Source organism: Chelon labrosus (genome assembly GCF_963514085.1).
Source record: "Chelon labrosus genome assembly, chromosome: 3".
Taxonomy (NCBI): domain Eukaryota; kingdom Metazoa; phylum Chordata; class Actinopteri; order Mugiliformes; family Mugilidae; genus Chelon; species Chelon labrosus.
This window is the reverse complement of record NC_140339.1, coordinates 24,564,966-24,637,054: the sequence shown is the minus strand read 5'-3', so window position 1 is coordinate 24,637,054 and position 72,089 is coordinate 24,564,966. Positions and strand designations below refer to the sequence as shown.

Below are 72,089 nucleotides of genomic sequence, written 5' to 3'. Positions count from 1 at the left end.
GCAAAGATGGCTCAGCCTGAGATATCAGCAGGGTACACGAAGGACTCCTCTACAGACTTGACATCATGCTGTCGTTACTGAAGAAGTTTGCACCACTGCCAATGTGCGTTCCCCGTGAAATCAAATTTGATGTTTAAATGTTTTATACAGTATGTCTTGCATTATACCTAACCTTTACACCAGATTATGACCCAGCATTGATAAAAAGTGGTTTTCCTCAATGACATGTCTCTCCTTCTCCAGCAGCACTGCCAGCTTCAGCTCTTTATACATTTCCACATTTTATGCAGTGTCTGCTCAGCACATTGCACCCGACCAATCAGAGAAGAAAGTGCTTTTCAGGAGGTGGGTGGCTTCCTTAGTTTTGTCTTTACAGTAAACATTAAAATGTGTTGAGGCAACTCAAAAAAGGGAAACTGGACTTTGCTCAAAAACTCTACAAGTTCAGTTGCCCTTTAAACACTTTTTGGATATACCCTGATGTGGGTGACTGAGAACCTTCACAGACGTAAAGGCAACCAGCACTTCACTAGTCATTTCACCTGCCTAGGTGCACAACATCATGAGTGTGCTTGTTTTATTATATCTTAGGGAAACAATGTATAAATACAATTTAATAAGAAACGATTTTAATGAACTTAGTTGCAAAATGTTTAGATATTCTGTAAAATACAGACTGCAAATGTATTTCATTTGCTTTTCCTAAAATACTTTCTAGCAATGCATTAGCTGCTCATCAGATAACGCATTATTATTTTATAGTTACGTTTAGGTACAACAGCTTAATAAGCACTTGGTCAAAAGATGGTCTACTCCACATTCTCTACTTGATTTGTCGGACAGGTCTGAAGGCCTATATACACTTCAGATAAACTTTTTACACATTTTTGCAAATACTATTAACAGCAGATAAGGAATGAATTATTACTCACCAGTATGATCATTAAGAATTATTAGAGCAAGCAAATCCACTTTCAGTTTTTATGTGGTCAGTGATTATTATTTTAATATTCCACACCTTTTAAGGTTAAGGAAAACTCAAAGCACAGGAAATGTTTATTTTATTAATAATTCACTGAAACCATTTTTTTCTTAACTGAAGTGGTTTTGTTACTTAATCCCAACCACATATCACACCAAGAGGAGAATATTTCTGTGTCAAAGTACATCTCTTCCTATATAGAAATATATATTATATCATTTCTAGAAGGAAGCAGTGTCTCGTTACTTGCAGAAATCTGTGGCCTTACAGAATGATCTACAGGTATGAGTGGAAAAAGTATGCTTTCGCTATATGTGGGATATGTTAATTGTGGTTATATTTACAACAATCTGTCATTTAAAAATACGTACCACATAATTTTTATGCACTGGCTATAATGTCATACCCTTTAAAACACACTAGGAAAAGGCCAAACAAATATAATTTCAGTGTGATGCTGGTAGTCAGTCTAGACATTTTGTTTAAATATCACCATAGGTGTGATCAAGAAAGATTTATGGTTTGAACATTCTGTGCTGTGGAATATTCTTCCTGACATTTATAAACGACTGCATTTATATGAGCTCAGCCCAAATGTGAGGCTTAGAGGACTATAAATAAATATAAACATGTTATGTGTGAGTTTTTCCCCACAGTGATAAAACAGGAGGGCACGATGCTTGCACCAGGAGCAAGAGGAGGGTGAAGACAGTGTGGGCTGTTTGGCGGAGCTGGTCTCTTTCTCTGTGTCTGTACTTGCAAGGTGAGAATTGTGGTTGTGTTCCATCTCCTCTCACTGCACCTCTGCACTATAATCTGTTATCAAACCACATGATATGGGGAGATAGAGTATGCTTGTGTGTGTGTGCATGTTGTTTTACGCTTAACTACAGTGAACCTGCATACACGTAACAGATCACAGCACGCTAACAATGCTGTGTCCTTTTACTTCTCCCCGACTTGCACTTGCAACATCCCTTCATTTCAAAGCCAGCTGTCCAAAACGAATCCCCACCTAAAATATCTCCGCAACACAAGCAAGGGAAAACCTATCTTAGCCTAATGTAGTTAGGATTTGCATGTACAAACATGCTAGAAGCTGTCTATCTTAGCTTCCTTCTTTTGTTTGCATTTCATTTTCATCACTGGTCTTAGATTGTCTGCATAGTATTCTGGTCTCTGCTGCTTCAACTCTTATACTAAATTATCGGAATATTATCTGGGGTTTATTTATGGGGGGGCTTTATTGCCTTCATAGACTACTGTTAATGTTTTCTCTTCAACTCTGCAATTGGCTTCTGGTTCTACAAATCTCTCTGTAGTACTAAGTGTTTCATTTCGAGCATAAGCTAGTGGTGTGTTCCTTAAGGAAACTCACAATATTCCATACATGATATGTGACAAAAGTCATGTAGACACCGATTAGTTGCCGCTGACATCACTAATAAAACACAGCAGAAAGTAATGCTTTGCAACAATAAAATCTATATTCTTGACCTGAATACATGTGCAAAGAACAGACAGGTCATGTGCTACATACAGTGTACTGCAGATATGTGTAGCCTATATAAAAATAGGCTTCAACTCAGCACCATCAATAGCTTTTAATAGTGGGTCTTCTGCTAGCTAGAAGATGAAGTTTGCTTGGTATTGACAGTAGAGACACCATGAGCTAGTTTTTGACTGTAAGCCAAGTCATTCTATTTAAACATAAGTTTAGCCACTTGTTAAACATCTTACCACAGCGCAGTAGAAGTGAATTGTAGGGGTGCCCAGAACCTCAAACTATAAATTCTTGCATAACAGGGTCTTTACATTCTCTTTCAAATAACTCTAACCAGACTATTTGCTGAAAAATGTCCAAGTGACTTTTTAGCAAGGTCAATGACATCCTATTATAATAATCAATACAAAAGAAAGCCAAATTATATGTTTTAATGATAGACAGATATCAAGTAACAGGAATTAAAAAGTGAGGAATAAAATGCATCAGAGGTACTCAGTATGATGCCAAGGCCACCAGGATGGCCCAGTAGGAATTACCTTTGAACGTACTTTAAAAGTTTATTAAACCAGGTATAATTTGTTCATTAAATAGTCAGTAAGCATATTAAGACTAAGAACCTAGCATTAAGTGTAAAACACTTACAGACCAACAGGCACTATTGCATCAGGACTCAAAAAGCACTGAGGTTTGGTAGTCTACCTGTCAATACTCTTCTCATTCATGATGCCTTGTCAAGATTGCTGGTAAGAGAAAAAGGCCAACAGGCATTTCAGCAACATATTTTATTCTTACTTGAACACTGTCAGTGTCGATTATGGAGTGAACTTGCAAGACTACACAAAATACCTTATCAAATAGCTATGGAAAAAATGTGTGAGGCACTGTATTGGTAGACAGTGGATTTTTGCAATGACTACAACTTTATCAATTGGGTGCTCGTCAAACTTAATTAATCTCAACAAAAGGAGGACATGTCCTCCTTTTGTTGAGATTAATTAATCATCAATAAGATGACATGCATCGTCTGATTGCTATTAATCTTCACCATATGTGGCAGATGTATATATGAGGCAACTCTAAGCTAGGTCATTAGTTTACCCAAATGTTCACCAATTTCTTGAAAAGGACATTAAACTTAACCAAACATTAAACTGCTTCCAAAACTCAATAAAAAACAGGTATGGAAGTCTAACAGAGCCCCCTGCTCCTATGAATATGAGAATAGTCTGGTCTGCCAGGGTGCAAAACTCAACAACCTCTGCTCCCAAATTAGACCCACCACTGAGCCCACTGACAATGGGATGCTGAGATGCAATTACCATAAAAGCTGCCCCCTCCCTTCACTACAACCACTTCTCTATGTACACCCCACACCACCCATGACCTCCATCTACCTCTCCAAAAAAATCCTCACCTCTTTTCTGTACCATTTGCCTCAAATAGTTCCATTGTGTCCTGCACTTTTGCAGCTCCACAGGGAGCAGGGATCCCTGAATTTAAATTTATTTGATGAAACCAAATGTGAGACTGTTACATCCTTAAAAGTCAAAATCAGGCTGGACTGAGACTTCTGTGTTTTAGCACCTTTTCGCCCCTTTTAGCCCCCAGTCTCTCTTTTTCACTCATTATCTTTTTTTTATTCTTGTCTGATTCTGTCATCCCTCGATCGGTTAGATGCTGCAGTTACACTGAAGGTTGTGTTGGAAGAGAGGAAGATAATAGGAAACAAAGTGAACACGTTGGTGGGAACATAAAGGTGTTGACGTGAGGGAGAAAGAAAACACCACTCAGAAGTAACCTTTAAGCAACATGGTCATTAACACCTCCATTACAAACCATTCTGTATGAGCAGCTCTATTAGTCATTCAGAGCCCACGCTTCTCTTCAAGACAGCCATACATTTTTTTTTTTTGAACAAGACAGCAGGATAGTAGAAAAGGCCTCTTTGTTTTCTTTCAAACAACAATCAGTCATCATCATAGCTACCACCAGCTGTTAGTACGGCTCCTGCATTAAGCTGATCTGCCTGAATACATTTACAGAGTCGACTGTAAACTGCTATGATATGGCAGGTCAAAACAGATATCCTCAAAAGATGAATGAGTTCTTCATATGCAACAACAGCAATCACAGAAAATAAACAGCTAAGAAAATGATCACCTTAATAAAATGTCACCACTTATAAAAGAACATAGAAACAAAAATTAACTCCAGTGATTACATTGTGCATTTTAGTTGTTTTTATTTCCCTTCTAATGGAAACAAGAAGACTGTGAATATTCAAAGTAGTCTGTGTTTTCTAAAGTATACTTCACTCCAGAAAATTACTTCCCGGATTCACCCGTTTCGACATTTGCAAATGAATCCGAGCTCAACTCGTGAACAGCTGACCTCTTTGACCCCATTTCTGTCTAAATCACAGCATAAGTTTAAATTTTCTGCGTTCCCCTTTGTATCCAGTTTTAACAAAACGCACCTTTTTTACTTTGATTCAGGTCATTCTCTGCGAAAACTATTTAAATTGGATACACATTTTTTTCTAAGCCTTGCTACTTTAAATTCACCTATTAACTGTACTTCAAATGATACAGCTGTTTCATAATTCAAATGGAAAAATCAAAAAGACAAGGAGTCATTAACACCTTTACCGGGTGTAATGGAAAAAGTGATTCGTTAGAGGTCTGAAAATAGGTCCTCTTTCCCTACTTATAATTATAGCTTTGAAACATATTATCTTACAGGTATGGCTTCAAAAGTGTCTTCTGCATAGTGCTAACAAGGCCTACTGAAACTCCAAAGGAGCAGGCAGAAGCCTTAATTACATAGGTGCATATATTACTACCTATCAACTCCTGCTGCTCTAATATTAATTATACTGTACAACAGACATTTTCTTCCAACCATTTTCCCCTGGGCTTTGCCTATTACAAAGTTAACTTTCTCTATTCTGAGTCATGTATGGCATATTTCTAATTCCTCCAATTATGGCATAAATACCAGACAATTCAGAGTGGAAATAACCCAGCATACACAATTATTTTAAAGTGTCAAACTACATACCAAAGTCTGCATTCTATACTAGATGAAAAATAATGACAAAGTAAAAATGTGTTAACATAACATTTTTACAAAATTGGTATGGTTTAAAACGTTGCTCCCTCAGTGAACTGTAAGGGAATTTAAAAGGTACTCCGAAACAAATATCTGTGTGTAATTGTAACAACATTAAATACCTAAGTTGGGATGTGAGAAAGCTAAAAATGAAAACTACATTCTGAGCAGTACATAAAAATATAATATGCTTTACATTTGAAACAGTAATAATATGTATTGCCAATTTGAATTAGTTAAAATCAAGCAGTGTTATTATGTAGTACTTTAAGCTTTCACAGGAAATAATGAACATGCTTTGACAAAGCACCAATTCATTCATTCATTCATCTTCTGTAAGGTCACGGGGGGGCTTGAGACTATCCCAGCTGTCATTGGACGAGAGACGGGGTACACCGTGGACAGGTCGCCAGTCTATCGTAGGGCTAACACAGAGAGACAGACAACCATTCACATTCACATGCACACCTACGGCCAATTTGGAATCACCAATGAACCTAACCAAGCCAGAGTACCCGGAGAGAACCCACGCAAACACAGGGAGATGCAAACGCCACACAGAAAGGGCCCAGTCAGCCTGGATTCGACCCAGAACCTTCTTGCTGTGAGGCATCAGTGCTAACCACCACTCCACTGTGCCGTCCGACAAAGCACCAATAAATCTGTAAACAGTTTTTTGAAAAAAAAATTCATGTGTAATATACTCTATCCTCCTTTCTTTTATGTACGACTGGGTGTATCCAATTCTGAACCAATAAAAAGATATATATGTGTCTGAGTGTGTGTGTGTGTTTTATAAAGTGTAATAAAACTTGTGATGTACAAACTGAAGAACGCAAACAAGATTCACACAAATCTGTGCACCGCACCTAAACATGTTGTGCAAATAAGAGCAAAGTCAATTTTGGCCCAGGCCGCGCATGGCGATGCTCTCTCCGATATTGCAGTGGTCACCGTCTGTGTATATGCGCTGTGGATGTGAGTGGATCCAGCCAGGGGAGTTAGTGCAGGGGTGGAGTTGGGATGGGGGGCTTCTGGATGGGCCGAGGGTTTCTTTGAAGTCTGGATTCCAATTAAACCCCTGACTGAGTTCTAAGCGCACAAGAAAAATGACTGAGGTACATGACATGGCCAGGTCCCCTCGTCCAGCCAAGCCTTTCCATTTTAGCCTCTTTGTCTCCCCGCAGCTCCTAATATTTATGATCACCCCTCCTGACATAACCCCCCATATCAGGCCTACCACCCCCCACTATCCAATAGAGAAAAAAAAACTGGATGGGACTTAAAAAACAAGGCTGCCAGAAAAGAGAGTCACAGTCAGACCCTGAGGTTTAACTGCTCAGTGCAACACGGACAATATTTGAGAAACATCCACACAGAAAGGGGGAGTAAAATTCAGTCAAAGAGGGAGTGCAAGCAGAAGACAAAGAAGAAAACTAGGACAGGGACCTAGACAATGTGTAGAAGAGGAGGAAGTGTGAAATACTGGTGAGACAAATGTAAAAACAAAAGATTCTCGTATCTTGTACTACTTTCATGGACACTGTCTCATTCCTCTGCCACTTAACACATTCCTGTAGGCGCTTGATTCATTTACCTGGAAAAATGCAAGAAAAAATGTAAAAATAACTAGATCAAAAACAGTAAATTCTAGTCTGTGTAACAGATGTAGGCAAGAAGAAGATGCATTTTATGTCAATAGCAAATACAGTATGATTATTCTTCTACTAGAAGGGAAATGAAGCCACCGTGAGCTCATTTTTCTTTTGATAAGAATTTCCTAGAAAAACACGCAACTAACACCTTTCACGAAACATTATTATTTATGTGACAAAGCAATATAACGGCAGTAATTTGCAGTAATTTTGATCTCCCCAGCTAGTCCCTTGCAGTGAAAGGAGATGTATGGACTGGGACTCTAGCATAATGCCAATTTACCTTAGAAAGCAACACGAAACATCTTTACAAACCTCAGTATCTGGCTGCTACTCCTCACAGTTTTGTTTTCTCTTGAAAAAGTGGTGGTAAAACAGTGAAGGTGCACCTTAGCTGGGGGACATGTTTTTTGTTGAAAGCGAACGGAGAGAAATGGTGGATTTCAGAGGTATCAGTCCTGCAAGGCAACCGCAGGCAATTCATACAGTACCTGACACAATGTCTAAAACACACAGCAGTTTTTCGTTTTTATTTCTGCACCTTTCGCACATGAATTCCATTCACTCACACACTCTGAACAACACACAGTAGGTAACGATACATACTCCATAATTCATTCAGCATTGAATTTCATTTCCTTTTCCTCTTCCTTTTTTTTTTGTTTTTTTTTTTTGCACACACCCTCACTTCTTACCGCACAGGCATACAAAGTGCAAAACTACAAGCATGTATTGTTTTTCTTCGAACTGAGTAGTCAAACATGTAACAACTCAAATACACAAACTAAACACACAAACATGCTCCAGAATAAAATATTGAAAAGTGTCACAGACACCTGGTCAAATGCTCATGCGATTCCCAAAGGAAACACTCTGGATAAACTACTTCCTGTGGGAGAGGGGGAACAAATGGAGGCAGTAGATTTGAGCAGAAAGATGAGGTTTATATGATGTCTTCTTATTGCAGAGATGGGATAGAGCAAGAAGGGGTTAAGACTCTGAGCCCGCAACCTTTTATCACACTGGAGGGAGACAGGGAGCTGAGAGGTGCAGAATGGTAAATATTTCAAGATGATAGGTGACATAAACAAAAGGTTTAGTCTCATTCCCACTTTTTAAGTTGCAAAATTTGGGGCCGGTAATTCATAACAGCAGCCCTCGCTGACACACTAATACGGCACAGAAGAATAGGCCTGTGCAACTCAACGCACACAGGCATACACACAAAGTCCCTCAAAAGTAAATCTGTAACCTTAAAACTCAGCAATCCTGGTCATAAAAGCATTGAAGTTATTTGTTTAAGAAAATGACAGTTTAACTGCAGATTTACTGTTTTAATATTAATATGAACAACAGAAGGGCAGTTAAGTAAGAGCTACACACTATTGAGAATAATCTGTCTTTGGTGACCTAATCATTCAAGCTTTCTTTGACATTTTTCTCACTTTATCACATCTCTCTCTCTCGTTTGATTGTTTAGACCTCTTCTCTTGATGTCTGAACTTTTTGAAGAATTTTTTTTAGTTCGTATAAATGAATGACTTCCCTGTCTCCAAAGCTAGGCCTCTTCCCCGTCAGAGACATGGCACTTGGCCTCTGCTCCATGTCAGAGAGCAGTCTGTCAGAGCGCCTGTGAATGCCAGATAACCCTTTGATGGAGAGTACCGGTGGTTATTGTTGTCTGTACCTTCCACCTTCCCTTCCAACACATATGAAGATTTATTGAAGGAGAGGGCTGAGCAGCGGGAGTCTGCACTAACATGGCAGGCCACGATGGCAACAGGAAAAGAGGCAGGAAGAACAGAGGCAGGAGGGAGACACACCAGGGGGTGATGGGAACTCCTCTGACCTGCCTGTAGAGGACACAATGCCAAAGTAGAGCTGGCCTTGATTATCTGGCTGTTGAGAAGGACAAATAATCATCGCACTCTTCTTCCTCTCTAACAAAGGATGGGCAAGAAAGATGAAAAAAATGCCTCTTGAAAATAATAAATAAAAAATTGAGTAAACTTCTCTCCTCTGCAACGGGAGGATCTATTGTAGTGAATATTTAAAAAGCAAAATTTTGAAACAATGGATGTCTCACTGAATGAATGAATCATGAGTTTAGATTTTCTAAAGCAGCAGCGTTAATCAGTCAAAGGTCAAACTACGCAGATAATGATTGTGCTGAAAGGATGAACAGACCAGATGAGGGAGTGATCCATCTAGAAAATCATGAGGTACAGTCAGCGTGTTTGAGACTCAGACTTCTTTGTATCACGTAAAAAAAAAAAAAAGGCATATTCAATAGAAACAAATTAATTACTGTTGTGAGTGGGGAAAAAAATGTAAATAACATGAAGTCAGCGGAGTGTATAACACGTGAACATGTGGACATATAACTCTTCAGTGAAGCTATAAACTGATACCACGACATCATGTAACAGAATTTAATCAATGTATCCTTTTTACCTCCTACCCCTTGTTTTACAGCACATGTTCTGGATATGTTCTTAAATGTACTAATTTTTAAGATCAGTTCATATATCATATGGCTTAAAAGTACACGTACATAGAAAAATGTTACAAAAAACAGAGGGGGAAAAAAGAAAAGCGAGATGAGATAGATCCAGACAGAAACAGAGGGACAGAGGAAGCACATCAGCGACTCATAGTGCCCTCTTCTGCTCGCAAGCTGTATGATATGGTTTTCCTTCTTTTTGATGAAGCAATTGATACAGAACAAAAGTCCTGTTTATTCATTCACAGACGGTTTGTATCCTTATTTCTATATGTAATTAAAAATTACGAGGAGTGTATAGCTAATATGCAGATCTCAAAACATCACTTCAGTCAGACACCAGAAATTCTGATTTTAAGACAGTGAGAAGCGCGACTCTATAAGCTGTGGGAATGTAACATAAAAAAATAAATAAAATAAAAATGGCTGCCCTGAGCCAGCTCTGATGCATGCATGACCTGCAGGTCACATACAAAACTGGCTGCAATAAACCTATTGCAATAAAAAATCCCTCAGACAGTTTGTTTATTCTCAGTCAGATAATCATAATACCTGCATCAAAATGGGCATCAATAAACATAAAGGTGGTTACAGAATGATTTTTATACTCTTATGCGCTCTGGCCCAGTTCAGTAACAGCAGACATGCATGTCACATGGTGCAGCAGATTTTGGTTATATTTGTTCAGCACTGAAAGTGAGAATCAATTAGGAAACTATTAACATTTTACTATATCTTATAACATTTATCATTTTGCAGTGAACATAAGTTACTCTTATTTATGTTTTTTTGCTCATGGGAAAAAATAAACACACTGTCATTGTAAACTGCACAAAAAAATGGAAAATGTTTCTAGACTGAATATAATGTGTTGTGTATGTGAACCTTCATTGTGTGAGCATACAAAGAAACAATATCCTGATGCACTTGCAGAAATTTTTTACAGTACACCATGTGTATGAGTGAGGTCTCCTTCCCTGAAATGTTAAATGTGTATACAAGAAGCTGATGGCGACCAGACTTGAGTGGGGCTGTGAAATGATGACCCAATTTTAAACCCATATTTGATTACCTGGTTTTATTAAAATTGGATCCAAAGAGAGCCGTCCCCCATTTGAATTTAATGAAGGCTGTGTGGCTGACAGGAGGCTTTTGATTTATACACTGTTATTAAATCCGACAAGAGAGCCAGCCAGGTAAGCAGGCAGGAGGAGGTGGGGAGGAGAGAGAGAGAGAGAGCAGGACCCAGAATCCTGGCCCTGCACCAGGAGTCCAACAACCGTCCTCTTCCTTTAGCCCACCCCCACCTGCTCCACTCTGAGGAGTGCAGGAGCGGAGAACAGCCAAGGACACATGCTGTGTGGCACCCCTCTCTCACATCCCTCTTCCTCCTCTGATACCTCCTCCATTATTCATATTAAAATACAGACTGATGTAAAGATGAATAATAAATGCAGTCAACACAAACCAAAAGCTGGCAGACCGGTGCTGTCAAGGTGGTCACTTGATATAAATGAAAATGTATTGTTTTTATGTGTTCTTTCTAGTTTTAATAATGGGGTATTTCTAAGGCACAACAAATTAAACATATTAAAGTTTCAGCAGCTCTATATTGGATAAGTGTAAATTCACTTTAGTTTATATGTATGCATAAAATATAAATTATATTAAAAGCAAAATGCAGCTAGATTTTTCATTTAAAAATATATATACATATAAAATTAAATAAATCATAAAAAGTATGACTAAACGTGTTTTGTGGAAGAAACATGAGCCCTCAACGTTTCCTCTTTGAAACTTCAAAGCCAAGGAAGCTGTCTAAAACACATCAGCACACTTAATGTAGGAGATCCCCACAGTCTCGGGCTATACCACTACCACAAATCATTCACCTAAGCTAAAATGGAAGCCAAAACCTTTTATGACAAAGGCAGTGGCTTTCTGTGCATTTTCTTTCAGGGTTCAGAGATGATCACGTGGAACGCCAAAAGAATCGCCGTGCTACTTTCAGCTTTGAAACAGAAGCAGTGAAAGGCAGCGATTACGGCCTACGATGGCTATCAATGTTTTCCTGGAGGTTAGCGTCCAGTGGAAAGGATAGATTCCATAGCCAGACACGCTGGCTAGACATTTACTCAACATGGAGAGAGATACAGTATCATCCCAAAAAAGAAAAAAGAAAAAAACCTGGCACAAATCATGACAATGAGAGACAAAAACATTCAAGGAAAAAGTCTATCAGATTTCAGCCCAGTGTGCCTCTTTTAAGAAGATTAGATAAGTGCCTTTATCTTTAAATGTGTTTTCTATAAATGTTGTCATTTATATCTAGCACTTCAGACAGCACAAATCAAAATGTCCTTGATGTTTCCTTAGTTATTAATATTAGGAGGATTCGTCATGCAGGGTTTCACAATTAATATGGGTCCAACACACTGAATGTCTGCCTGAATATCTAATATAAAAGCAAAATGGGTGAGGATTGCATTTTGTTTTTAATGTTTTGCTCAAGCGGAGCACTGCTGTCATGCCTGCCTTTTTCAGGATGTCAGACAAAAAGAGAGGAGAGATGGAGAGGGAGGGATCCTGGAGGATGGGGGGAGGAGAGGAGGAGAGATGGAGGAGCTGCTGACATGCACTTGTCTCCAATCTCTTCGAATCCATTGCACAATTCATCTGCTTTGTCTCTACTGCCACGGCTGAGGACAATCAGACCAGACGCCCATTAGATTCCTCATACTGCCCCCCTATGAACCCCCCCACCACACCCCCCAACACCTTTTTTTCATGTGACATGCTGACTGAAGGAGAGGCAAGGCAATCCACAAGCGGGGAAATGTCAGGAAGGGAACCCACATCAAAACCATGTTGTCATGGAGATACAGTACAGTCCAGAAATTACAAACACATAGGCGCTCAGAATATACAGTACACACAGCAGCTTTAACGCACATCCTGATAAATACGTTTTCTTAGTGGATTTTTTTTTTTTATTCAAAATATACAGAAGAAGAAAAGAAGAGAAGGCTTTTGTCTCCTCAGATAGATTTTTTTTCCCTACAAAAAATATTTTCCTCTTCAGATGAATATATTTGAATAAAGACCAAAATACAGACAGACAAAATTGACCAAAAGAATACAAAGAATAATTGTGGTTTAAAAACTACCACACAATTTTGTTATAAACCATTCAGATAATTCTAGACAAAATTGCGCATTTTGTTCATATAAATATGAATGACTTCTAGAAAATAGAAAAATGTTTTATGAAAAAGATGCAGTACTAAAAACTGAACTAACTGTATTTTCTTTAACAGAAAAAAATAATGAATCCTCGATTTTAATTCACTAAATACCATTTTATCTGTACATTCACCGACAGCGAAAGCGACTCTGATGCTTAGCGTGGTAGTGTAAATGCTTCCGCTTCAGGGAAATATTACAGCTAGGTCATGTGACCACTGTGCTCATCCACAGTAGCCATTCCACAGCCAATGGTGTTATCAGGCAAACGGCGTTCCTGGAACGTTTGGCATTTCGATGATCTCTACTCACAAAAAAAAGGAGGAAAGAAAAAGTGAAGAGAGAAAGAAGATAAAAAAATGTGCACCTTCACCCCACTTGTTTAGGAGGCTGCCAGCACTTAGCTTCAGCTTTTGAACAGAACTAGACCGGCTATGCCCTAGTGCAAGAGGATCCTCCATCCCAACAGCCATATTCATATACTGCCAGGCCTCACTGGGGTCACTTTATTGAGGTTACCCTGCTCTGCACTACATAAAAAAGAGGAGATTGAAGGATATTAATGGTAAATGTGGCATAGTTACTGCTGTAAAACCCCTTCTTTGCCCTCCCTTTTTTCTTTGTTTGGCCAGAGGAGCTGAAGGCTTAGGGATAAAGGTACTGCTCAAATCATGAGACAGGGATAAAGCCAGGAAGAGATAGCAAGCTCTGACCCAACGACAGAGCAGTGGATAATTAAAACACCCAGGGCCCCCGAACTGCCCTCATCCATCTCTCCTTTCTTTTTCTCTCCTTTTCTTCCTTCACTCACAGATTAAGCCTCTCCCTCAAACCTAGCAAACTCGCATGCACGCTCGTACACCGTCAGACAACAAAACATACAAGACGACACAAATGCATAGTGAGATCATGTCGAATTTCTACCAGTGCGATCCAGCAATTACTGGACCTCTCAGTATAACCCACAGAAGGGGAAGCACGCATTGCTCCCGCTGGCTCTGTGGGATCTGTTTATTTTTCATTTGTAGATTTTTAAGGATCGTGAATGATTCCTGTTTTTATCTGATTACTCCCAGACAGTCTGCCTCCACTGGCTCATAAAAACACATAAGAACAAAATGGCACACAACCATGTAGTTCCTTTAATTTAATTAATGTCCCTCTGCTTTTGCTTCTAATACTGTTGTCAAAAAATATTATTTAAAAGATATAGTACATAAATGAGTTGGCTTTTCAACTACAACATATTCATTCTACTTGGAAAAACCATCAGTGACAGATAAACTGAGAGGATATTAACCATAACCTGTAAGAAAGGCATGCATGCCAAAGAGAAGATCAGAGGGTTTCTCCACACCACCATGAAGAAAGAAAAAAGGACAGCCATGTCTGTATATCATCTACGTATATAACAACCAAGCACAACACAGGGCATGTGTAAGAGTGTATGTGTGTGTGTCTGTCTGCTTATGTCAGGTGATCACAATGTTCCAACCATGAATTGCAGCTGCTAGCCATGCTCTTGGGCAGGCCACACTGCCCTCTCTTGGTAGCTCTATAACAATGCTGCTGAGAACAGAACAGCAATTAGATCATCGGCTCCATTCTTTTCCTTCTTACCTTTCAGGCAATTTAACACTTATAAATAGTTTGCATCGTATGCAGCAGTTCATGCTACTTCCTGATGATTTACTCTTAAAAATATTTCCTTTGCTTTTATATTTGATGAAGTGTGACTGACTGAGCAGGCTGGTTAAAAACAGAGCTGGCTCCATATGTCATTTGTGTGGTCGTTGACCTAGCACGGAAAAGCTGCACAGCGTCCTATGAACCGCTTTTGAATGAGGATGTGTGAAAGCTGTGCCGTCGCTGGGGAATAGCGGCTCAAAAGGACCCCCACACATTGCCCAGGCTGAAGTCATTACCAGCGAGCCTTTGATTTCCACATGCAAAAACTCAGGTTGAGGACCAATGTGTTGCTCCCTTGGAGCACAGTTTCTACGGCGTGTGTTCATGCGGTACGGCTGTCTGACCACGCAGGACCATTGGAAAGACAGAGGGCAAAGTGCTGGCACTGATGAATTTTGAATGTGTTGAAGATGATTTATTAGAGCACTTAAAAGATCTGTAAGATGTCCTTCACACCCAGATCACCCTCTAATAGACCACAGTTGAAATGACGCTGTCCTCACTAACCATGGCACTGTTTACAAAGTCAGACAGATTTGTCTTTCACCTCTATACAGTATACTAAATGTACTATGAATATAGGGTTCGTAGCGTTTTTCTTCAGTTAGGGTGCAATCAGTGTGGGAGGAGACCGCTGTCTGCATGTGTATGATTTCGTTAGGGTGCAGCTAAAGAGGCCAGGAAAGGAGTCAAAGGGCGTGAGAAAAAGATCACCTGCTGTTGACTGATCCGCTTGGTCAACTGCACAGTTTGTCTGGCTTGCTCCTTGTGAATGTGTGGTTCCTTTTTCAGTAGCTATTTTGGAGGCTCACACACACCAAAAACAAACTTGAAGTACACATGATGAAATGGAAGTTAAACAAAACAAAAAATCCAACAAGCTTCTCTACTTTCTGATCTTGAATTTTAAAATCACTACATGTTTCTTTCTAAGCACTGTGCCACACTTTAGGCATACCAATCTTAGCACATTGTCTCCTTGAGCACCACTGTCTATTTCTATGTTCTGTACACACATTCACTATATACCAAGCACTGTACCCAGTGATTGTACAGACACAACAGAATGGTCAGTCAGTGAGTATACAAGTAATATTATGCAATTCAGAAATAAAATTAATTTTGAGGTAAAAGCGTAATTTAAAACAAATATATCTTTTTTCAGGTTGTTCTTTAAGTGAAACTCTCAGCTTCACTTGTTAAAATGAAAAGAAGAACGTTCAAATCTATAAAATGAAAGACTGGTAAAGAAGTTTAAAGCTGTGTTGGCAAGCTAATGGCGCACAAAAAGAGACAAACGCATAGGAGAAATGTGACCATGAACTAAAGGTAGATTGAAAAAGAATTGAAAAAAATGACATGGACACAAACTTGCATATTTATTGTAAAAGTATAGATTCTATAGAGTGTGACCTAGACGTGTCTCTACAGAATGAGTGTAACCTATTGGCATCTACCAGCCCTCATGGTATGTGGTGGCAGTCAGTAATGCAGTTGCCTGTACACCTGACTCCAGCAGAGAGGGTTAAAGTCAGCGACAACGGATCTAGCAGCTTTAGTCCCCCAGAACAGCCAGCTTACACAGATAAGTGGGCCAGGCTGGATAAGCCTCACTGAAGTATTCTATTACAGTGCCAATTACCCCTTGGTAAATAATATGGGGATGTAGAGGAAGCTACTGACAGGAAGTGGAATGTGTGTAGAGTCTAAAAAAATCTTACTTTCGTCTGTTTCCGTAAATAACATTTGTAGCTGCAGACATTTTAATGTAAAATATAGGAAAGAGAGAGAGAAAAGTAACAGTTTATTGCTTATTCGTTATTGTATGCCTCAGGATATTAAGCAGGTGATCACAGCCAGCAAGTGATTCATTATCTAAGCCATGTGCAGCTAAGCCCAGTGTGGTCAGGCCCAAGCCAGACCCGAGCTGGCTGCTCTTCAGTGCGGCCTGACCAGCCTCTCACAGCAGACACCCAGAAACTGGATTCTCTAATAGGGACAAATTGGCAATGTCTGTGCGGGCCGGTGCTGTGTGCTAGGAGCTGTGAATTGATAGTGATGCCTAATGATCCCCCTGGGTAGATCAATACCAATAATCCTCTTTCCCGCCTATCCTCCTCATTGACTATAGAGAACCTGAAAGAGCTGGGGAAAACTGCAGCCCAGAGTGACAGGGCCAGGAGTTCAAGGCACGGGCTCCAACTCTCACACACGCAATCAAACTTTCACTTTACACACAGACAGACACACACACACCAAAGGAGGATTATCAAAGAATAAAACAGACACTGACGTAGGCATTTTGTCACCTTTCTCAGGCAGTAACATAATATTTAAAGGCCACAGACAAGCCAACCTGAGGATTACACCTGCACATTTGCAGACAAGCAAACACACAGATGGACAAATAAATACACATGCATCCCCCCCACAAGCACCAACACTCAAATGCAACAAATAACCGACAAACTGTGAGAATCAAATCAAAGCTATCCTATTCTCATGTACTGGGTGATCAATATTTATTTTCCCTTTATGCATTTATTAGTGTGTTCAATTTCACTGGCCAGGAGGGCCTCCTTTATATCAATTATTTGTAAAGCACTGTAGCCACAGGCTCCCAAAACTTCAATTGAGATGTGGTTTGTAACAAAGCAAATCTGTTCACTAATGCAATTACACAACACCACCACCACATGAAATATATGATGCCACATTATTCATTTTCTGCTGCAATATCGGAAAAGCATTTGTTTAAAACACCACATATTCAATATTTAGCTGGGCGTGCTGTTTAATACTCAATCATAATTCACAAAACAGAGCTTTATTTATCTGTACAATTGGCAAGTACGAATTAAAACAGTAATTTGTTTTCTGATATTTTTGCAAATAATTATATTATGTGTGATTATAAGAAAATCTTAATTTTCATAGGGTTTTGAGAGCAAATGTTGTAAATATGTTTTTTACTGAAGCCAAACAGGAGAAGCTAGCTAGGAAGACCAAGATATGTTCAGCAGTACAAGGGTGAGGTGAAGCATACAGTCCCAATGGACCTGTGTGTGTGTGTGTGTGTATAAGTGTGGGTGTGCGTGTGTGTGTGTGTAAGCTCTGCAGTCATAAAGCCTCACATCACCCTCTTGCACCCCGTGGTCGGCAGCTGATTACTCCCACCAAACACATCCATACACTTTATCCCAGCTGTCACAGTGCATACTCATTACCCCCTGCACCAGCCAGCTGACTCCATGCGGCCACACCCGCCTGGACACGGCTCCAGGGCCACACTGGGGACAGCTACAAATCATAAACTAGAATAATACATTTACACTTTCTCTTCTCCATATTCACCAGTAAGATTTAAAATGCTGATGCTTATATCTCTGAGGATGTGATTCCGCCAGCAACTGTGAATACAGTTTTGTTAAATATTTTTCACCTCTTTATCAAACTTCTATGATTATAATAATTCCATCACTTACATTTTAAATAGAAAGATCCATAAATTCTAAAAATACTCCACGCTTTATGATGTCTTTACTAAATATTGATTTTGGTGTCAATCACATCAGTTGTCCGAGCTAAGCAAAACTGAATCTGTGTGGCACATCTCAAATCAATAAGAGTGGAGTGAAGTAAGGTAGTGTTGTGTGAACAAAATAAAGTTTAGTGAGATGAAGGAGATATCTATCTCCTCAATAAGACAAGACCTCGTACTGCCCTTGCCCTCAGTGAGGCAACTATCCCAACTGTAACTGGTGACTAAAGTGTCTTTGAATGTGCGTGTAGGGGAGTTTCTATCATTGCTGGAGTGGGAGATGACAAGAGTGACACACTCCAGCTTCTGTCACACAGTAGGTGTTTCTCCATAGAGACCCAGGTGTTGTGTCTCAGATCTTTTCAGTTTCATAAAAACACGTCTTCAGCCAGTGCATCAATCGATGTTGTACTCCATACGCCATTACTGTTGCCACACACAGTCGTTTTTATTGAGGGTCATGCCAATTTACAACAAGAGTTAATAAAAGACGTACCACATTTGGAGTTTATATTTTAAGAAACAACTTCAACCCGTGATTGTGAAAAATTAGGTGGAAAAGAGATAGAGAAGCAAAGAAGAGGTGGAGCTGCAGCCATCAACCAAGTGCGTTCGTCAAGCCACTGTCAACGGCCCACAACTCTTGAAACAGAGATCTTCAAGACTGCACAGCTGCTGCTAGGAAAGGGCAGCAAAAATATTTTTATATTTTTTGTTAAAAATACTAAAAATTGTATTTATATTTTACTTCCTTTATAAACTACAAAAATATATGTTACTTATTTTGATTTATTTACTACAATCATAAATCCAAAATTTAGACTATTATATCTACACAAGAAAATGAAATAAAATATACTGCCTAATTTACCATGCTTGTACAGAAAAATAGTAGTAATGTGAATGTCAAAGGTATGCATGTAGCACACCTAATATGTAAATATAATTAATCTCAGTGCACATACAAAAGTTGTCATAATCAAATCAAGCAGGAATTGTTATTTCAATCAGAATTCCTACGATGAGTTGTAAAATAGAACTCAGGTTTTCTTCTTCCTTTCTTATTTGTCCCTGGTGCCACTGTCCTTGCTTCCCACTACAGCAACGTGCAGGGCTTAAACAGGAGCATTTAATTCATTACATCATTATGTCATCTCATACTAATCTGCGCAGTGGCCTCCACTGCTTTGACATGCAAATGGCTTAGAAAAACGTCTGGGGAGGTAAAGGGGAGGAGGGAAGGGGGCAAAACAGCAATCATCACGTCTTGTCAATGGGGTGAAAATATGCCCTGAAGCTGCTCTACCATTTTTTTCCTCCTTCTCTTTAACTGTATTTTCTATCTGTTTTCCCCCCCTCCCCGGCTCTCTTCTTTTTTCTTTCTATATCTTTGTCAGCGAATGCCCCAAACAAAGCAGCGGCAAGATCACACCAAACGCTTGCAATCTGTTGAGGATCAGGCTCCCTACGGAGAACATATAAACAGTAAAGCGTGTGGCACACACTCACGTCGAGCCTCCTCCCATTTACACATGCCCCTCATCTGCATATTCACAAAAAAAGGCCCCTCTGGCTTTCCCTCATCAGCAAACCCCTCCCCACGGCCTCATCAGCACACGCCGCTTTGACTAAGGAAAGGCAGCCGGGCGGGCAACGTGTGCAGCCTGGGACCACACATGCACACGAGATGATACACAAATACACACAAAATGCACAAAATCAATTTTTGCCCATGCTGTATACAAATGTGCAACGGCAGAGTAAACAGAAATCAGAAAGAGAGTTAGTGAGATCTGGTGATGTGAGCACTGGCCGTGCTCATCTAATTTCCACCCCTCCTTCCTTCCCTCCCTCCCCTTCTCCTGCTCTCCTCTCGTCTCTCTCTCCTCTCATCATCAGGTACCTGGTGACGAGCGGCCCGTGATAATCCACAGCCTCTAACCAATCAATCAGCAGCATCGTAATCAGCAGCGTAGAGAGGGAGAGAAAGAAAAAAGCCCATAACTTACCCTGGGTCGCCTCCAGTCTGCTGAGCACAAGTAGAGGTCTGGTCAGGGCTTTGGCTGCAGCTACTAGCTCAATAATTCTATCCTTTAGCCTTATTTTAAAAAAAAAATCTAAATTGATATATTTCTCTGCATCATAAACATGAAACCAACATATAAGGCTTTCCCCCTCCCTTTTCCTATTTCAGTCTGATTCTCACTCTACCTCTCTCTCTTCCTCCCTCACTCCCTTCCTGTCACTCTCTCTCTCCCTATTTCCCTTTCTCCTCCCTCAGTGTCTGCCTGTTGCAACAGTGTGGACATATACACTCTATACAGTGAGGATATATATTAAGAAGCATGCATCTCTGTGCAGAAGATAGAAAAGGCTCGCTGGTGTGATATCCTGCAGATCTGCTGGACCCTGTGTGTCTGTGTGTGTATGAGTTGGGGGGGTGGTGGGAGGGAGTAGAGAAAGCAAGGGAGGGTCAAAGCTAAATGTTCTACAAAGAACAGGGGGACCGAATTGACTTTTTTTCCCCCTTTGAATCAAACACATATTCCCTCCCTTCTCTTTCCCTTTTATTCACCCCCAACCCCCCCAACACCCATCTTACCCCCGCCCCATACCAAACCGCTCTCCTTCTTCCCCATTTCTGCTCATAGGCATTCCCTCTCCAGACATCAGCGTCCTTTGAGGGGGTTAGCTGTCTCTAGGAAGAGGAAGAGGTAACGCCGCCTAGCAGCCTTGTACATTTTGCCTTGAGGGTGAGATAGCTGAAAAGCCATGTGCTATCATCATTTTTTAGGTGTGCAGGAAAAGTAAAGACAAGAAAAACATACTGGTTTTACACAGCTCCCCAAAAGATCTGATGCTGAATTTAGCATAGGATTACACAAAACCTCTCCTCTGAACCTCTGAGCAGAACCCCCATTTCTACAGACTCTGTGATTCCTCTCCTCCCCCACACCAAAGAACGAGGTGTAGAAACTCCACACAACCTGCAGCTATTGCATGGCGCCTAAGTTTAGTTCTACAATACAGCTCAACCAAACAGGCTCACAGAGAATGAAATGGAGCAACATTGTAACTGTTCAAGGAGTCTCTCCATGGAGATATTCCTAAAAGAGTGCACATGTGGTGTATTTTTGTATCCCTGTACGTGCAAAGAGCTGTGTCTGACTGTCCTGTTGTTTCAGGGTGTCAGGAGAAAATACTTGAGGGCCCCGACAGCAGGAACCTTGTACCCTTGGAAGGCCCTGCTGGCCTCAAGCAGACACGACCAGGGTGCTGGCTAAGTACTAAAGTATTGCGCTGAGAGGGAAAACAAAGCCCAAAAGAAATATAATGATGCCCCCAGCCCCCACCCCACCCCCAAAGACTCATGGGGATCCATGTCTTGGTTATATTAAGGTAGCGGTGGAAGAGTGAAAGGGAGGGTTAAAGTAAAAAGGGAGGGGAGAGAGAGGGTCTGTTGGTACCCTCAGAGTCCTATCCTGTGCTCAGTGTTGTTTTATTAATCTTGTGTATTTCTGCGGCTGCAGCCCACAAAACCCTCAACTGTGAGTCTCCTCTGCCCTCTTGACCCACATACCACACCCCTCCACCCAAATCCCTTCTGACAGTGCAAATAAATACACAAACACATAAATGGCGCATGCACTAATCTGGAAATCTACTCATGATCTTTCTCTTTCAAACCCGAGCAGATAACTTTGCATTGTTTCCCCACTAAGAGCAGAGGAAGACGGCCATAGGTGAGTTCAATACAGTGTTTGACAGCTACTCAGCACAGAAGCATACCGCGTAGACAGAGACAACGCCACAGTACCATCCAAAGGGGTGACTAGTGTACATAGAGTGAATGTCCTTATGAAACTCCAGAGTAAAAACAATAGAGAAGTAGAGAACCTAAAGTGCACTGGTGCACCACGCTAGATGAGAAGCCTCCATGTTCTCAATGAGGAGAGACAGAGAATTTACGCAACATGGCAGCGCTGTGTTGTAATGCATCAACCCTACTGAGAGCAGCACTGTCACTACCACTCTTCATCATCAGCAAGAGCAAAACACCAGCCATGCATTGTCTTTGGGGCAAAAAATGTGTGTATGTGTGCGTGTGTGTTTGCGAGTTGTGCAGTGTGCAGGCATGCAGGAGTACATTTATGTCCGTATGTTTGTGCGCGCGAGTATGCCGTGTTTGCGCGGGTGAATGTGTGTATATGTGTCCGCCTCCACGGCATCCATATTAAACAGTTTTGGAGGTGACTGTGCTTCCCTGGATGTCATGAATATAAGAGAAAGCATCCATCTTCGTGGAATACAATTTCACAGGTAGTGACAGTAAAACTGACTCTACCCTCTGACTGCAGACACACAGACAGAAAGACACAGAGGGTGGATAAAGGAAAGATACAGAAATACAGACATAGACAGACGAGGCTCCCAGACATCTTCTGATTTTCAGCACATTGTTAGGTTATCCAGCTGCATCCCATATTAAACTTAGGCGGTTATGTTCTCAATTGTTAAAATCACTAAGGGCTAACCGCACTGATTGATTCAACATTATTCAACGCATGCTGACCTTATTGAAGCCACAGTTTCTGTGAAACGGGCCTAATATCTGTTCCAAACTCATCAGGGAGACAGATATTAGGTCACTTTTCAAACTCCATCCCAAGCTTAGTAAGTAATTACAGTTTAAGCGATGCAAGGTCCAATCCAAGCCAAGATATCTGTCAAATGTCTGAAGCTGAAAAAATATATACTTGTTAAAAAAAAAATCTGATCAAATCTTAAGGCAAAGAAATGTCATCAATCACTGACCTCATTCTGGAGGCACAATTTCTAAAAGAAAGAAAAACTCACGACAGTCACACCTTACTCCAGTTAAATAGTATTAAAGCACACATAGCGCACATAAATTATCTACTTTTCACATTTAAACTGTGTGAGACGCCATTTCTAATTAATTACCTGATAAAAACACATGCATGTCTTCATTTACAGGGATTTTTCATTAATGGTGTGAAGGTGGAATTGCAGGTGGGAATTTGCACAATTATACCTGGTGTATTACTGAGTATAATTAATCTCATTAACTAATCAAGGGGAATTCTTCCTGTCTTACATGAAAAAGAGTCAGAGTATTTAACACTAAGCTAATTATCTTAATCATGTAGCAGATAATGAAGTAATTAGGGCAATTAAATCACAATTAACACCTTAAGAATAAGTGATTATTTCATTCACATAGACGTGTATGTGTATAATGGAAAGGACATGAAATGTGCTTTATATTAAGTGTAAAAAAAAAAAAAAGACATCATGGACACAGCAAAAGGCTATAAGCAATAAAATTAGCTGAGGAGAAGTGTATGACTAATGGTAAATGACAGCTGTCTGAGAGGCCATCACTCTTGTTTGAGGATGGAAGGAGATACCCCTTTTGTCACAGCCAATCATTCCAGCCTTGAACATAAGCAGGGAAAACAATGTCAAGTTCAGGTTGAAAGAACAAAGAATCTAGAAGGCAGAAAAAATTGCACCAAAAGAAACATGGCTCACATATGAAAACAACTACAGCTGAGCTGACAAGCAGCAGAGCCCAGATGCAGAGAGGAAAACCAGTGATAGTAACTGGCTCCTGCCATCTGAGAATCGAACCAGGAGGAAACATTACAGTACACACTCCACTTTCTTGTTGTCTGCTCTCTTTACCAGCATTCACAAGAAAACAAGGCGTTCCTCCTACCATGCATGTCTAACAAAACATTTTCGCCAGCAAAGAAAACCTAAGTCCATGCAAAGAGGATTTTTTTTGGGACATAGTGTTCCAGTTTTCCCTCATTTCTCAGCCATGTTTTCTTTCAAAACTCTGCTTCTGTTGTTGCTTTTGTATGTTGGTACACGTCTAAAGCTTGATTTTACGGAGACATAGATTCTGCCTGTGCGTGCGTTTGTGTTATTCTCTAGCGTGGGTTTGTGACTCTGACCACTGCATTCGCTTCAGCGGCCATCTCCAGGAGTCACCACACGCTCCATGGCCATGAGTTGATGAAAAACATGAGTGACAAGATTCATGGCTATCAGAGCAGCTGATGAAAATGGTAAGGCGAGAGGAGGATTCAAAAAAAAAAAAGAACCCCCCTCTCTATATATTTTTTTTATTTCTATTCAAAGAGGAGACCGAAGATGAGGAATACAGATATGTCAGGAGACAGAGAGAGGGAGAGAGAATAAATAATAAATAAACACACCACCGCCTCCTTCTGTCTCTAAAACCTAAATACCCCACCTACCCATGTCAGGGTGAGACTAAATAAAATTTGATTTTATCTTGGACACTAAAACCATTACAAACAAAAATATTAAAGAAATTAGACTGCATTTAAATATACAGGGCAGGAATTTGAAAAATATATAATTTGTGGAAATATTAAATTACATCTAAGAGTGTTATTAGAATTTCAATTTTTTTTTAAAATTTATTCTAATTTATTTTTTAAACTGAAGGTGAATATGTAAGTAATTATGATAAATTAAAAGAAAGTCGACGGCAAATTCCTGCTTATAGATAAAGTCAAGAAATGTCAGGAAAATTGAACATGTCAAAAAATAAATAAAAAAAAGAATATATGATAATTCGTGTCATTTTTTGCATTGAGTAGATCTTTCACGAAGAGATAATATTGGAATATTCTCTGTCTTTGTTGGATTATTTAGACGGTGTTTTTCACTGTTTGGTACAGCTCAGCAATGATCCCATCATGCTTGACTGCAGACACGCATTTAGGGATTTAGTGTGATCGGGCTGTGACTTTTGCAGTTCGGCCAGTGCTAAAGCATAACAGCCTCTTTCACTTTCAGCTCCCTCAGCGGGGTCATCTGATTCCTACCAGATGCATCTGTACATAAAATCCAACATCAGACTCGACAAGGGGAAGTCGCCGAGAAGGGTTTGAATAAACAGCCGAACCTATCAAAATAAAAAAAAGCACACAACTAAGACGTCCCAATTTAATGTAATTTGAATTTGTACTGTACACAGAGGTTTTGTTTTTTAATGAAGAAGTTTTTTGTTCCACAATAAATTCTAGAAACTTTACAATATGCACATACATGTATTTTATTTCTTTGATTACTATAAAATAATTTGTGACATTTTTAGATTTTACGATTGGAAATACCCCATGTTACAAAAAATATACTTATGTTCTTTGTGTACATTTTTATTACTCAGTTTGGAAAAGGTGTTTTATACACATGCAGGAACGTACAGATGCTATGAAAAATTTGAGATAACTAGGCTGTTTTATGACATCATGAAACCGTAAAAACGGCACACGTCACAACACTTGTGCTGCAGCCGCCCGAACTGGTGCTTCAGCAAGGGCCGAGGGGCTCCAGGGACGGCGGGAGGAAATGGCTGCTGTGTTTTTTTGAGAGGAGGTTAGCAGAGGGGCAGGCTGGATTCTGCTGTGGCCCAGATTTTCTCCAATCCCTTTTGTCCGTTCACTCCATGTTTGAGTGGCTTTATAGAGAAATTGCTTTTATTGTGTCCACTCAGGAAAACCAAAAGCAAAAACACCTCCAGCATTCAGTCTGAAGACAATGCTCACAAAAGCATTGAGGAAATGACTTACCAGCCAGGATCAGAGTATCAACAATGTGCAGTAGTTTTGCTCCGCTTTTCTAAATTACATCTTACTGTTAATGACTGCATTCCTCACCACAGGTTGCTCCTTCAAAGCAAACTTTCTGAATGTGTTATGTATTTCGCCTAACATTTTTCTGGATGTAAGTAAGCAGAATTCCTTAGTGCCTTCCTGACCTACTGTTTGGAAACCGAAGTTACGAGCACACAGGCACGGCAGAAGCTTCACAAGGTGAATGAGGCACAAAAAGCAACTAGTCAACTAAACCAAACACTTTTAATTAATGCTGGTTTGTGTCTTTAATTGTAAAAATATCATTAATGTCTCAAACCTTAATTTATAGGACATTTACTTACTTTTTCTACATACTAAAAAAATATTCATTTGTATTTGAAGGAAATCATTTTTAAACAAATTATAATATAAAGTTGGTTGGTGAAGAACAAAACACATTTTTAGAATTTAATCAACACATCTACATATTTCTATAGATAATCCTTGGTATATCTCTATTCTGTTCTGACACCTCCTGAATCTAAAGAACATTTACACATCTGAATAACACTAAGGGCATTAATTTCCAAGTAAGTCAGGGGTCGTACTGGCTTTCAGCAGGCGCTGCACATACAGGCAGGTTCCATTACTTCTACATAACTATGTCGGACTCTCGCAGATGGGAATCTGCCAAAAGAACATCTTGCAGAAAATAAAAAGGCGAGTGCTGCAGGTGAAGCCACATTCGCTGTGTAATTCTTTAAACTCACTGAAAGCTTAAAAACAACAAGAGGGAGAAAAGGAAAGAGAGAAAACAATTCTGATATTGTTATTTCTGTATGCATTACATTCTGTAAATTGCGAAATCATTGTGAAATCTAGGTTCAGGGCTTTGAGTCTGCACACATACAGACAAAATAGGGGCATAAAACTGAAGCATTACCATTCGTGTTATTATACACTAGGTTTCCTATTTCCTTCTCTTGGATGAGCAATTTCAATGGCTCTTCTTCCATGCCAGGAGCATTTGTGAACATAAATGATAACACAGGCTTTTACGATTTCTGTGCACTTCCTTGTTTTCTGGCTTTAAGAAAACCATAAAGCCCTGCATCTGTATGTGTTAAATGAGGTGTGCAACAGCCACACGACTGTATGTGCGTACGTATCTACGTGCATGCGAGTGTGTCTGTGTGCGTGCACGTTCAGTCACTCTCACATGTTTGAATATGTGCTAAGGAAGTGACAGACTGAAGCCGCATGATGGGGGAGGACACAATGTGGTATTTTTTCTATGATTATTTTAGTGGAGTGACCTGACGCCATTTCATCACGGACATCACAGACCCCAGGAAGACAGCCCAAGAGAGATGCAAGATGCAGAAGGATAGCAACTGCACCAACAAAACGAAATGAGAAATCAGGGAGGTGCAGAGAGAATGAAGAATGAAGACAGGAAGGGAAGAGAGGATGGGAACTTGACAGAGAAACAGAAAATGATACAGGAGAGCTCTCTTATTAATGCCAGTCCACCAGTCAATGAATCTAAAAAAAAAAAAAACCCTCAGTGGTGTTGTAGTGCCTACGTCATCCACCTGTCCTGTGTCCTTTTCACAAAGGACATGAACATGCACTGGAAGGTCATATGCACACTTCACATTGTCAGCAACAAAACAGACATTAGCATCCTGTTAATTTGCAATTCACTGTCTAATGTTCCTGTTCAGAATCATCCCACAAACAGTTCACGGGCTAGTTGGCCAGTTGTTGCTATAGTAATTTCTTGTTGATGTTTTATTGTGCATCTTTTAATGTCTGAAGGATGTCAGGGTGAGGATGTCGACAGAGAGCAGGGTTATCCTTGGGCTTATCATGTCAAGCAATACAAATTCATTTCATATTCATCAGAATGGTTGTTCTCTGCGGGGGGTTCATGGCGCTACCTATCCCACTCCCCCTTTTCTCTTTGATTTGGCTCATTTGAGCAGTGCGGTCCCCGGCAGCTTGTTAGAACTGCCACCTCGGTGACTCTGCCCCCTGGATGGAAAGAGAGAGGGGGGAGATGGCAGAGATGGAAGGGGTGCTCAGAGGGGTGTTGAGGGGGGCGCAGGATGATAGGTTGGGGAGGCCTACCCGAGCGCGCTTTCACAAGTCACGGGTGAGCAAGCAAGGTTCAGTGAGTGGAAACAGAGAAAACCTGAACGAGTCACACCATCTACTGGCTAGGCACGGGAACTGCTATCTGCTGCGAGGGAAGAGGTTGAAGAGAGAGCTCTCCCAACACAAAAAGGTCAATAACATAGTCTCTTGTCTATTGTTAAAACTGCAACTGTCCACATCTTCTGAAATATTACAATACTCAACTTGAACCGATTCAAGTTGCTTCATTGCCATGAGTGTTGTCAAATTTGCTAGAAAATCTATTATTTCGCACTTCCGAACCAGTTTGTCTGAGAAGCCACAAACAAAAATCCACGTGCATGAAAGCAAAATCACTGAAAATCAAGCCATTCAGAAAAACGGAACAAGTGACATTCAGAAGGGCGCTGGTCCTTTTTTATTATTACTGACAAGGTGAGGAAATAATACCTTCAGGTCAAGGGACAAGAGACTTAACTGCCAAAATTGCCCATAATGGTTCACATGTGTAGCCCGTGCCTCAATTTCGCTTCATTTTATTTCAGATGCTCAAATGCAAACATTCACTGGACATGGGCGACAGCGAGATACGCGTTACGTCTGCGGCTGCTGAACACAGGCTACATGGGAGAAAATGAATTCATAAAAAAGCAGGATCATTGTTCTTCAACCTTTCTATTTTCCAAGGTCGTGTTCATTTATCACAGCAGGGTGTGCAGTAGAGACTGGACAAAGACTTGAATATGCAATGGCAGGTACAGAATAAACAGCATAGGGTTTAAGGATGAGGGGCACAGCATATTCAGCATTAAGACTTGGCCTGATTAGATGTCCAGACATGATATAACCTTGGGGACCCGCTAGCAAAAAAAAAAGGGGAGAGCAGAGGGAGGGGTTAAATGCAGGCACAGGCAGACAGAAATGCACACAGACAGACACACACACACACACACACACACACACAAGAACACAAGAGAAAGAAAATGCATGAAGAAAACCTACTGAGAAAACATTTTCATTTTCTTCCATCTGCACATATATAAAATACAGTGAGGTGCCATTACTGAACCCCATAACTGCCCTCCACCCTCCTTCTCTTCCCCCCCATGAAAAAAAAAATAAATCTAATTTTCCCATCCCTGCATCAGAAAACCCCCTCTACACACACACACACACCCAGTAGCCCCACCCACCCCTGATCACGGCCCACATTCAGGCTCCCCCAGCCCCTCCCATCTACACACTCATAGTGATGCACCATTTCTTTCTCTAAGCAAGGCTCCATTTTGTAATAAGTTCTGATCAGTGTTTTAACCAATTTACATTCAATGCTGAGAAAATGGTGGAAGACCCTTGGCGGAGGAGAAAATGGTGGGACTCGAGTAGAGCAGCGAAGCACAGGGGAATAAGAGTATATTATTAAATTTCTAGCAGGGATTAGTGTGAATTTATAGTTGCTGTGTGATGCTGTGAGTTTTGTATGGTTGCACACCTTACATGTTTACGGCTGTATGTCACCGTGTTCACAGCTAAGTGGCCCAAATAAAAAATCTTGCCTTGCCTTTTTATTCTGATTTATTTTTTTAAGTATTAAAGAGACAGGTGACAATGTGAATCTATCGACATGTTGAGCTAGCTGATAGTAAAGAGGAGGTAAGGAAAACAGATTGTAGTTTGTTTTCAGCATTCTCTGCCTTTAAATTGGACACATACACACTAATTTCAAGTTCAAAATGAAAGCAAATCCTTTAAAAAGCTAAAGGCCATGGCTTTGAATATGCATACAAATGCGAAATGTGTCCCCCTGAAAAAGCTCAACACTAACTGCTTTCTAAACTGGTTCCTTTTTTTTTTTTTTTAACTGCCCAGCCTTGGGAAAAAAAAAAAAAAGTGAAGATAGGTTTTCTCCACAGTCAATCGTGTCACATTGAGATGGAATTAGCTATTAGCTGCTGATACGCACTGTGGCAGATAATGAATGTGGCCATTTCTGGACATGGTATGATTAAGTGTGACCACAAGGGCAAATAACGTGAAACTATTACTAAAATACAACACAGATGTACAATCAAACAGGAAATCCTGTGTACCCCTGTATTACTGTGTCACAACCTCTAGGCTGTTTTAGATACTGATGCATATTTCTAACATCAGTCACAATATGCAAAGAAAGAATATCACTCAAGATGGCTAATCCAACTCTGCATATTTTCTTCTTCTTTGAAGTACCATAGATGTGAACAGGAAGTAGAATGGAGAGCAGAGCTTCCTAAGGTCCGCAGCAAGCCATGACCTCAGTGCTCATGACCAGTTTTGGGGGGAACGTTGATTGGTGGTTCAAATCACTTTAAGGGCTGGAGAGATAGCCAAGTTAATTACAACATTGCTGAAGACCGTTTTTTTCCCCTTGAATCTGAATAAGTTTTTCATTAATGGTGTCACAGAGATCAGCAGTTATCAGCACCTCTGGAGAGATAGCTGGGGGGGAAAACAATCACTGATTCTTTCACACAATTTCACCATCTAATTTCCGACCATGCATTTTGGAACAAAATTAATTTCCTTGGCTATCTAATAAATCAGAAACAAGTGATTGCTGTTGGTGCCAATCCGGGCAGGCACAATGAGATCTCTCCGCTCCGTTCTGACAGAATGAATTGCGTGTCCCTGCTGAAGCTGAGACGCGTCATGCGGACTGGGCTGTAAGTCCGTGTGGGATCTCCCTCTTCAGCCATATCCTCAACATCACACTCACTCTGACTCTCATTCACACAAAGGCTTCACTCCTCCTTTTATTAGAAACAAAGTATAGGCAGCAGTGCTATATTCTGATTTATATCTGGAGTTATCCTCTATCATTCCACTACGTCCTTGCTAGCCGCATCTTCTATGATTACACTTATCAAGCTGATTGGTTTAGAGTACAATTACTCACTGTGTATGCTTAGATGTGCACCGCATTAGGGTTATATTATTCAGCGGTTTATATGATCTGCTCTTTGCTATACATTATACATGCAGCATCTTGTAAGATTCAATGCATGTTTTCCACATGGCTTACCCCTGAAACAACAGGGGGGTTTGAAGATAGGCTATATGCTAAAATGCCTCAGGCTATCTTTACATGGTTATAGAGCATAAAGAGTTGGAATGCACACCCAGGGAGATGAGGGGGAACACCGCACACACACATACATAAGCAAAAAAATACTACAACCATCACCGTCTGCACCTCAGATCAAGGGGCAGTCCCTGAAGGTACAGCCTTCAGAGAAGTTGGGGGCAGGGTGGAGTGGGTAGGAAGGGTTAAACGATGGTGTTGTAAAACATTTATCTGCTTCAGATAGAGCGTTAGATAGGTTGAACCTCATCCCCTGCCATTACAGAATTACCCTAACTGCTGCCATAGTGTGGCTGAGCATAGAGCACCGTGCCCAATCCCTCTCCGCCATCCTATTGATTTTCACACCCTGAGACAGTGTGCTCCCAAAGGGCAGTAAATTATAGGGCTTTTTACAGGGAATTACACCTGCACCGGAAACTTTACAGGGATACGGGTGTCACGGCCCACTCTCACGCTCACACAGACTACTGTGAGAAACTGGACATGGAGAGCTCTATTCAGTCATTGCAATCGCACGCATTAAAGCCTGCACTCACACAACCACATAAACAGAGGTTACTACTGTGACATTCAGAGCAAAAGAAAGACATTTTCTAAGCTTATTTATATGGTATTCCACCTTTACTACAGGCAGTGGAGAAACTTTAATGACACATGACAAGAGTCTTTGTCTAGATTTGAAATACAGGCATTTCAATAACACTCCCGTAGTTATTCCTCCAGATCTGATTTTAAATTTCTGTTAAAAATTAAGTTAAGCTTCATTGCAACAAAAAAATACACAAAGAACAGATAAGGAATGATGTTGACAAAAAGTCAAAATATGAATATGAAATTAGAAGCAGCACATGATCAAATTTGAACTTTTTCCAAAATAGAACCCAAAATGTACATTAGATCAGGTTGGAATAGCTTTTTTTGGGGAAAAACTGTAAGTACATATATAATTTGAGTATTAGTTTTTTGTGTTTATATTTATGTGTATGGTCTGTATAGTGACTGTTAATAGTCATTCAATCGAAAGCAACCCATAAATGCCTGAAACAACACTGAAAAGTTAGCTAGATAAAAAAAGACTTTTGTTTATGTACCGTACCGTTGATAATTCAAAAGGCTACTACAATCCGTCTCCTAGCTCAGAAGACAACTATGCAATAGATGGGAAAGGTATGATGCCAAGGGGCTATCTATATAGTGGTGAGAGTAGGTATCAAGGAAGGAATTGCAACTAATAAAAGTTCCTTAACTCTGCAACACTTGGATATATATGGTTCCTTTTCATTTCTTCTTCAGCTCCACTCACTCATTGTAAAAAAAAAAAAACTAGCCCTCAACACCAGCCCTCACTGACCTCAGGATAGCCCTGCAAACATGAAAGACTCTTTATCTGTTCCAGGTGTGGGCTGACTCACGCTGTGAGTGTGTGTGTTTGAGAGAAAGTGAGTGTGAGAGATACAGATGTTTATGTACATGAACAGATTCGAGATCCACATGCAATTTACTAAACTAAAACAGGGGAGCAATACAAACTCTCCATTAAGTTCCTCACATGTGAAAGCAATAGGACAGCCTTGTACACAGGCTCTGATCAGACCCAGAACTATGTATCCAGATGGGCTGTGTGTCTACACAGAGTTGAGACAGACTGCAGTTCACTCGCAGCATCAGAATGCCTCTCAAATACATCTCAGTTATCCAGTGTGATTAGATTTTCTTTCCTGCATGGCTCCCATTTGATTTCATCTGTGACAGAATAGAAAATATTGCCATGCAGCTACATAAGAGATTTGCAATGGGTATAGGCCTGTGAGCACAGATGTTAAAATAGTTATTTAGCAGTGGTAAAATATCTGAATATGTGATGCACAGCACTCAATGAGCTGTTATTGCAATAGCACCTGCACAGGTCCACATAAGACCAAATCACCAAAGATACACAACAGATACACTGATAAATACAAACATGCAGACTGGTGCTGAGCAATTAACTTCTCAGTAGTGACCCCAGCCCTTCCCCCTCCCCACTCTGTCTGGTTTCAGGTTAAACTTGACCCCTCACACTTGACCTTTGGGGCTGAGCTCAGTGCTGGTTCGGCAGAGAGGCAAAGGCACAGCTGTGAGGGAGGGTCCATGGCAGGACAGACTCCCCTCTGACAAAGGGAGAAATTCAATTGAAGCATATTAGTGTCCAAGTAGTTGAATATCACTCACTCTAGCTAACTGGAAACATCTTTTCTTCTGCGCTCAAGGCAGCTTCCATTAACCTCTAAAACAGTGGGAGGGCCGGGGTTGGGTGGGTCAAAGAAAAAAGCTCTCAGCTTAAACTTTGCCAGCACTTCTCTGCAGTGCTCTATTTTTAACCTCTGATACATATTGCTCTGGTCATTATTTTCAATGTTTCTGTCCTGCACTGTCAAACGCCTTGCAGGTTTGATGTATGAATGGTGGTCCATCACTTACATTGTTCCCCAGGACAACCAATGAGTGTGTGGTTCCCTGCAGTGGGCCAGACAAAGACAGATAGATGGGCCTGGCTCAGGCCATAGGTACCAAGGGACACTTCTCAGGACAGCTTACAAATAGGACTGAGAGGGAAGGGATGAAGCTGAATAAAAGCTGATACTCCACAGAGCTGCTCAACCCATAACTGTCACCTCTGCAGATAGAACAGCCATCCTAAATGAAGATAAACTATCGATCCGCGGAGTAATATCTGGTGTTTGGTAAGTCCACAATGACAAGAAGTGTTGCCACAGAAAATATTCTCATGCTATTTGAATATTGATCTCAATAGTGACAAGTCGACTTCACAAGCAAGAAACAGAAAGTGTTCAGGAGCTGGCTCCCGCTTCACTCTGAGATGCTTTGTAACAAATTAAAAACAAGAGGAAAATCATACTGAAATTGGGTCCCATCTCACTGCAACAACCCTCCACCCCATGCCTTTCCCCCCTGCCATCCCCAATGTCTCTTTTCTCCACAATCAGTGTCAGAAGAAGCAGTGAGGAACGGTTTGTGAGAAACACTTATCTAGCACAGCGGCAGAGCCCTGTTCCTACACCCTTTATCTCACCAGGAGATGGAATTCAATATACAAAAACCCCATCATGCAGCAGCATCACGCCTGTGCTGGGGATAAGGGCAGGGTTGCCAGGTAATTGGTTGGTGGTGGACGAACACAAGGTTTGAGACTACCCGTGGAGGAGTGGAGATTACAGGAAGGGGTGGAGGGACTGGGTAACTGGGAGTCGGTAGGGGGGTGGGGGGTGCTTCTTGACAATCTTTCTTCGCATCCCCCTTCTCCTCCATCCACCTATATGTACCCCGCCTGCTCATGTAATCTACAGCCCCACAAATGTACACACGTGCTTGTGTTGGTCGGTGTGTGTTTTTTGGTTGTGCAACAAATAACAAAGCACGTCGAGTTTATTAGTACAGCCCCTATGTCACAACACAAAACCCCCAAACCCCTTTCGAAAAAAGAAAAATGACACTACTTTGTTTCTATTACACAAGTTTGTATTTTGCATTTTCTGTGCACACATTAATTAAGAAAAACCCTCAGATCCATGACATTTAAATTAAAATTAAAGCAGATAATGTCATAACAAGGACTGAATATCATTATGGAGCAAATATAATTTCTTTCATTTGAGATAATGTAAAAGGGGATTGGAGGGTGATGATCCTGCACATGCAGTGAGAACAGCAAAAGAGGGAAGGCATACAGGAAATCCACCAGCACACCATTTCCCGTTTTTCCAGCGACTCCTCGAGATAACCGGCATAGTAGAGGGAGAGATAAAGGAACATGTGAGCGAAAGAGAAAGAAAAAGTCATTTCTCTGATTTATTTATGATGCAATGAAGGTATGCTGAACGCATCAGAACATGCAGCAGTGGTCATACTGTCAAGGAAGATGAAGTGTCTTCATAGTCGACTGAGCGAAGAGCAAGGAAAAGAAAGAGGGAGAGAGAGAAAATTAGAGGGAGAGAAAGGAGGGTGGCTATACTGCAGAAGGGTGTTAACCATCTCATCTCTACCGCACCACCGCACTCGCCACAAAATGGCTACTTCGTTCCTTCTGACGGCCGGCACCAGGAGGGGGGCCATCTGAACCACCGCTATCTCATCTCCCACCTCTGTAGCCTATTCTTCAGCTTGAACTATTTCTCATATTTATGGACTGTTTTTGTACAACACTCTGCTGAGTGGCTTTTTACCTGCACAATTTTATACCAAATGGAATCTGTTAAATTATTTGAAGCTCATTTAATGTTCTAGTAAATCATTTTAATGTTGTGGTAAATCACATTAATTTTGGACTGCAATTTGACTATGTAGCAACAGCGCAACATTTTCATATGTAGATTTTGTTAGCATCAGGAGATCCCCAGAAGGTTAGTATGCTGAATGCATGTACTTGAAGAAAGAGCAGTTTAGATAGAAAACTGTATAAAAAGATAGACACCTTTTTATAATATAACAATATGCTTTGGATTTGCATACAAAACATTACCCATATATGCAAGGGAAAGCAGTGCAGGTAGTGCTGCCTAAAACACAGGACAGGAGCTCATGTCCAGGACAACATCCCCCTCTGCAGGCAAAAGGAACACAATCACTCTCCACTCAAAAACTGCTTCATGAACCAAGATGGAACCTTGGAGGCCATTTCCTTCATTACTTTACATCTATTTAGTGTTATTCCATTCCCTTTTGAAGACCATTTCAAACAGTCCACTTTAAAACACAGAAACATGTGGCTTGGACAAGCAAAAGGGGCCAATTAATCATATTGTCAGGGGTTACAGATGACTGTACGTCATTTACTTGCATTCAGCTCTACAGGTAGGCCTAATTGGAAATGTTGATGAATATCAAAGGGAAAATAAAATCCACCTTATTTCTCATAGTCTCTCATTCAGTCTATCCATTCTGCCCTCACAATCAAGTAAGCAGAGCAAGCTACAGCTGAAATTGCTTTGACACAAAACTATTTTATGTAACCAGCATCCTCCTTCATGTAGTGGACCAATTAACAGCTCTTAATCTAGCATGCATATGGAATACTAGTAATTAGGGGGCTATAAAAAAAAAAAAAATCAATGTCTGCAGCTTAAATGAAATAAAGCTTTACAAATGTCACATATTCACCTAAAATAGAGAATTTTTCAAATTAAAAGTGGACCCGAATGTCCATACAAAGTGGGACGCAAGTAGGTTTTTTTGAGTTTCATCATAGGAGAGCCTCTGCTGCTTTCTACCTTTAAACCAAAATCTTTCTGAAATATTTCTGTGCAAATGAGAGCACGATATATTGTTTGATTTTTCAGACTGAACATCAATGGTTCCCTTTCAAAGTTGAAAACTACAATCAATAAATGGTGTATATATATATATATATATATACACACACACACACACACACACATATATATATGGTATATATGGCAACACAATAAGCCTGACATTATTATTATTCTGCTCAGAAAATTAAGAAGAAATAAGCCTGAAAAAAAAAAATCTGTGCTTATATGGTATAATTTTTTTACTACAATTTATCCAGCGATTGACCTGGCGCTTTCCTTCTGTGTTATGGTCGACTTTGCAGTTGAGCCTTTGAATCAACTGATGCTTTAGCACAAGCCCCAACTCCAAGGTTATTTCTTCAGGATTTCCTTTAAGTTCTTTAAAGAAGAGCTGGCATTTGGAATACATATTATACATAAAAACTCAGTCAAATAAACTAACAAAAGTTAGGAGATCAGCAGCATCAAAGCATTCCTGGGCTGGCTCAAACCACATGATGAGCCTTGTGTCTTTGTGAGCAGAAGCTCGTAGATGTTCAGCACATTTTAGAGCCTGGCTTTAGGTTTTTTCACAAGATTATCTTTTGGTCTTTGAAGCCCAGAACCCACCTGCTTCAATTCCAGCAGCGCAACTCCTCTGGTTTCCAGGCTGTGGTTCAATTGGTCAACATAAACATCACCTATGAGCCCTACCCTCGGGGGAATTCCTATTTATTACTGACCAAAGTCTGTGCAGAAGCCCCGAAGAGATCTTCAAAAAACCACTGCCGAATATGCCCACTATGAAATATAAATCATTTGGGAGAGTTGCTGGAAATCTGAAATAATTCTATGTGTATAGATAAGTCAACATTTATCTTTGATAAAGTTAAGTTAAAGAAGAAGTGACCTAATTGGCCTTGAACTATTATTAAAACATCTAATAACGTTATAAAATGTATTTTTATTTGTTTTCACACATTACTTACACATAAAAAAATACATTTTATTGGAGACTTAGATGCTCATCACACCGACACTGCACAGAAACATAACCTATTTACAACCTACTTTGAATCACAACTTATGAGAAGAGGAGTAAGCAGGTAGAGGCCTGAATGAAAAGGGGTCGCCTTGCATGCTACCTTCAAGGTAGGATGAATAATAAATGCGCTAGCAATGGACACAGAGAGGTGCTATCAATATTTTAATACTTTCACCTCTAATTTCAGACTTACTCTTGCAGATTGCCACCAAAGTCCCAACACATATTCTTAATCTTCACTTAGTTACAGGCTTGCAAACGCAACATCACAAACATAATATTTAAAAAAAATTAAAAAAAAAAATGGAGTAGAGTGGAGGAAAACAGTAGAGGTATTTTCGGTGAATCATTCCGAGTTCAAATCTATGAGAAGAACTTATTACCATTATTTGAAATGAACTGAAATGAAAATATATATTCTTTGAAATGCATTCTGCAGAACAAAAGAAATGATCTGAATAATGATTGCATCAATCTGAATGATCTGATGCAAATGAATGCAAACAATTAGGCTCAAGGAACTCAAACTTCATTCCTTTAACTTTCGTGCTTGTTCACTTAGGTTCAAACTCTGGAGGCAAATTAGATATTCCTCTGTCAGGCATTGTGTGCAAATCCTTTTGTCGTCCCCTCTCTCATAAAGTGTCGCTGTCCTGATTACCCCGCAGTGCGGTAGAGAAGCAAATGGGTGAGCAGCAATGGGAGGGAGCGGGGTGGGAGGTACGCGAATGAGATGCTCACTGACCCTGCCACCATCACAAACCACCAGTCTGATCTAATATCCTGACTGGCTGAATGAGTGGGCGGCTTGGTACATATCAGGCCAGCTCTGCCCAGCTGTAGCTCTCATTTAACCATCAACCAGTCACTATTAAAACCAATTATATAGCATCCAACATAAAATTACAATGACTGCTATTGTAGTTTGAAGAGGCTGAGGTTGGTATTCCCCTACATTTGTTAAATTCATATAACTCTGCAGTCTGCATTGGATGGTGCCTCTATGAAGGAAAGCAAATCAATATTTGACACGCTTGTCATTTATTAACAGAGGAGATCTGGTTGGATAATGATCACTGTACAGGCATCCAGAGACAATTCTGTGGAAACAGGCCATTAAGTATTGTAGAGACCATAAAGAAGAGAAAGAGACTCAGATGAAGAGTATGATTATTTGTCAGTGTCGCAGTCTCCTCAGATACTACAAAGCTCCTCTCCACAGCAAAGCCTGTCAGTCAGATTTGTCCATGTACCGTTGTGTTCACTTTCAATCAAGCAGCAACTGAGATGAACTTAATTTTTTAATTCAGCACACTTCTGGAAAGTTTGTTTCGTGCCCACCCGCTCCCCTTAACTCCACATGGCAAGACTAACTTGTGTATGTGCCGAGTAAAGGGTTTGTTCAGCCAAGTCACATAGATTCCAGAGACAGGCCTATGCACTGCTGCTGAGGAATCAGCAAAACGGACAGTAGCACCAGAGACTGACTGCATCCCACGTCTGTTCAGATTAAATGAGAGGCTGACGATGTTAATTAGGCAGAGTAAATTTACATCAACAAATTATGTAAGTAGCTACAAGAGTAACAAAGCGTGATACCAGTTAAGTCACAGTTTGGCAGGCACTGCCCTGCCACTTCAAGCTGATGTGGCCATGGTCGATCAAGCAGAGAAGCCTCAAATGCCAATTAGACATGAGTGGGTAATTGTGTCGGGGGGGCTGGTGGCACAAGGGAGTTTGTTACAATGTCCTGAGGCTCTCCGTGTTTCCATCCTTCCCCGACATAGCAAGTGACACATCCGAGCCCTCTCTGCCTCTCTCTCTCACACACACACACACACACACACGCGAACACACATGCAAAAGGAATGACTGTCTAGCTAATAGGAAAAGACAGAATTTAAAGAAGAGATTTCAGGAAACACACTTTTAAGCATTTTTGATACCTATTTATAAAAAGCAGAGACACCTGGGGGAGACAGGCTCCCCTAATAAATAAATGTACATTATTAGTCCAATAGATCATTTATTAAACAATGACAGGAACGTCTGACTTAGATTTTAAGCATCAAATCCTCATCTATTGTAGCCTTAAGGTCCAGACACCCCGCTGACGTTAAAAAACTAGTACAGACGAAGGTCCACTGTCGTGTCACCTCATTTTGCCTGTGTCTAGGCCAAAAAGCTGCACTTGAAGACATAGGAAAGACAAAGGCCAACAGCACACTACCATGTACACCTACAGCCCACCAACAGCCCAATATTGTCCAACAGCCAGTGTGAAAGGGCCCTCTTCATACAACCCTAGTGTTAGTCACTGCACTACTTTTATGTTTATTACCAGCACAACTGCCTTCGTTTGTGTTTCATTAAGTATGTAGCTGAGTGACACACTCGAATCCAATCAGCAAAATGCAGCAGAAATTCAAGCCATCATAGATTCTGCCAAAAGAGCAGGAGGCAGGCTCTAGTACATACAAACACATGCACTCACCAACTCACAGTCATAAGGACATGAGCAGTGTATTTGAAGTAGAGTGTGTTTTAAGCCAAGTGGCCCTAGTGGTAGTGAAGGTCATCCACATAACTGAAGTGCTGGTCTCCAGCTCCTCCTGTTTACATGTGGAAGTGTCTTTGAGCACAGATGTGCATGCAATTAGGGGAAGAATATGGAAACAACAGTTTGTAGAAGTGTCTGTGGACACTATAAAGTATGTGATGTTTATTTAGCCTGACAGTTTCTGTGCTTTGTGAATACTAGCAAAGCCACCTTTAAACTCTACAATATTCAGCGTTCTCTTGTAGACCCAAGGAAATGATTATTTCTGCAGTTGCAGATACAAACATCTGTGCAGCATGTAAACAGCCATATAATCATACAACAAACTAATAAAAAATATATCAGAAGTTTTTATGTTTACACCCCTTTAGCTAGGTATAAAATGTATTTATTTCCAAAGTAATGATGTTTTTATAGCTTTATAGCGTCAAGAAAAAGAAGTTGATTGCCAGGTGTATTATTAGAATGACTGAGTTTAATAAGGGTCCTAGTTACTCGTTGCTTTCTCTGTGGTGTTAAATGTAAAAGCCAGTGTTTCTCGTCCTTTTTTCTGAAGCACTACTGGTTTCCATCAAGCCCTGGCTGTGAAGACCTCTCTCTCCGACTCGCCCTCGCAGCAGGACTTGGTAGCCCAGGATGCCCACCCACATCTCCACATTCTAGGCTCCTCTTGATTCTAATTGGCTCAGACCAGTGTTATGCCTCTGTGATCCCCGCATGTTAAAACTCCCATGGTAACGTTCTCTCACCTAATGGCCGCACAGTGAGAGGCATTTTCAACCACATTACCTCTTATTGAGTTACGGAGCCCCATCGTTCCAAATAAGACAAATTTAATTGATCCAGTCTATAAAAATCTCTGTGCCACTGTGAAGGACCTGTTCCTTGAGTTTATTTATTTATTTATTCATTCTGTTTTCCCACTTTGGAGAGTGAAGCCCTGCATGAGGTGCAAGGAATTAGCTTTATTCTGCTCCTTAGAAAAAAAATGGTAGGATGCAGAGGAGAAATTCAAAGGCTTCAAAATTAGATCAATGGTCTCAACAATCAATCAAAGGCAGGGTTCCTCAGGTGTCAGCCTTGGTTGTAAGTTCAAAATGAACCTTTAAAACAGCAGGTACAGAGTCCACTCCTAAGTGAACCATGTAGGGGGGACCCGAGCAGTGCAAAGAGCTAATAAAAGAATACAGGCACAGCAAATGCAGGCACACCAAAGACGTTATATTACATTAATCTTATTCTTTGTGTCATTTCTGATACACTCTATCCATATTCAGTAAGACATTCTGTAATGCTCTAAAGGGAGAAAAGGGCATTTCATTTTCAGATCGTACAAAAGATGTATTCAACGTATGCCAGACAGAGGCAGTGGAACTGACAGACTACAACCATCAGCTATGGGGGTTTTAAAGTAAAAAATTACTTAGAAAAGTTTTTCATGCCATATAGATATATAAAAAAGTGTGTTTGTGCCCTGACTTTCACCCATCACACACATAACTCTGTTACCATCTACTGAAAATACTGAGCTCAGCATGATACTTAAGTGATTAACCAAAATAAATATTATATCCAGGGTAAAAGCTCGGGATTGAATAGAGCTGAACATTAAAACACTGGCCTCAAACTCGCCTGTTGAGGGAAAAAATGTGATAATAAGGAGAGAAACAGTGGGCGAATACTGAGGTAATCCTACCAACAGAGTGCTTCCCCCGTGAAGGATTTAACTATTCCCAGGAACTAGATAAACCACATATTATATTGCAGAGCAGAACACGTATTTTAGTATGTGTGTAAGCAGTACAGGTAAGATGTGTGTATGTGTGCTCTAGAGGGGCATAACCTCTGTCGGCTTGTGATGAACATGGAGAGGTCTGCAATTTGCCGAGGAGGATTTTGCGCCTTAACATCTTTTAAAAGCAGCTGAATTAACTTTCTGTTCATTAATTCTGTTTCAGGACATATAATTAATTTTTTCAACATCTGAAAAAAAAAAAGAAAATTCTATCAGTCTCATTTTACGCATGATTACAGTTTTAATGAGTGATGGTCAGTGTTATTGCTGAGGTTAATCTCTTCCTAAACGCTGGTAACTGGGTTAAACACTGTGGATAAAGCTCAAGGCTAGTAACTGAGGAAAGACCTTAAAAAAGCAATTTGCTTTCTCTTAAAAGCATTTTTACACATTCACATATTTGGGAATACCATCAAGAAATTAAGAATTAATTGCCTATTACATACTTGTGATTTATCAAAAGCCCACATTCAGTCCTCTTGATGGATTTCATTAAATGTTAAATCAACCCATGATTGATCAAAAAAATCTTCTTAAGCGACTTATTCAAAGAAGTAAAAAAAATTGTGTCTCATGCTTCAATTTGCAACTTTTGAACTTTGAACTCTCAGATTCCTACAAGAATATTGCTTCATTTAGTACAGTTACCATTTATTGTCATGCCAGTAAGCAAAGTCTGTATACGCATTCTTGTAAAACGACTTCATCCAACATAGCTGCAAGTCCATCAGACACAGGTAATACAAACACGGGCGAGCTCAAAAGGTGAGGAAACTCTACAAAAACCTTTCATAGTGTGCAAATGACAAAAACTAATATTCTGTCTCAAGTCCATATTCTTTTGGTAGCTCTCCTTGGGAATTATTATTTTATTTCAATGTATACAAGTTGTACAGTAAAGTAAAATATACTTGAAATCAACATTTAAATGCTGCTGCAAGATGAATACTAATGAACTTTAGAGAAGGGACTGTTGGAAGAAATTGGGAATGGGGCAATTAAACACTGCCTGAAGCAACTTAACAGAGGACAAAGCACACAGTCTTTCTAATTAAATTCTGTGGCAGACACCTGGCCTTTCACCTCCTCCTCCATTTTCATGTGTTCCCAGGTGGCAGTCATGAAGAGGAGCATCTCACAAGCTTCATACTCTTCTTCTTCACTTAGGCTGCGAGAAAAGCCAATCTTATTCTTGGACAAACGCTCCCAACAGATCTAATCAGCGGCGGTGGACTCGGATCATTGAGTAGATAGATATCACAGTTACTATTTACCACACATCCCTGGCTCCCACAGGATTATCCCAGGGCAGTATATCTGACTCAAAGTCAGCAGCTAGTGACAATTCAGACTAGGCTGAGATCTGCTTTGAACTTTTGAGAGGGCCTTACTCATGTTTCTGCTGAATTCTCAGTACAGCTGATCAGAAATCTACAGGGGGTAAACTATGTTGGCCTCATACGTGCGTCAGTCTAGATCTAATGGAGTTTTATGTAAGTGCTCTCACACCTGCATTCTGCTATAAACACCACACACGTTTGGCACAAGCATGGAGAGGGTGGAGGCACAGTGCTTGCCGATTAAAGGGAACACAGAGTACAGGATAAGTGAAGCCTCACAACCTTGCTCTCGCTGGGATCTCTTAGAAGTACAAGACAGTGAGAAGGAACAACTGTCAAAGGGAAGCTCTCTGGTAATGGTACGGAAGTTAATAAAATGAAGGCAGGTAATGGAAATTGGTTTTAAACCACTGGCCACATTCCTCCTGAGATAGAGATGGCTTGGGCTAATGAACACTGACAGCCTATTCCACAGCAGTTCCACAGTTACAGCACATTCACCTCCAACACCGTCTCCACCCACCACCAGGACAAACCAAAGTAGAGAGGATAAAGTTACAACTTCAGACCGATTAGCTACTCCCTGTTATCTAGTTATTTAACAGCCAATTGAACTTGAAGGTGTGTAGTGGCCGCATGGTCCCTCTCACATCACATATACTGAAAACCCTCTCATTCTACACAATTACTAAGTTCTGCTCAACCCAAATGATAGCCTTTACTTAGCAATAAACACAGTACTAAAAGGAGAGTCATTTTGGTGTGCCAAGGTTTTGTAACTAGTACCTACTCTAATTTCTGTCCTATAGAATAGTATTCAATAGGATAAACATTACCAAACACTGACTTGTGTTTTCCCTTGTGTACTGTTAGAAGTGATGTACTGATCTGAACAGAGTGGATAGGAGGTGTGTTGTATATAGAACCTACAACCTCAGTAATTTTGATATAAAACTGTATTATGATTTAATAACATAGTCAGGTATATACTGTAGATTTGGGGGGGGGGGTATATATAAAAAAAATAATAATCGTGGTTTTGGATCTGTGCTTAGTATCAGACAATACCGAGATAAGGCATCAAATCCAGTTAACCTGATAAGAAAAAAATTTATCTTACACAATTTCCATATGAGGAATGTCACAGATAGTCATTTTGGTGCAAGATTAGAATTTCCACACACTGTTCATTAGTGATTAGTTCAGACCTTAGGTGATCTATTTACCATGGTTATAACTATTTTTAGACATTTAACACTTGGGGCTTACCTAATTTTTTAATGAACATTCTTAGGGTTAATTGCGTTGGTGCTGTTGCGTGATAGAATAAGGGCAACCATGTCGAGGAGGAAGAAAAGTCCTCAAGTGACTCTTAAAGTTGTACAATGCTTTAGCAAGCTGTGATAATGTAATGGTATTATGGATTAACCAACATGCCCTCCAAATAACAAGACTAACAGCAAGACTATGATTTGTCAGGGCTTGTAGAAACACACACACAAAAAATAATCGGTTTAACACATTTCTAGGACACTAGCTGGGTCATATTTGTAGTCAAAAGCCACTGTATCACAAAACGGCTTTGCAGCTTCCATGGAGAAATTAATACAAAGATTGCATGGATATCTAGTGGTAAATGAGAAAGAAAGAAGTGAAGGGATGAAGATAATCAACATCTTATGGCTAAACAGTACCCAAAATCTCACAAGACAGAAAAAGAGAGAGGGGTCATAGATCAGACTTTGAAATACCAATGCCCACTAATACTCCCAAGCATCCCTCCTGCAGTGGACTTGCACTATTACTTCTTCTGTTTCCGTTCCAAATCAATGTGGAACGAATATGTTATTTATTTCTCCCCAAAGATAGGTGTTCTGCTCACACAACATGTCCTTATTTGTAGATGGCTAAATCCAAGAGTGGTAACAAAAAAAAAAAAGAAGGGTATATGGAGCAGGGTCTATGAAAGTGCATTTCAACATCTGAACAATGTTTTCTCTCTAGTTTTTGCAGTCTATTATTTATTATGTCAATCTAATCTATAAGGGCTGAAAGTATATTTACTGGTAGCAAAATGTTGAATTTATGGACACATTTATTCTCAAAACTCAAAATATCAATTTGTTAAGAAATGACAAAGGACAGAAAAACAACCTAGTCACAAAATATTATCCCTCAACAAGACTAGACACTTTGTCACAAAATCATTTAATTAACATCAATATAATATTCTTCAGTCCTTATGTTCCATCGTGTATGCAGCTGCAGAGAGTGGCTGTGTTGATAGACACAAGAAAAGTCGAACATTTTGGCGCTAAGCCCAGTAGGTTGGTGTAAGTACAGACAGGTTCTTTTTCGAGGGACGTAATGCATGCTCTTTCATGATTCTCTTGGTGATAAGACATAATCTAAGATTCCATACTGATAAAGGTCCTCCTGCACACCCTAGTGGAAACACAAGGGGAATGTTTGAAGTCAGTCCCCTGTTACTTGAAGCATCAGAGAAAGAAAGAAATATAATCTAGTCCCAACTCCCCTGAACATTTATAAATAAAATATCAAGTAACTGAGACCCTAAGACAATCCCCATCACGCCACAGTGGCACGAGAGGCAACCGTGGCTGAGCATGAGGAGGGCAGTCAGGAGAAAGTTTAAATCCCAGCGGTGTTTGATAGTTATATTTAATGAACTGGTAGCAGGAGCCGTTTCGCTGGGTCCCTGTGCCCCAGGTCGGCCCACACTCGACCAGGCTCAGCCTTCAGAGAAAGGTGCTCTGTCTAATCTGGCTTCATTTTATGCCTCTTTAACCGTGACCAATGTATTTAAATGGCTGTTTCTTTGACAGATGCTCAGTTCAAATTATTCCTAACTGGAAATTTGTAGGAGTGATATTAAATATCCTTGAGGCCAGGCTGCCTAAAGAGAACATAGGAACATCAAAAGGCCAAACACTTCAAAAACTAAAACTAATGATCCTAGTCCACCTCCAGGGAAAAGGAGGGCTTCAACTTTGTCCGCCACCCCCCTGGCCACAAAAAACATCACTTCTTTAAATGGAGATTTGACCATTCGCACAACCCTACTACTACTGCTGCATTTAAAAGTGATTTAACGTGAAATACATAATGTATATCTCCCTATCACTGAATCCACAGGGGAGCAGTTAGGGTGAATATGCACCATCTTATCAGACATATCTAGTCCCGTCTTTGCAAATAAAATCTACAATATAAGCCTACAAAATCAGACACTACAGAATTTCCTCCCTTTAATCTGTACTCTAGCGTGCTGGGTTTTTTGGCTACATCTTCAGAGTATTTTTATGTTTGCTGAGATCACAGTCTGGCTCTACAGTATAGTAAAGTACTCACCACTGAAGGAGCTTCACCATCACCACATGGCCGCTGTATGTTGGGAAAAGGGAGAGAGAAAAAAAGACACAGTTAGAAAAGAAGAGAAACAACGACAGCAGGAAAACAGCTGGCAACATTCAATCTTAAACCCTGATGGGAGCCGACGGCAACAATTAAGTCATAATAAACTACCCAACCTATGGCCGTTAAGTAGGGTGACTGAACAGACACACCTGGTCGAACGGGGAAGAGGTACCCGGGGTGAGAGAAGTGACAGGGGTGGGAAGCAGGAAGGGTAAAGCTGACTCACTACCATGAGTACAACATACATGAGTGTTTATTTAACCTAATACAAAGTAATGATCAGATGCCCAAAAAATTCATGTAAGTACTTAATCCTTTGCAGTTTCAAATCAGACATGGTATCATTTCCTGTGTCAGCACAAAGTTTTTAAGGGTTAATTTATAACAAAGCCCACAACAAATACTGCTTAATTGCTTAAACGAATGGATAAAGAATGAACAAAGCATACTGTAATTTATAAGTGATTAATTCTCACACTTTTGTACCATCTAACTATAACAAAACACCAGACACTTTTCTTTTTTCAAAGAACATGTCATATAGTACAAACAGAAAAAAACTGATGCAGTGCTTTAAAGAGTAACTGTTTCATATTAGAGCCATTTTGAAATATTAACAGTGAAACGAACAGGCACGGTATGCTAGACAGCATTCTTTTTTCTAATGAAGTGCTTTCTTTCCCTATGAAAGTCTATACTTTCTTTCTGCAGGCTGTGGGGCTAAACAAAAAGCAAATGTTAAACTTCATTTCTGTAAAGTCATGTCTGGCTTTGAAACCCAAATCCTTAACTCTCTGGACCTAGAATCACTGACTGCTTCATGAGTCACAATGAATACCTGTACGGATTAGGTCAAATAATTTATAACCCAACTATTTTAAACACCACAGACATGTTTCCACTGCAACAGCCAGAGAGCTAATAGAGTCAGAGTGTCTGACAGAGACATTTCAGGCAGCTACTTTGAATAAACAGAATATAGTTGTTTCAATGAAACCTGGTGAATGAAGAACCATGCCGACTAGCCAGTGTGCTAATATTTAGTTAAGAGATGCCACACAGAGACAGACTTAACACAATGAATTCCCCAGGGTAACTCCCAGTCAGTTTTAGGTTTAAACAGCTCAAATATAAATACAGGAGAAAATGTCTCATTTTGAGACAGTCGAGGCTCTAACACAAAACAGGGGAAAAAAACTGACTGAATTTCATAGGGATTTTCTGTACTAGTCACATATTTCACTACAAAGTCCCCTGTATATCAAGCTTTTTTTAGTAACAATAAAAACTGTCTTCTTCTAGCCACTAAAAATACAGAGATTGGTTATGAATTTGCTCTATAATTTCACACTGTCCCTTTAAAGACCTTTTGTTTTTTAGTTTGTTCACAGCACAGAAAGAAACCTACACTGTGCATCACTCACTGAAACTTTGCAAACACTCAGTGAGTGCACGCTAAGCCACAAGTGAGCATCAGGTTCTTTCTGCCAATCATCTATAATTCAGGTCTTTTCAGCAATTTAAAGCAGAGGCAGTTGGCACTCATAGAGTAAAGCATTTCAGCAATATGTCCCCGAAAGAATCCGAGCTCTCTGGGGCCATGAGTCTAAAAGGCTTTGATTTCATCCAACCATTTAAAGTCAATCAATTTGATGGTCAATTGTTGCAAACTCCTGACAATTTGAAGGAATCAGACTTGATATGTGTACTGCTGAAAACAATACTAGCGGGGCATAGGTATGCACAAATACTGAAGTCAGTTTCCCCTGAAGGAAATCCATTTAAACAAAAATCTTAGCAATGGCTGGCTGGATGTAAACCTGTAAGTATTAACCTGGAACAGCTGTCCTCTAGCCCTCAAGAACTCCAGGCTCCACCATCAGAAGAATAAGCCCACAGTCCTGTTAGCCACATGCCGCATGTATTTAATTTTCAACATCTGCTGGCTTCATGCTTCTATGCTTTCCATTCCCATTGCACATTCTTCACAAATTCAGTAGCTTCCTTCTTCTGCTTTTGTAAATGTTGTTGATTGTGGAAGCCATCCATGTTTACTTTAAATCCCAGGCCATTTCTGAGCCAGCTCTAATTGTCTGCAGCTGTTCACTTTGCTGCTTTACTCGGCTATATTCTTTGGACAGAGGTAGTATTTTTACTGTAAATTCTAGATTTATGAGATGCAATGCAACATAAAATAAAATGCATGTGACAACAAGCATTCACAAGATGCAGCATAGTTCTAATCATAATATTTTCACTTTATTTAGAATTATCACAGTTGGAACACATGCACTAAAGACAAAACATTTTTATGAAATAAATGTTTTTCGTCTTTTTTTGTAGCCTACTTGTAGACACCGAGTTGACCTCTCGCTCAGCCAGAACACTGAATAATGACTGGGTGAACTAACACGCTGTCACTTTCAATATACAGCACGTACACTACACATGCTTTCATTTCTTGCCAACATCCCTGTTCTCTATAGAAAACGCCACCCTGGGGACATGATCTGTTCAAAACTTTCTGCATTTTACTTTGATTGTCAGGCTCTTGAATAACATGTTTATTTATCTTCTCATGCCTCTAATGTCTGACTGCAAAGAATGAAGAAGGAAGTGAAAGAAGGCGAGAGAGAGAGAAAGAGAGAAACTCTTACAGCGCAGTCAGCTGCTCTTTGCCTGAGGACCTTGTCTGCTCTCACCTGCTCTGTTTGGCGGCAGTGTAACAACAAATTTTACACCGTCTGGGACACAAATTGGCATTCTGAACTCTGGTTATTCCTCCAGTATAATCTAATTAAAAAGACACTGCCGGTGGGTGAGAAATCAGAGCATTATAAAGTTTGACAGACAGACAGACAGTCAGACAGACATAAAAGTGTTTGCAATTTCACAATATACTGGGCACAAGAGTAAAACTTCAGAGCCTTGCTGGAAGAGGTTTGGGCTAACTGAATTAGCCCAACTACACGCTCTGTAGCAACTATACGCACAATGTTAGGTGCTGAAATAAGATTTACCATATTTTCAGCTTTGAAGTCCGTCTAAAGATTTTGGGACTGGCGTTAGATGTCATGCTACGACGGGATGAGTGAAGTGGTTGCGCCGTGTGCAGAAAACGTGTTTTTATTTATTTATTTTTTCAGACCATGACTAAGTATAAGGTTTTGTAGTCACATTTTGGTTGGAATGTTTTTAAAGGAACAATTTGAAACCCATGCAGGAATCAACAGCAGGAACATTTTATTTCAAAGGAAAAAGTCGTAAAAATACACCGGTCAATTTGAGTAATCCTCATTTCAAAATCTGCTGCTGATCCTACAATCATTTTAAATACATTTTAGGCAGATTGGGTGAGCAAGTAATGTACAAAAGGCACGTACACAAGCTTGTTCTAGGGAAAAAAAAGGCTAATCATACATGTATTTGCATTCTTCAGACAAGCCTCTAGCTAACCTGACGGATATTATAGAAGGAAACTGAATCACCTGCTCGAAGACAGAAATGAAGATTGGAGCAATCCCAAAATTGAAGATTGTGCCATAACATGATGTGCGGAATATGAGTTATTCCATCCACAGTCAGTTCTGATTGAGAAAATACATAAATAGTCCAAATAAAACAGTGTAACAATCAACCCAGGCTGACACGCTGGATGTTGCTGCTGAGACCAGCTTCCTACTGACAAACTGTCACAGTCTGCTACCTTCTGTTGCCTGTGCTGGTGTCCCATATACTTTCAATGAACAAGTGACAAGCTAATTGTTAAAACATTTGATAAAACATGTTTACTATAAACCGCAGAAAAGCCTCCCTCACCATTATATTTAACCTGACCCAAAGAGCCAGGATTAACCTGATAAGGCCTACCACAGAATGATACACAAACATATTCCTAAAACTAATTTTCTAAGTAGAAAAACAGAATATCTCCACTATATTAATTGCCAAGATACCATCCTAAATCTGGTGATCACATAATTGTGAAATCTTACACAAAAGCCATGATTGTTGTCAGACCCACAAAGTATTTTTTGTGCTAGCGAATTGCTGACATCTGTAACTCAAATCATTCCAACCACTCCTTAGAAACTCCTGGCTCAGCACCACTCAGTTTGGCTTACAGTGTGTGAAGGCTTTCAAAATGATTTAACAAAAAGACATTTTGTTTAACCATCTGACATTGCAGTCCTGGTAACATGAGAAATATATCTCCAGTGTTATGGATGGAGAAACCGAATCTCAAGCACCATTAAAGCTACCAATCAGTAACATTACTAAAACTCATGAAACAAATACTTGTGCCTCAGAAGCAGATGAATCTCAAAATAAGAGGCTCTCAGTACTCCAAGGAGTGTTACCAACATGTGAACGCCTTCCAGGAAAGTTTATTCTAAAACTAAAGAGTAAAAGCATTTGTCCCTCAAACTTTTCATCTCTGAGAAAAAAATAATGTGAGCGTAAAAACACAACTGTAAGTGAGACAATATATTATAGCAATCCCACAGCACAATGTGGGATCTCTTAAAAGACCATAAATAATCATAAGGTTCTCCAAAATGTCAAGGACAGCTGTGTGAAATGTTAAAGGCAATAGTCAAACAAGGCAAGTAGGCCAAAGACATTTTCTATACTGAATTAAACGCACAACTTCACAGAGCAGGATACAGTAAATCCTACTTATCAGGAAGCATGAGACAAAGGCTGTCAACGTAAAGAGGAAAAACCTGTCTAACATTTTCCATACGAGACAAATGGGACCCCTGCGACCGTCTACATAACGACAGCAGTGCTCTTATTAGGTGCGTACAGTTGGACAGAGGGGTTGTTTAATTTCAATGCTAACTTTTACGGGATAATCAAATTTGACCTATATTGCATACTATTCTCCTTTGTTAAAGACTAAGAAGTCTGAAAGCTTTACTGAGGTGTGACGCAATGTCGAAAAGGGGAAGCATCAAAAATCAAAAGTCTTAAAAGTGAGGACAAATTGTTACATTATGATAATGAAGTGAAACATAAATACTATCATGTTTACTTTTTCTCATGTGATGTCCAGTACTTAACAGTGGTAATAGACCATGTTGGATGTAATGTGATCCAAGACAAAGAAGATTATAATAATAAGATTTCAATTCCTGGTTTTCAAAAGTAAATATATTTAATTGGCTAGTCTTAATAACATATGTACTGGTAACAGTAGCAAGTTTTCAGCCAGCTGAATTAGTTTACAAGGACTAGAAAACGATTGTATGGGGTCCACAAACCTTACTCCTACTTCAGAAAAGCTGGGGTCAAACATTTATGAGATTTGGCATTTGGAATGCTTGTGGGATGCTAAGCTAGGGTAAGAGGAGTTACTCTAGGATGATGTAGAGAACACGGTACACAACCTCGAGATAGCTGTTGTACTGAACCTTGGGCCTCTCTAAAAAAAACAGCAGCAACTTGCCAGTAACATTAGTCACACAACTGTAACAATGAAAAAGTTGCTCAAGTTCCCACTGGACCCTTATCACAAAAAGTCACACTGTGAGGTCACCTTCCGCAAGGTCAAAGTGAGCTCCCCAGGTTTCATGCAAAATAACATTTTCTTAGGTACCGGAACTCTTAAATGTAAATACCTACTGATAATATGGAATCAGCATTCGTGCCATTCATGAATCATCTAAAAGTAAAACCAGTCTATGAGAATGGCAGTGGTTGAAAAAGCATCCAATTAGTGGTCGCATGAGAATTTAGGACCAATGAAGGAATCTAATATACTGCTTTGAACCAGTTTCTATAAAACCACAAGTTATTTTCAAAGCCAATTTAGGAAGGCAGAATGCCTCACAAAGCACACTCTCTTGAAAAACACCGGCCTTCAGCTGATGGAGAAAAAGGAATGAAGCACCACAAATAAATCGGTCATTTGTCCAGAACTCCAACAGTTGATAAGATGGATATATTCTCTATTGTCTTTTAAGGAAAATTTGTTGCCACAGTCTGTACAGAGCCTCACATGAATACATATATACAGAGAACATCCACAACATATACACATACCTACATACACCAATCAGGCATAACATTATGACCACCTTCCTAACATTGTGTAGGTCTCCCTTGTGCCTCCAAAATAGTTGTGACTCATCAGAGAATGGACATGGACCTTCTGAGGGTGTCCTGTGGTGTCTGGCAACAGAATGTAGTGAGTGGGGGCCTTTGGGTCCTATGGGCTGAGGGGATCGGCCTCTGTGGATCATCCCACAGATCAGTTTGGGATCTAGTGAATTTGGAGGCCAGGTCAACACCTTGTGCTGTTTTTCGGGAGTGTCATTGCTATAGTGTGGAGGTGTCTGGTCTGGTCCAGGTGGCTAGTACATGTCTAAGTAACATCCACATGAATTCCAGGTCCAAAAGTTTCCAGGCAGAACATTGTATTGTCACAAGATGGTCAATGTTATTTACTTTTCCTGTCAGTGATCATAATGTTGTGGCTGATTGGTGTACATAAACACATACCTATATACACTTATGCACAGTTAACACAATACTTTGTTTAGTGCTGCGGTGGCAGAGGGGATAAAACTCCTCCCATAACATGCCCATTGCCATGCCAGGGATCCGGATCTGCGACCTCATGGGAGCAGTGTGAAGAGTGGGTAGAGGTGGTGCCTAGGGTCATGTGTTACAGTGTGTGCTCCGCATGTGATGGCTTTGTTTTTGAGGTCTGAGACACTGGGCGTGGGGAGGCCAGTCATTTTGGAGGCATTGATTGTAATACGTATGAATTTGTTCCTATTAGATGCAGTTAACAAGGTAGAGAAACAGAAACAGTAGAGGAGAAAGGGTTGAATTATACTTTTGTCAAGCAACAACACAAGGTGGAGGGGCAACAGAATGCACTTTGAGGTTGCGGATGGCAAAGAATCTTTGTTGACAGCGTTTTGGATCAGTGGTGTGTTGTTCAAAGTTCAGATAAACTCCCACAAAAGTGGTCTATTATTTGCCTAGTATGGATTTAGACATAAAATATTTTGGTCTGCAAAGAGAAATACTGATTAGTTTTGAATTTCTCTGGTATACACCAACACTTGTTTGTGTGTTTGTCACTGTTAAAAAATCTCACTGTTAACATAGGGATTGATCTTCTTAATCTGGGCAATTTGTTTGAGAGCCATGGTATGTAAGTAAGAAAAGTGATTCACTTATTTAAGAAATAAAATGTTCCTGTATAAAGCTGCAAACAAGAATTTTAGCTGAAAGCTGAACGAGTCACACTTTCCTTATTTTTATTGGATGCTGGTGTTGTATTCTTAGAGCTTTAGGCTTGACCGAATATGCCAAAGCTTAACCAACTGCTATCAGATCTCTTTTTGCCTGGCAGAGCAGCAACAATAAGTACATTAGATTTTTGTGTAGACTGCATGAATATACATGTGGGAAAAAAATGAATGTAATTGTGTCATTTGCCAACCACCAATATCTTGCAGACATTGTATCCCTTTCTTCTTTTCATAATTTAACATGGTAAATTTCCTGAGAGCCTAATGAGAAAGAATGAAAGAAAAGCGAAGCATGAAATGGCTACCGGGTTTAGTCTCCTTGCCATTCTCCTCAGTCTATGCTAGCAGAGTTTTTTTTTTTTTATTAATTTTATTTAATTATCCCACAAAGCTATTTTTTACACCGGCCGTTCTCTGTCTGTGTCCTTCTCCCACTGTGTGAGTTTGTAATTTAATAAAGCTTCATTTAAAAGAGAAGTTGATTAAAAAATTAAGCTCCAGTGATCACCCGGGCCTCAGCCCTCCCCATTTTATGAAAAGATCCAATATTTCATATTATGAACATGTCGGGTAGAAATTATCACCGCAGGACAAGTTAATGCTTTCCATACAATCATATGACAATGACAGCAAACCCCACAACGGAGACTGTTTCAGTAAAATGTGGAAAATGACAGGAGTTGAAATCATTTCACTCCTTTACTGTAGGTCAGAGGCTTTTTCCTCCTTTCCCATTGCCCCCTGCTGCCTGTCTATCATCCAAGTGTTAATTTTTTTCATTTATAATTCATACTTCTGGCAGCAGGTGACTGCCAAAACTTGTCTTACACAGTTGTATAGGAGATTTCTTACATTTCTACCTCTTATGAGTGAATGATGACACTGTACTGCAACAGTGGATTTAGGAGAAGGAGAAACTCCAGCCTACTGCCCTCTGTTTGGTTTCACTGTAGAAAATTGTACAGGCATTCTAATTACTTATACAGACCCTTTGAAATACAATCTCCTTAAGTCATCCCATCTGTGCAGCAAAGTATACACATGCACACAAAACCCCACTGATATAGAAAATGTGCAAGCTGTCAATTCATATCGTTAAAAAAAAGAAAAAAAAAATGATTAAATGTAATATCTACACTGCAGCTTAAAGCTAAATACCTTCTCACTGCTGGAGAAATATAATCCACACAATTAATGCTTGAAAATTATAGCCTGGATCTAGTGGCAGTTTTGAACCATAAGTTATTGATTTGGAAATGAAAACCTGTACTCTTCAAGGTTAAATCCAGTCCACCCTCATTACTGCTCTGTCCTTGAGAGGCCCGCACCAGGGCTGCTGCAAGGAGTAGAGAGGACTGCTTTAATGAAGGTGAATTTAATGGGATTTAATGTAGCTGGGGGCAATGGAGCAGCAGAGATATGGTTTTAACAAAGAGCAAGGGACCAAGGGTACAGCCAGGAGAGCAGCCATTTTCCCCTTCTTTTTATTTATTTCACATTTGGCTGAGCAGAGTTAAAAGCACACCACATTTTCTTCTGACTCAACCCCAAGAGTCAGTGGTTACATTTATGTAGGCAGGACAATGCAGGCCTCTAGCTTTCCATCATAACGGTCACACAGATATTGTATAACCTATCATTTGAACAGACTGAAATAACCTGTCATGATGCGGTTCATCAATGGTTATCCATGTAGTGTCTCTTTAATTTTTGCATAAGCCTATTTATGTTTCCTTACATTTGACTTTTAAATGTTTCAAAAATCCTCCTTCTGTAAGAAAAAAAAAGAAAAAAATCTAGCGTGTACTGAAGGTAATGCGATTCAAGATAATTTGATGATGCAGGCAGTTTTCCCTAAGATATCTTTAGGGAGCCCCGCAGGGATAAGAGTTAGATATTTGATCATTCATACACACAACTTAGTAAGGTCTATTCATTCTCTCTCTCCACTTACTGCTGCATATTTTGATAGACAAAGCAATGGCAAGATAACATGCTTCTCCAATTCACCACCATGTGTGCCTTAGGCTCCTTAGTACAAATCTTTAGGATAAGTAATGTCCCTGCATTTTCTTCCCATTTTCATAACCCATTTTTTCTATTAATTGTGTAGGGCTTTCACAAATGCCGAATCCCATTTGCCTCATGCAGTTTGGCTCTACAGTTGCGAGGTCATGTACACATGGATCTGCCTACAGGTTTTGTATGCTTGATGTGAACAATGTGTGCTTTCTGCAAATAACGTTAAATGGTCCGCTCCTACAGTAATAATACCCCATAAACATGCCAAAATCTTGAAAAGCAAAAACAAAATTTACTTTCATACCTGCTTCTGAAACCCTTGCACAGTCAGTTCTCTTCCTGTTTCTCTCCCTTCCTTCTTGCGTCCCTCTCTGAATCTCTGCTGGCGAGTTGACAGGGAGCTAGTTCACCACCAGAAAGAGAGAGAAAGCAAAGATGTAACTGCAAATGCCAGTGCTATGATATAATTCATACACAGTATTGTTATCTGTAACAATTCTTAATAATCACAGCGGGCCAACGGCTAACTCATTACTGATCATTGCTTTCCCTTCCTCTAGCACTAGATGTAGTATAAAAATAAACTCCTCGTCCAGCCCTCAACATGAAAAGCACTTTTATCTTCGGCATCTTCTGCCCTAGTTGAATAACACTCATCACTTCATTTTTAATGCTGAATCACACCGCTGATACAACACTGTAGGTGGTAGGATTCATAAAAAAATAAATAAAAAATCTCTGCAAGATCAAATAGAAAGCACATATTTAAAACACATATACCTAAGGCACATGCACCACCTAATCAAAGCAAGCTTTTCAAAAACACTAAGCCTCTGCCAGGTCCACCATATGTGGAGCAGAGGGCACTAGGAAATGAGGAAGGGGCAGGGGCTATCCAGTCTTTTCCTGCTCTCCTGCTTTTTTTCTGTCCTGAGACATTTGAGAACGTCTACAGATGAGGCTTTGCAAGGTTTGAATGACAGGAGTGCTAAACCTGTATCAAGAGTTGCTAACAATTCACCGTAGAGACAAACCAAAAAAAACGGATAGCAGAGCCCTTATTATTTGTATCCCTATCTCACATTAAAGTTCTTCACAAACCACATGAAGAAATCAAAGTGCACTCATCTGCCTGTATCATCACAATGGCTCTCCAAATAAAGTGTCACTTTGTAATTATTTTGTTCCAACTTAATGGTCAAAAAAGAAGATCATGCTATCTTCCATTACAATACAAAATGGATTAGTTGATAGTCATCTGTTTGAGAATTTATTGGGTAGTGCTGATAAAGTGACTGAAAGGGATCTAACGTTTCTGAGAAATCTACCCTGCTGACTAACCAAAAAAAAACAACCCTTCCAGATTTCTCTTTTTCATCATAATGCCAACTTCATCTGTAAGTGAACTTGGCGAAACTTGTCAATGCCAGTTAATTTTTCCAAATTACTAAAAAGCTGTGATAGCTGTAAAACAAGCCAGGCTGTTCACACATCTGCATTTTCCATTTAATCTTTGACTTTCATTGGTGCTGTCTGTAATCCCTCAAATGTGACTAATGGGAAACATTAAATACAGGTTTGGGAACAAGTGGTTTTAATTAAAATGCTGGTTCACAGAGGACCTTGGAAAAGGGAGTTTTTAAATCATTCATCACAGAACCTCTTTTGTTTTTCTTTTATTTGCAGTTATAGACACAGACCGTGAAACAAAAAAAAAAAAAAAAAATGAAAGCAGGAATAGAATAACCAGACTCAACCACAGTAAAATAGACTGTATGACATTTTCTCCACTGATGCCTTAGAAAAAGCAAATATTCTAAGATACAGCTTTAAACTGTTCTTAACCCTGACACACAAAGGCCTAACACATTTGTAGTTTGTTGGGGTTTCTATTTACAACAAGGAAAGTCTTTAAAACAGATGGGTGGCATATAGAAAGCCACACAAAGGCTTTATTAATTCTGACAAGAAAAGAGGCAGAAAGATTTCTTCGTTTAAACCATTCTCAAACTTTTGTGAGCAGTAGTCTGAGCTCACCACATCATACCTTACTTAATCGATAGCACTTCAAGACATTCAAGGTCATAGTGACACCAGGACCTTTAAAAGATATCACGTAAGAGCAAAATCACCATGACAGCACTGACTTTAAGAGAAAGTAGGCTGAAACACTGGGCTTTGATGTCAGCAACCAAAAACACATTTAACCCAGTCATATTCTTTGTTAGGTTGATATCAATTTGCATAAACTGTTAATTTGTGTCTAGTTGAACAATTTTAGAGAGGAGGTTACGCTTTCACTGGTCGTTTCAAAAATATATAGAAGATGCAGTACAAAAGTATGTAAGTAAAATAAAAACACGGTTCTTCCAGGACTCTGGTACCACATAAACATACACAGAACCAAGAAAGGCCAATATAGAACTAATACATTACTACATAATGCACAGTGTGCAACTTATATGCATAACAGATCATGCAAAGAAATAGAAGACGAAATGACATTGACAACATTGAACGGCATTCATCCGATGAGCTTCAGGTCTTTAGAGGGTCCAAAAACATACAGTCAATCTGCATAATGCAAACTATAGTAGATCAGTAAGTAACAAAACCTGCCTCCCTATTAATTCAACAAGTTGTTTTTACTGAGCCTCAGTCGTATCACTGAGATGTGTGACTTCTCACAGTTGTTTCTCTAATTTTCTAAAGTAGCCAGGCTGATAGTGGTAGCCATGTTGTTTTTTAGTATCTACATTATTTTGAACATTTTAACATGATTCGTATGACTATACACTCACTTGTGAGTTTGTTGGGTAAACTAATGAAAACTAATGCATTCCAATGTAACAGTCCGGACGTTTTCTAATGTCCCTTTAACACATTTGAGCCATTTGTTGTTGTTCTTAACATGATAGCTTAATTTGTGAACACTTTGATGAGTGCTAAAAGCTGCAATGACCCCTTTTAGACCACTAGGTGACAGAAAGAAAAAAAACCTCACAGGAATTAGTCGAAAGTTAATTGAGTAATTATGCAACAAAGTGCAGCATTAACAGATGCAGTGTTGCTGCCCAATGTTAGTGGCCACGTAATGAGCATCTGGTTCACTTACCACATCACTTCAGTCTGGCTTTCTGACTCAAACACTATTTTTTTTGTTGTTTTTATGCTGGCGTGCTAAATGTTTCCTTACAGTGTTGTTCAGGTGCCTCACTCTGCTCGTTTAATATCTGCTAAAGTTGTAGCCCCGACTGGAGGCCTCTAGCCTAACATTAGTCATGGGTTAACTTAACTTGAACTAGCATGTTTAACATCATGAATTTCCAGATTTTAGCTGAACTCTGAAGGTCATGTGGCAGTACTTACTGGTGTCTTGAAGACATGTTTTCTCAACATTTTCCAAACGACCAAAGTTTTCCGTCCTGTCGACGACACAACGAGTTTTGTTGTTGTTGTTGTTGTTAGTTTTTTCTTAATTGCGAATTGTGCATCAAATCCAAGGCGACAGCCGGAAGTGACGTCTTTCACCGAGCACGAAAAACGTCGGTATCAACGTATAAAATAAATAAATAAATAATCTGATAAATTTATTTTGTCTTGGTGTCATATTCTTTCTTAATATGGTAAACAGAATAGCCCAGGGATCATTTTTGTCTATTTCCCCTTGAACGGCTTCTACCTGTACACTTTGAATGATCAAAACTCTAAAATGTAAAGTTATATAACCAGGACCAGAAAACTACGGAGTTGTTGAATCTAATCAGCCAAGCAGCAACACCCGTGTAATATGGTCAGTTATTCTATCATAAATGTTGGTGACTAAATCTCCAAATGTTCTTTAACCAATGTAACAAAATCTTTCTGCGGCAATGCACACCAAGCATTACTGGTTCGATGTGTATCACTAAAATGTACTGTAATGGCACCGAATGTGTTTCTAATAATGAGTAATCAATAAATATTAAGTTGGATGTTACTTAAATAACAGATCAGTCTGACTGATATGTACCTGAAACAGAAAGACATGTGAGAGTTATTAGAAATGAACAAAACTAAACTTCATATGATAGTTTTGCTTGTATAATTCTTTAGTATATACCTGGTGGCACTCTTAATAAGGCGAGTGCAAAGTTTAACATACAGCAATGTGTAGGTCTTAACAGGAGCTCTTAGTATTTATTGAAGTTTTATGTTACCCTGTCAAACTAGAAGTATCTGTATCATTAAAGAAATGTAGGCGGCTTCAACGTTTAACAAAAGACCGTGTTAAAATGACTTATTTTTGTGCGTCTTCTTCTTCGGTAGATAGAAGTTACCCTAATAAAGTGGGGTTTTTTTTCCTATCATGTGGTTCTGTAGCTCTAAGCCTTCTAAAGTTTCATTCTCTTCTTTTCGGGTAACGACATCCATCGCTCAACTCATCTGTAACAAAAGAGTTTCGGATGCAGCAAAAGACAAACCTCTCCTCACCCATCTGACGTCTGTAAGTGTCCATCTGGAAAAGCCATTGAAACAAACAGGTTGCAGGGGCAACTGGAGGCTCTTTCTTCCTCTCCAAATGCCTCCCAGACCTGGTGGTGTCTATGACAGGCTCTCTCCCGGTGAGCTAGCCTCCATGATGAATGGCCACCTTTCCACTCTTTATCGCCCCACTAAATCATGGGCTTACCATGCTTTTATGACCAATTTTTGCTGCTTTGTTTTACTTTCCCCCCTTTTTTTGAATGAAGCTCCAAAGGTAGTGGTTTCTTTTTTTGTGCCGTGCATCAGAATAATCTTTGAAGGTTTATCATTGCATTGGTATTCAGGTGGAGATTTGAGATCTTGCTGTATTAATCAAATTCACCAAGACAAATGTGTCAGACCTTGTTTGGACGGGAGAACTGCTCCACAGAAAATTCTCTTATCTAAAGACCAACTATTTCCAGAATATTTTATTTCAATCATTTAGTGTTTTCCACCCTGTGTCAGCTATGAAGCACTCCTGTGTTTTATTTCTGCTGTAATTCTGGAAAAGATAAATTATTCATGAGAATGAGGGCCAGACTTGGACTTGATCAGAGCTGAGAGATTGACAGACACGCAGTATCAGGGCAGGGGAGAGGCCCTGAGAAGAGACTGAATTCTTTTCATCTGAGGTGTGATAAATTACTTGACAATGGAGTTTGCTCTGTGTTTATGACTGCCTTAGTCTCAATGTGCATGCTTCTGCCTTAAGACCTGCATTCTGTGATGAATCCCAAGACAGCTAATGGTGTTACTTTGCTGTTTGCACACATTTCAGGCTTTAATATTTCATTTTTACAAAACAAACTGAATATGTAATGTTATTTTACTTTTGCCAGTGTAATACTAATATATTAAGTTTAACCTCAAGGATAACAAGTAAAATACTCTTTACCAAGTCTGTTCGTTCCCTTATATATTATTATTTTCATTCATTTTTTATCAACTTAGAGTTTTGTGTAAGGTTGGCAACACATCATTAGTCTTACCATATCATATCAATACTTAAGGCATGTTGTGTTGCTGCACTATTTCAACTTGTTGTATATGGCACCCCATGTGTTAATTATAGAAAAGAAAATGTCATCTAAGATACATGTGCAACATTTTAAAGAAGAAGTTACATGATGAAATGTGAATCAAATTAATGAAAAGATTTGCTGTGGGGCATTAAATGCAGGGCATGCCGAGAGGAAAGTTTAAAAGCAAATCATATTTGATTTAAGACAAGAAACGATGATTGAACGTATTTAATTAATCTAAAAAACTGCCTACTGCATGCTAACGCTGATTTAAAATAAGCTGTTGACAGTTGTGACACTTTAAAGTGATGTTATATAGTAGTAAGGTTAAAGTGTTTAGGAAATCATAAACAAATATCAACTATATTATACAATGTTATGTGTGTATATGTTGTGTTTTAAAACTGGCTGTTGCAGTGTTTGATCAATCTTTGGGTCCTGCACAAACTCAGACAGATTTGAACAGATGTAATGTACTCTGTCTCCCCCTAGTGGACAGATAACTCTCTCATAAACTGTCTTCTGGATGATTTCCCCCGTCTGTCTGTGGGGAATTGACATGCACAAGCGGACAGAAATAAATGTGCAGAATTTTGTAGCAACTGATCAACATTACATTCAATTAAAAGAAGAACTTTCAATAAAATTTTCTCGAGCTGAAAATCTGCAATACCTAATATTTGTCATGGTATCAAATGTAATTTTTGGTTGATATTTTCAGATATACAAGAGACAATCAGTATTCATGTATCACTTTTAATCCTTTTCTGAAGTAATCCCATGGACCACAGAAGCCCATTCTGCTGCTCTCTTACGACTTGGAGATTTTTATGATCTATCAATCACGTAAACAAAGCTTGAGCGTGTGAGCCACTGGCAGGGGAGGTCTGACCTGCGGCCTAGCATGACATTGAAGGAAGGAGTGCTACTCACCCAGGAAATCCCATTACACCAAAGTATGATGGATATCAGTACCGGGGAAGCTCATATGTGGTCTGACATATGATTTGTTATAATTTGTAAAAAATTGTGTGACCATGTTCACCTTTATCCCTGTCTTTCGCTTTTTCAGAATGCCCACATGTACACTTATATGTATACCTGAAATTTAAAAATGCATGTCTGTATTTGAGATCATATAAAGAGTACCAAGGCAGAGACTCGCCTGTTTGAATGAAATTACATTTTTGTGATTTTGGATTCTATTTTGGATTCTTGCATCTGGGAGTTTGGTATGTAACATAGTTTATACGTAAGCCAGTCCATATGGTGCAGATATGACTGAATGTACTGCTTTTACCATGAGGAGAATGATTACAACCGACTTCAAGTGGTCCCAGAATAATTATGCATTACAGAGATGCATTGTATGGTTTTTGGAACGACATCTCATCATGTGTGTTAATTTTCCTGAACCTTCAGCAGTGACTTTACCACACAGCCAAACAATTCTGCATACTAGTGTTATCTGAATCAAAGAAGTACAGATTAGCTTTACATGTAGTGGGACTCCGGCTCTGATCAATAACACCAAAGATATGATGCCATGCTTATGTGCAAAGGTGAACGAAAGATTAAAGTCTGTCTGCATCATGCAGCTAAATTACTTTTTATCAACAACAGGGAGACAAATAAACACGTCTATCCACTGTAGGCAAATGTCACCTGTGTCCCCTGCAGTGATGCACTGTGTTGTATCACTTACCTCAAAACTAAAACAAAAGGTTAATCAGGCACCGTCCATACTCTTCTCAACAGTCTCCCACTCTCTTTGTTTGTGCTACATCACTCTTCTGTGCCATATTGATTGTTCGAGGCAAAAGAATACCATGAAAACTTCCCGCTTAAATTCAATAAAGCGCATCCCAGCATGCAACCTTTGGACTTTTTTTTTATTGATTCTTTTTATCACATTTATCTACCTAATAGAATTAAAAAAAAACAAGACATTCTGTAACATCAGGTCCTTTTCACAGGTCGTATCTATTTGTTATCCTCGCAGTGAGTCTTGTTTATCTGTCTCTGAACTTTCCCCTTTATATGCTTTACCGATAAGAAAAAAGGTAAACAGTCAGTGGGCCAACTTTCAGTACTGAGAGGTCACTGGAGAGGACCAGCCTAGAGCAACACACCGCAAGAACGTTAGCAGCAACTCTTTAAAGATTAACAAAAACAAAGGCTACCCAAAACTGTGACGAAGGAGTAGAAGGAGAGGGACTGTGACAAAGGGGAACTGAGCTGAATGTATGATCTGGAAGTTACAGTTGATACTGCTGGAGCTTTGCCTACCAAACCCTCGGAGCCACATCAGAACCATGAAGCTTACTGGGGCCATCCTTAAACTGGAGTACACTGACTGCAGCACAGATGCAGAACATTTAAACGACATCATGCTGATACCACTACAAACAGGTATGATGATGAACAGCTTCAACTAAACCAATATGGTTAACACGCCTTCTGACTGTCATGAGATGTCACTGAGAGATTTGTGTAGAAGTGATGTCGGGGTTCCAACGGATAATTAATTTAATCAGCTTGGCTGCAACAAATAGTTTTTGTTATTATTGACTAAATCCACTGATTAGTTCTTTTAAGAGGTCCAAAATCCATCTGGCCTTGTAATGATATCAAATGAAGCACCTAGAAACTGGTAATGATTGGCATTCCTGCATTAAAATATTTTATTTTAGGTAAAAAGAATAATTATAAAAGCTTCAAATTATTATTTTTTTTTGTGTGTGTGTGGTTTAGTGAGTAATTTCAGGTCTAAATCAGTTTCCATTCCAATCAGATTTCCATCATAATCTTCCTTCGCCCTCTGTCTCCATTCTAATTAGGCCTCTGTTGAGCTGAATCAGGCCCTTTCCGCACTGGTTTAAATGAAGAGGCTTTACCACCAGGCTGCTCTTCGAATCCAGATAACTGCGAGGCAAATGTATTCTAATCTCTTAATTCAATCTAACTGATCTTTGACCACAGAAAGCATTTTCCTTGTTAAATCGAAATCCCTAGTTGCCTCATCTGCCTAAACGAAGTATGCAATTTACAGACGTTATAGCCTGGGGTCTGTACAGTACGTGCGTCATTGCAGGAACACTGTACCAAGAGCGTGTGTTTGAGGGTCAGCGCCTTTAAAGAGAGAATCCTGCAGAAATCAAACACTGGCAGGGTAGAGCAGCATGGAGGGAGACTGAGTGCCCAGTGTAAAATTCGCCAGAGGAGAGTAGCGGACTTTGGTTTGCCACTGACCTCTAACTACTTTAATTAAATGGGGAATTTCCTCTTCCTCTTGAGTAATAACTAGCAGAGCTCCTCTGAGGTCCATGGCATTTACAGAGCAGTGATAGCTCTGCCTATAAACCTGCTTTTATTATCATCTCACCCTTCCTGACAGACCTGTGAAACAGTTCCCAGACAATTCTGATTAGGTTAGAAGTTTATAATCAACACCCTCCTGCAACATTGCAGCCATGTGCAAGATCATTTCTTTTTCTTTTTTTTCCACAGAGGTGGAACAAGATTCGTTATGTGTCTCTGATGATGAAAGGGATCATGTTTGCTCTTAACAATGTGAATGTTTTCTGGGCTAAAATGAAAGACTTGTAGAGAATCCCTCAAGCTTACAATATGCACATTACAATGTCTACATTTACTCGAACTTCCCGTATGTCATTGTCTGCTGACTTTTACTTGGCAGATGCCGCAGTGTCAGCACCCACCTCATCTCTGTCCCAGTGTGATGGAGGTAAGACTCCGTGTTCCATATGCGCTGACAGAGCCACAGGTAAACACTACGGTGCATCCAGCTGTGACGGCTGCAAGGGCTTCTTCAGGAGGAGCATTCGCAACAACCACACATACAACTGCAGGTGAATGCCATCATGCATCCTTCTCAATACAGCATGTTCTTATGTAAGAATGTTGTATTTACTTTACAATAAATTCTTTGTGACACACCAAAAGCACTAAGATTGGTGCTGAGATTTTTGAATAGGTTCCACTTGAAGGGAGAAGTTATTTCGTGGTGCTGAACTTATCACACACTGTAGAGTAGGGTGAGATATACCTAGGAATGGAAAAACAAAATGAAGGTTGTGGTCATACCATAGCCTATTCAGTAAGAAAGGAGGAGATTAGTTTGTCTCATGAGCAGTTGATGAGTTGAGATGTGCGTTGCAGGCGATGGATTCTGTCAAGTCGAAGTGTGAGGGCAATCACATCATTACTAAACCTCAGACGATTCGACATGTGGTAAATATTAAAGGAGGGCTCCACTAATTTCCCACATCCAGCTGTGTTTACAAGTCTTGGGAACCTAACAAAAGTTGCACAAAGCCTTTTGTGGCTACAGAGGGAAACAATTAAAGTCTGATAAATGATGACATGTGATGTCACTGGATGTCATAACACAGAGTCTGTTTGAAGACGACAGATTAGACAATGAAAATGACATTAATGGAAATTGAAAAATGAGGGGTAGATCTAAAGAGCAGGGAACTTAGCAGACTTCTGTTGCCAGCTCCTCATCTCTGCTTGGTTTATACACTTAAGGCTACATTAGCCACTACGAGCATTACACACCTGAATCTCTGACCAAACTGTCAGTAGTCAAGTTGGTTTTAGTAAAGAAGAAAGAAAGGTGTGCAGAATAATACGTAAATTGTAAAAATATCATTTTTTCTACTCCATCAGCTTGGATAATTTTGAGTTTGACAGTGTGATATAGGTGCAATGCAGGTTCGGAGAACTCATCTACTATAGTCACAGAATTGCCTTTAAAAAGGATTTACAGTGCAGCATGCATACTTATACATGATTAATTTTTATTTTCAGGTTCAACAGGCAGTGTGTTGTGGACAAAGACAAAAGGAACCAGTGCCGGTACTGCAGACTGCGAAAGTGCTTCAAGGCTGGAATGAGAAAGGAAGGTCAGAGCAAATATTTGCTTTTTTTTTAATTTAAAACAGTTTGCCTTCAGGGTCTAAATTAAAAAATGTAAATAAAATGCAACAACTTCCATAAATGATGCATATACTGTACATTCAAGACGTCTAAGGCGTCAGCTTTTCATGATTAGTATTTAAAACATGTCATATCTACTTAGAAGAAGAAAACAAGGAGATAAGTAAAGGAAAACAATGCTTATTTCTAGAGGAACATTGTGCATGTCACTGTTCATTTTTATATAAGTCTTTATGTGTATGCAGTTAGCTTTATCTTTCATTGACTCCCACAGATTAGCAGGGAGAAAGAGATGCAGTCGGAGGAGCCTGGTCTCCACACATGAATAATTAACATGCCTGAGCCTGGGCAAATATTTGCCTTGCATTTTTTTTCTGGAGAGAAGTTGCTCCCAAACCTCTGAAGTGAAGGCCAGGGGTACAAATTTAAATGTTTACTTCTCTAATTTGCCTCATTTGCATAGCATACTGTAGTAACAGTTTCAGATTAAATCAGAAGTTCGGCACAAGTAGAAACACATAAGTAAAGCATTAAACACGCCTCTGGCATACTTTCATTTAATACTTGACCTTTGAGCACACGATGTGTAACTGTTTACTGCAATTCCAGACTTAACTGATGCTCCACAGAAGATTCATTTGGGGCATTGTCATGCAGGACCATGTCAGGGAAGCAATGCTGCTGCTTCTCCTGCTCTAGTTTGATTAATGTGCTCCTGATTGGCTGCTGAGAGGACACCTCTGATGACTGATTACTGTGACACTTGGCCGTGTTGTCTGACTTTGTCGAGCCATGCTGGAACCATCCAGATTGCTTTGTTTCCAATGGCTCTTGCAGACGGGTCATCAACACGTGATGACATCTCCTCTGCTCAACATAATCTGGCATTCAGACATCCACATCTACTTTAACTGCTGGTGGCAAATTTGAGAAGCAGTAGTCGACAACAGAATGTCAAATCAAAACATGTCAAATCAAGATCAAGCATAACCTTCTACAGGTTTATTTGAACATTCGTCAAAGTTTTGCCAATATTTTTCATCTTCTCCGTGACTGAACTACCAGCTTTTTCCTATCAGATGTAAACTCTGAGTAGATGCATGAATCAGAGAGAAAGCAGAAAAAAGTTGAAAGTATTTATACTCTCAGCAAAACATTTCAAATTATAGATTAAGACATTTCATTTACCCCAACCTTCAACACTTAAATGTGCAGAGAAGGAGACTTCTAGAGACTACTGAAAAAAACTAAGCTTTTTATCTAATTTCTACCACATTTCCTAAGTAGGCAACAATTGGCACAGCTAATACTCCCATGAACAGCAACTTCAATGTCACAGAGGATAGAGGGACTTTGTGGAGGCGAAGAGTAGGTTGTTTCTTTCGGGAGGCGTTAAAAAAAATAATAATAATAAAAATAAAAAAAATGTGCAGGAGTGATGTCTGGAGAAGCCAAGAAACTTCTCTGATGGTTGTTTCCTCTCTCTAATGTCCAGCTGTTCAGAATGAGAGAGACTGCATCAACACTCACAGAGCCAAAGGACAGACAGTGGGCACCCTGTGCATCAGTGTCCTGCTGCGGGCGGAGGCTAGCGTGCAACAGGTAAATGCACTGCTGCTTAACATCCCTGATGCAAAGCTATGTGACAGAAATGGACATTTTGTTTCTTATGTTCCAGTCAAATGACCCCTTCTGTGCTTCTGGAAATCTTGTAGATGAAGGTCAGAAATGGAAACATTTTAGACAAACTCAAATTCAGTTTCTGCTACGTATCTGCAGAGGGACTTGTAATCATGGCCTGTTTATTGGACCACTAGGGTGTGTACTCTGTTACCTTGAAATGTATAATAACATCCAGACATGTGCTTTTACATGTAAAGTATTGAAGGATGCCAATAAAAAAATGAGACAACTGGAAAATGAGCTACTGTAGTATATGAAGCAAGAATGAGTTTTCATCTTGTGGTCTCCATCGAACATTATATTGAACTAATCTATAAAAAAACACAAACCCATCTCCTCTGCCTGCCTTGTCTTGCTTTAACTTTCACAGGTCTCCAAAGCACTCACACACCTAGCGGCGCCGTCACCTTCCTCATCCCCCATTTAGCTCCCTCGCCACATACACACTCACATACCTCACCTAAGGTTCATTTCCACGTCGCCGCATCACCTGAGCTCGCTGTGAACTAACATTATACTTTGTCGCTGTCAGTTCCCAGTGCTGCTCTCACCTGCGAGTCATGACATCAACACCAAGAAGACAGCCTGCGTGGGAGACGTGTTTGAGTCCATGAAGCAGCAACTCCTCCTGCTGGTGGAATGGGCTAAACACATCCCAGAGTTTTGCAGCCTCCCTATAGATGACAGGGTATGACAAGCAGTGAAGACCTCAAGAGCTTTACTTATTACTGGCATTCAGAAATAGCAGCTGACTTTTACATTTTGCAGCTGTACGTGATGTATACAGCCCATGCTTGTCTGTTTGCAGGTAACCCTGTTACGAACCCACTCTGCAGAACATCTTATTCTAGGGGCAGCCAGACGCTCACTACCCTACAACAGCATAATTCTTCTTGGTAGGAGATTAATTCATTTATTTGATTAAACTGAATGTATTTCAAGTATTGCATGTATCAAAAGTAAGCTTTGCTCTACAACATCCTCACGTGAGTTGTTATGTTTGTGTTTATTGAGCAGGTAATGACTTTGTGATCCCCATGAGTGGTGCAGAGGTAGAGGTGACCAGAGTGGCTTTCAGAATCCAGGAGGAGCTGGTCAAGCCTCTCAGAGAGCTGGACATCTCAGACAAAGAGTTTGCTTGCCTCAGAAGCATTGTCTTCTTTGCCCCAGGTCAGTCGAGCCAGTCTGTGAGAGGGTAACCGTACATTGTAATTTCTGTTCAGCTTCCTGCACCAGACACAGTAGAATAACTTTTTTTTATGTTCTTTGCTTGGTGTTTTTAAATATGTTGTCTGAACAGTCTGACCTCAGAGTGTTGACATACTGTAGATTGGCATTGCTGCATTGCATATCTTCAAATATGAGTATTTATTTCTTGCACATAAGAACAAAATCTCATTGTGTCTCATGGACAATGTTTTTTTTCTTGAGTGGATTCATTGCCTTTTATTTCGACTCTGCTCCGTCTTCTTACCCGTGCAGTACCTTTGTGTTACAGACTGTCCGGGGCTAGAGAGTCCTCAAGTGGTTCGACATCTGCGTTTCCAGGCCCATCTTCTGTTAGAGGAAGCGACCTGTGAGCAGCGGGGAAGGTTTGGGGAGCTCCTGCTGATCCTGCCTCCCCTGCAGAGTGTGGCCTGGCAGATGGTGGAGACTCTCCATTTAGCACAGCTGCTGGGTGAAGCCAGAATGGACAGCTTGCTACTGGAGATGCTGCTAGGGGAGGGAACAAAAACAGAACCAGGGCTGTGTACAGGTAGGACAGTGCTACAGTATTAATTTAAAAAAACAACAACAATCATATAGTGTGTGAAACATTCAATAGAACTGCTCTTGTACAGGGATCATAATCAAGACACTTTCGATATGTAGTTACATATTCATACAGGTGTCTTGCTAGGTTCAGTTTGGTGATCTGTTCTCTTTATCACTGATCACAGTTTCCTCTCCTCCTTCAGGCGATGACCTTACTCAGCATCAACAAAATGACCTGAGAGCTTCACCGACTAACTTCACCTCTGTGATTTCTCACGTTTCAACATGTGAGCCCCCACAAATCAACTCGACACAGACGGTCTTTGACTTTTTAACACTGTAAATGATGTTATTCCATTTACTGGTCTTATCGAGCCCACTGGTATAACATGGAAGAAACAAATACAGTCACTGAAACACTAACTAGATGTCACCTGACATTTGATAGACACTGAACCCTCATGTGCAAAATGCCAAGGCTGAAATCCCTCTGTCTCACACAGCTCTTACAAGTGGATTCCCTGCTGCCCACACAGACTGGCACTGAGGTGCACAGACACGGAGAAGCTGCCAGTGAGCCCACGACATACCAGAAACACCTGTCCACGGCGAGAAACACTTCAAGAGAGCAACAACAGTTTAACCAAGGAGTTGAAGGAGTGTTATGAGCCTGACAGAGAGCGTATAAATGTTGAGACACAAATGCAGTATCATTTTCACACATGCCAATATTTGTACACACATACAATTACCAACTAAATATAAGTTTTGTTTCCAGTCAGAGCTGTTCATTTGCTGATGTGACACGAATAAAATGTTGAATTTCATATTATCCAGGAGCAATTGAATCAGTGGGCATTGGAACTTCCAGCACATCGCAAAGATGCAAAATAATAGAAAGTAAAAGCTAAATCTGGGGAGAGGGCAAATAAAGGTTTTTAAATCTGAAGTTTAAAACTGAGCATGATTCCCTCAGTGCAAACTCAAAACAGTATGCCTTACTTCAATTTCTCTTTAAAAGTCATAATACTGTAGGAAAAAGTCTGTTAAGTTCAAATGGAGCTTGAATATTTTTCTGAGTGGAACGTTTTCTGCACAGGATTTCCAGAAAACTATGTCGCTGAGGTGTAGAGGCCAGTGTTTGTCAGCAGAGGGCACAAAAAGCCTGTACTGAAACTGAATCTGTTGGCCAAGTGGAGTCAGTGATTCTAGTGATGTTCAAGTCATGATTGGAAAGATGGAAGAGAAAAGGATAACTATTGATTCAAATTTGAAGATCACAACATATTCCTTTGGACATTTTGCTTGAAGACAACATTTTCTCAAACACTGTACTTAAGTAACCAACAAATACTTCAAGTACTTCAACTTCATCTTTCTTTGTTTTCTACTGACAATAACTCCCTTAGATTTCAAAGAGAAATATTGCACTTTTTACTTTACTATATTTTCCAACAGTTGTAGTTTTCTTTTACATTAGATTAGCAACATAGTATTATATAAATTAAGCCAACTGGCAGTATAAAAGGAGTCAAATCTACACAATCTCAGTCAACTGCAACATTATGCTGTTAACGCATCAGTAATAACAATCCAACTGTATAACATAAAAAATAAAACAATGTCAGAGGCCGCTTAGGTGTGTAATTGATAATTTGCTGATACACTAACCTTAAGTAAGATTTGTAAGCAAATATTTCCTAATTATGGTGTTGCTACCATTACTTCAGTAAAATATCCCAGTATTTCCACATCTGTAAAAAAAAAAAGTAAAAAAAAATCCACACAATTTCATGGATACCTGTTGAACACTTTCTATGGGGACCTTGATGATCAGTTAAGGTTATTGTTGTGATGTTCTGACATGATGAAGGTGCAAGCACTCACCATAACTTGACTGACATAACTTAACTCTGCCTGATGAAACCCTTGACATTCTTTTCCTCTTTCTAACTGCTAGTACCGTCTGTTTTGTCATCTTAATTAATAAATCCCTACAAAATAAGAGAAAGTAATCCTTCTATTACTCTCATTTAAAGCTGTGGGCAACCAGAGAGAGAGCAGAGGTTTTAATCTGCAATATAGTGATTGTTAATTCCTCCGTTTTTAAGTTGCGCTTTGCTGATACTGAGGCATCACAGCAATCAGGATACTCTCTCCATTTGACACTGTGTTAGGTCTGTGACGTTTAGCCTGCACCTAATCAGTGGAGGTCTTTGGTTATATAAAGCATTACATAATACCATAAAACTATATCAT

The 72,089-nt window shown here is 39.8% G+C and overlaps 1 protein-coding gene and 1 long non-coding RNA gene across 2 annotated transcripts; one reads left to right on the top strand and one right to left on the bottom strand.

The window, feature by feature from the left end:
• Positions 1-45,183: 45,183 nt before the first annotated feature.
• Positions 45,184-56,371, bottom strand: LOC311509397. Its single transcript, XR_014699830.1, has 3 exons — positions 56,201-56,371; positions 46,538-46,570; positions 45,184-45,610 (listed from the first exon to the last, which is right to left on the bottom strand). It is a non-coding gene; the product is annotated as an uncharacterized lncRNA (long non-coding RNA).
• A 6,044-nt stretch (positions 56,372-62,415) lies between these two features.
• On the top strand, positions 62,416-70,532 carry hnf4b (hepatic nuclear factor 4, beta). Its single transcript, XM_084575064.1, has 10 exons — positions 62,416-63,839; positions 65,128-65,299; positions 66,264-66,358; positions 67,888-67,994; positions 68,608-68,763; positions 68,884-68,971; positions 69,093-69,245; positions 69,574-69,831; positions 70,034-70,117; positions 70,334-70,532. Exons 1-10 carry the CDS (start codon positions 63,674-63,676, stop codon positions 70,375-70,377), a joined length of 1,323 nt encoding a protein of 440 aa, XP_084431190.1. The 5' UTR covers positions 62,416-63,673; the 3' UTR covers positions 70,378-70,532.
• The last annotated feature ends 1,557 nt before the right edge of the window (positions 70,533-72,089 follow it).

Excerpts from the sequence above, each read along its gene's own strand:
- hnf4b (XM_084575064.1), top strand. The coding sequence starts at position 63,674 with ATGATCTGGAAGTTACAGTTGATACTGCTGGAGCTTTGCCTACCAAAC. Across the intron at positions 67,995-68,607 it reads CGGAGGCTAGCGTGCAACAG|TTCCCAGTGCTGCTCTCACC; the intron begins GTAAATGCACTG and ends TGTCGCTGTCAG. Across the intron at positions 68,972-69,092 it reads CAACAGCATAATTCTTCTTG|GTAATGACTTTGTGATCCCC; the intron begins GTAGGAGATTAA and ends TTTATTGAGCAG.